At 39.6% G+C, this 72089-nt stretch overlaps 2 protein-coding genes across 13 annotated transcripts in view; one reads left to right on the forward strand and one right to left on the reverse strand.

Annotated features, from left to right (window-relative positions):
- Positions 1 to 11949: 11949 nt before the first annotated feature.
- On the forward strand, positions 11950 to 38981 carry PRPF4B (pre-mRNA processing factor 4B). Of its 6 annotated transcripts, XR_006167215.1 has the most exons (19): positions 11950 to 12047; positions 15242 to 16438; positions 20018 to 20191; positions 20465 to 20620; positions 21216 to 21297; positions 22894 to 23104; positions 25287 to 25360; positions 26751 to 26841; positions 27520 to 27667; positions 28779 to 28916; positions 30144 to 30297; positions 32569 to 32683; positions 33161 to 33312; positions 33787 to 33873; positions 34908 to 35672; positions 36190 to 36235; positions 36766 to 36850; positions 37648 to 37693; positions 38801 to 38981. XR_006167215.1 is itself a non-coding variant. In XM_042809142.1 (15 exons), the coding sequence occupies exons 1-15, from the start codon at positions 12010 to 12012 to the stop codon at positions 35109 to 35111; spliced, it is 3021 nt and encodes a 1006-aa protein (XP_042665076.1). In that variant the 5' UTR covers positions 11950 to 12009; the 3' UTR covers positions 35112 to 38981. The 6 variants fall into 6 exon arrangements, 1 of the variants encoding a protein (XP_042665076.1); XR_006167213.1 differs by having other exon boundaries at positions 34908 to 36235; positions 36764 to 36850; XR_006167214.1 differs by having other exon boundaries at positions 36190 to 36850.
- A 10371-nt stretch (positions 38982 to 49352) lies between these two features.
- ECI2 (enoyl-CoA delta isomerase 2) overlaps positions 49353 to 72089 on the reverse strand; it is a 28890-nt gene continuing 6153 nt past the window's right edge. The window contains exons 2-13 of one of the 7 annotated variants that reach the window (XM_042837088.1): positions 69561 to 69741; positions 67415 to 67522; positions 65616 to 65655; positions 62342 to 62504; positions 61009 to 61107; positions 59415 to 59606; positions 58490 to 58559; positions 56635 to 56737; positions 55341 to 55461; positions 52713 to 52802; positions 50846 to 50989; positions 49353 to 50063 (exon numbers count right to left, since the gene is read on the reverse strand). In XM_042837088.1, coding sequence (XP_042693022.1) covers positions 49908 to 50063; positions 50846 to 50989; positions 52713 to 52802; positions 55341 to 55461; positions 56635 to 56737; positions 58490 to 58559; positions 59415 to 59606; positions 61009 to 61107; positions 62342 to 62464 — 1098 coding nt within the window. In that variant the 5' untranslated portion in view covers positions 62465 to 62504; positions 65616 to 65655; positions 67415 to 67522; positions 69561 to 69741 and the 3' untranslated portion in view covers positions 49353 to 49907. The remainder of the gene's footprint in view (positions 50064 to 50845; positions 50990 to 52712; positions 52803 to 55340; positions 55462 to 56634; positions 56738 to 58489; positions 58560 to 59414; positions 59607 to 61008; positions 61108 to 62341; positions 62505 to 65615; positions 65656 to 67414; positions 67523 to 69560; positions 69742 to 72089) is intronic. The other 6 variants (XM_042837105.1, XM_042837111.1, XM_042837118.1 and 3 more) reach the window with 6 other exon arrangements.

The following is a 72089-nucleotide window of genomic DNA, read 5'->3' on the forward strand; positions in this document are numbered from 1 at the left end:
ATGTTTGAAACAGTGGGCAATTCAGACCCATCAACAGCAAAGTTTTTTCTTTATTTTTGGATCAGAATGGATTATAATGAGCATCCTTCAGTTTTGGGCTCCATAAAGGTCTCCCATGCTACAACATTTATGATCTTAATGAAACAGTCAGTCAAGACTCTCAATAAATCAGTCCTGTCGAGAATCAGTTTCATTCTTCATAGTTAGCTTCTGAACAGTGAATATCAGGAGCTGATTATCACACTGTAATGTTCCCTTCTTTACAAGAACTAGCAGATAAAATTCATCAGCTGAAAGGTAAGATCGCCCTATCTCTGTGGTTTCTTGCTGCTTCTACTGTAACTTAAATAGAGTTATGGCCACACATCTCCATGAAAGTTACAGCGTTAGGCAGTTAGCACATAATCAGAAAACACCACAGGTTGGTAATAGAGTACAGCTCCACACATTTTTAAATGACAAAGTTATACATCACTGCTGAAAGAAAGCAATAACATTCGCTTACACTGCTCAGTATTATGAGTATTCCCTGTGAAACGAAGCCATAAACTCACAAGCACTGCCAGCAGAAAGCATGAGCCATTCTTGTATTTGAATTATTACAGAAATTAAAAGCTTCACTGTATTTAATACGCTTTCAGCTTTATTTTCTGCCAGGAAAAGAATGGCCACGGGAGGACTATCTTGATATGTAACTTTTTTTTTTTTTTTTTTTTTTAAACTGGAAAGACAGAAAATGCCAAATATTTGACAAAACTGAGCACAACTTCAGATACTAACATACATACAGCATCATGCAGTTCAGCTGTTCTGCTACTTCATCCTTTACAGTGTACACACCCCTAAAGCCACAGTCAAAAATACTAAACCTGCAAACTGCCTTTTCAATATAAATTTGAAATAGATTTTATTCAAACACTACTTTTTAAAACTGAAAAGAATGAAGACTCTTAAGCCATACATTTTGTATGTAAAAATCATCATTTTCAACTGGATGCCTGCAGGAGTAGGCGGACTTCACCGAGGTTTATAGCCACAGGAACACTGAAAAGCATTCGAGAAGCAAAAGCCATCACCGTGTTGCTCCTTTGCTGCCATCTTCTGGGAAAAAAAGAAACAAAGACTGCCAGGCAAACAGCTGGTCTGCCTTTGGTTATAAGCTCACTTTCTCAGACAACTCAGCCTTGTGACCTCTTCTAGTTTAAAGGCTTTGCTTTGTTTTTAAGTTTTGATTTTAAAACATCAATTAACTCTGAAATATTTCCTGAACTCCCAAAGTATTTCCTAAGCAAGCGATAAGCTGGGCATAAAGAGATACTACTGGGGAAGAAGACTGCTTTGGCACTCTGGAACTGTACACAGCAGCACAGACAGTGCTTTCAGAGCCAAGGCAGCACAGCAGGTTATCTGTATGCCATTCTGCCACCAGCAATGTAGCCTAAGCTCCTGACACTGCACTGAGCTGGCTGCAGGTCACAGCAGACTTTGTCGTGCCAGTGCTGCAGTAGAGTAGGAACACAACAACAGGTTGTTAATTTGGCCTTCCAAAGAAGTTTTTAGAAAGAAACAGAGCTAATCTGAAACTTGTTTTACCAGAAAGACAGCACAGCAAAACTCAAATCAGAACTAGATAGTAAAAATTTAAGTAAGTTCTTCACCTTTACTGTAACCATTGTTCCAGGGACAGTTCAAGGGACCTGTTCCATAGAAGCACCTTTTACTTCTGAAACAGAGGTGCGCAGCATTTACCAGACAACATGCCTCATATATAATCCTACACTAAGCCTGGGTTGCCATAATCTGCTTGTTCAAAACCAGCTGTAGTTATAGAACAGTGTAAAATGTTTAACCTTGTACAATTATATCTCACAAACACCTGAATAATGAGGCAAGTTATTTCAAAATACATCAATGCAAACACAAGAACAGTTTGGCTATCTGAATTTGTTACAACTGTCATTTACAAACACTTTATAAAAGAAGAAATTATATTTTGGATGCACACTTTCATCGTAAAATTACTACAGTGCTACTCAGCACAAAGACAGAAGGTGAAATAAGCGTAAGTGATAATGACAACAGTAGCACTTGGACATCAGCATGTCCATCTACTCTGCAGCTAACAGCAAAGCTGCTTGCTACCTGTGGAAAGCTTTCTGGTTAAAGTAAGCAAGCTTGCAAGCATTAAATAAGCAAATGTGCCACAATTAATTGCTCTACAATGGGGATCTACACAACTACTTACAACAAAACAAACAGAAGAGCAAGTTTTGCTATAATGTGGGCCATACCTATTACAGGTACTGTGTGAAAATCCACTTGAATTCCTCTTTCTAGTTTTTTTGTTTGTTTTTTTTTTTGTTGGACCACAAGGGATTATCTTCAGCTTTCATCTCTTCCTCTCTTTCATTTGCTTACTTCTAATGAATTTGATTGCAATGTCCATTAACCTAATGTCTGGTGTTGAGTACTTAACCATAAATAGAACACAAAAGGGATGGAGATGTTTTGTGATTTCTCCCTCTTTTCTTTGTTTTTTAAACTCCACACCAGAAATTAAGAAATAAATTAAGTACACTAATTCAGAAAGAAACCCAGAAATACAGTATCAACCAATATTACCCTCAGTGACTGAAAAAGACTTAAAACACTTTTAGGTAAAGAACGGTTTTAAAGGGACATTTGAAATAGCATAATCTTATAAATCAATAAGAAAAAACCTTGCAGATCCTTCTGTATTATGCTTGTGAAAAACTCACAGGGGGAAAAAAGCTTCTCAGAAGAGCTAGACAAGATATTTGATTTTAGCAGTAGGGCAGAATTAGATCTAATGCTGTTGAATACATTTAACATTGAGAAAATAGTTACTTTTTTTTACTTCCACATTTATTATAAACATAGTAAATAGGCAGATGGCTTGCAGAACATTGAACTGCCATTTACAAACACTTTATAAAAGAAGAAATTATCATTTTGGATGCACACTTTCATCATAAAATTACAGTGCTACAGTGGTACTCAGTGCAAAGACAAAAACAAGGTGAGATAAGCACAAGTGCTAATGACAACAGTAACACTTGGAAAGTCACTTCCATCTTTGATATACTTGTTGCCATAAAAAAATAGCCTGTTTGTTTTTGTTTGTTTGTTTTTTTTTTTTTTTTTTTTAAATGAGAAAGCAGAGATTGATGATTTTCAATAATCTCATTTGATTTGAACCTGTTGGCTTTCTACATAAATGCTTTCATTGTACAGAAGCAGCATCAAAATATACATTTTATTAAATTGTTTTCTAAGTTTCTTCAGGAGAATTTCCAACTCCCATTGTAAGTGTAGATAAAAGACAAACTCAGAGTGGTGGCATAAGCCCCATCCCCAGAGACACTCAAGGTAAGGCTGGATGGGGCTCTGAGGAACCTGATGTAGCTGCAGGCGTTCTTGTACATTGCAGGGGAGTTGGACTAGATGGCCTGTAAGGGTCCCTTCCAACTCAAATGATTCTGTGATTCTATTATATTTACAAAATATAACTATTATGCTGTAAGGAACTGATTTGGATTAGTTACTTTTTATTATATTAGGAATATCCAACTTGTAAGCATTCCTTCTTATACTGCTGCTAAAAATTACAAAATTATAATTACATAGTTAAAACTGCTATCAGTGAGGCAACAAATACTTCCAGTGAAAAAAAGCCAAGCTTAAGATACACAGTGCTGCATGTTCAGTGCATTTTGTACAGTATGGGAAAAAAAAGCCTGCTACATGATTGAGAAGACAGTGTTTATTTCAGAGCAATGGGAAACTGATGTGCTTAAGTCCCTGTAAAGACAGAAGCACTGTACCTCTGGCTAAGAATACATTCATCTACAGAAAACACCATTTGGCTTAGTGGGGAGGATAAGTTGTCAATTTGGTGACCATTTTTAGATTAAACAATCACCAAAAAACCCACCAAGCCTGCAAATGTCATATGTGTTCCTTCATACAGCATACTCAAGAAAGCATTACGAATAAACAAACACCTGACCTCGCACACAGCCCTTGCCAGCTCCATGCTTCAGTGGAGTAGGGTCACCAATACAACACTGCCAACTCAGCACGTGTACCAGAATGCAGTTATAGAGGTGAAGCTGGCTAGAGAGTCGAGATGTCTCAGGGCCTAAGGAAGAAACGTGTAACAGCGTGCATAGTTTCATAGCCTGAGAACTAAGAACACAGCATATCCTGGTGAAGTTCATGGATTTTTTGGTAATTTATTTCACTGTGTTCAGATAGATTCTCAACACAGCTCCCTAACACAAAATATATTAGAAAGCAATCAAACTGGCTGCTCATTAAGTTTGCTAAGACTAGAAATAAAAAATTAGGAACTGCTAAAATTAAAGTTAGTGCGGCAACCTTAATTTCATTGCTTTTTGGCTTGTTGTTTAATGAGTACTGAGTGTATAGACAAGTCTAACAAAGCACTATCAATTCTATGCACTGAATTTGGGAGGGATCACAAAGAAAAAAGATAGTGATTGTACACAGTCAGGCAACTGACAAGCAGACAAGTACTCCACAACTTCTACTGTGAGCTTTCTTGACTTATCAAACATGCTTACTTTTGGAAACAAGACATTTAAGAAGTCAAAAGTTGAGATTCCACAGTGGAAAACTACACTTGAACGCCTTGGCACTACTGAAACTATTAGATACATCAGAAACTTCTGATGCTTGAACTAATTCCTGTTCCAGTAATATCAGCAAGAGTGAAAAAGAAGCAATCACATATGCTACTCTATTAATGCTAGTTTGCTTACTTGAGACAAAAAATCCCTTCCTTAAACTTCAAGTGATCGTATCACCTAAGTTACTTTCATTCTCCAGGACATACTATGCTATTTTATTCTTTGCTCACTATGCCAAGCCTCCAGCAGTAGTTTCCCTTGCATGAAATTTCACTCGAGTTCATTTCCTAACCTCATCCTGAGCCCTAGCAACTTCTCACTGATTTTTCCAGTTCCACTGCACTTTGGTATTCAGATTTTTTTAAATTGCTATATTAAAAAAAAAAATAAATTCAAAATCTCTAAAACTAATGGAAAGCAGTTCAGCTTTCTTAGTTATCATCCTTGTCTCCCTAAAGCACGAAACACTATTAGCTCTACAGTAAGGTGTCCTCAGTACTCAATGAATTTTTCAGGGGCTGTGGAGGGGTCAAATCTCAACAGATTTCTGCATAAGGAGAACACCGTTCAAGTCTTCTGAAGGAAGGCACCATCTGAAAAACACTTGGGTCCTTCCTGCAAGCCATGGGTTAGCAGGACTCTTTAAATAAAAGGCACACTTGCTGTTTGCACTTAACACTGTGAACACTGTGTTTTCTTCCACGTGCAACATAGAAAGTTGGTTGAACCACTTTGATCTTTTAAAAGAAAAGTGTCAGCTGAAAACCAAGAACCAGTATGGAAAGAAAAAACATCAGCCAATGCAGTTTCTTAGAAGTAATAACAGAAGATCTTGGGTTGGAAGGGACCTTAAAATCTATCCAGTTTCAACCCCCTGCTGCAGAGAGGGTTACCACTCACCAGATCAGGCAAGATAGAAGTCAAGGGAGAAGAGTAGCTTCTAAACAACTGTGGCAACAAAGCAGTCTATCTAGCGCAGTGAAAAAATACTTTGTGGTTTTGTATTAAAACTAGTAAAAGTTAGCAGTTAAAATACAAAGTAATTGTGAGAAATGCAGGCACATGATTAATTCATCTCATTCTTGTTTTCAGAGGAAGTGATTCTTAGCATGAATTCTTAGCATTTAGGTAGAATTTATCAGCATGAAGAGGAACTGCTGCTAGATACATACAGCCTTTATTGCAATTAAAAAAAAAAAGTGAAATTAAAGGCAAATTTGATGATGTCAAGATTCCTCAAGAATGCCCGATTCCTCCTGCAAGAAACAAAACAAGAGAGAGTCCTTAAAAAGTTGCTGTTAAGAAATCTTTAAGTTAGCCATATTTGAATGGAACTAGATGAAATGGAAAGCAACCTATCAAATATTATATATTTTCTTGTCAGATTCACCCTGCTTTAGTTAATCTCATTAAACAAAAACGCCTGGTAGAAGTCAGAGAAGCACAGTCAGGTCATTCCAAACAACAACATTCTAAACACCACAAGTCAAGGAAACTGCAGGTTGAGTTCTAAGGAACTGGAACTGCCAGAAGTATGAACTACAATATGCACTCATTGAAGGTTCAAGACTAATCAGAAAGAGACCAAGCTCTTTGTCAGAATGATCTAAATTTGTTAGGTGGAGCACAACTGGCCTTCACTCAGAAGTATCAGAATTCTGACTGATATTCCAGTCAAATTATTACAAAGACAGAAGAGCTTCATACCTGAAGCACCCTTTTGATTGGACATATTAAGCATTACAATATTCTCTCCCCACAATTGAAGGATTGTGTTCATTAACAAAAAGCAGTGAAATTTTCAGATAACACGGAGCCTTCATCATATGAAAGAAGAATCTTTACCTGCTGCAGATGGAAAGTTCTCATAGAATAAGATGAAACACTGATGACTGAAGAGAAATTTGCTGCTACTAACTCAAAAAAAATAATAAAAAGAATCTTTTTAAACTAACAGACAGCTAATTATCTAATCAAGTGATTATGAACTGTTAAAAAGGATATTCTAAAAAATATTCTAAAAATGGTGAAACTGAGCCAACCAGAAACTCTTACCAACACATGAAGTACAAAAAGACAAAGACGCACACAACGTGAAATATCCATTCCCTGTAAGTCACTGTACTGTCTTCATTTTGTTTCTAAACAGCTGTTTTACCTTAAGAAACAAAAAAGTTCAGAGTCATAGCACATGCCAGGTTGGAAGAGATCATTAAGTCTAGCATCCAAAGTTTCACTGGAATCCAAAAACATTACATCAATGACCTCCCCTGGTCAGCCAGCTGGGCAACCTGCTCAAAGTTGATTAAAGAGTTCTTTCTTCCCCCTGGTTAATCCATGCTCACTCTGCCCAATGACTGCTTTCAGGTGTTTTTCCACTAACTCCCAGAATAATCTCCATCATTTGTGCCAGGCACTGAAATGAGACTGACAAGGCCTGTAATTATCAAGGTCTTATTTCTTGCCTTTTGTGAAAACCGGGACATTATTTGCCAGCTTCCAGTCGGGTGGGAACTACTTCAGATTCCCAAGACCACTGAAAATAGATTGAAAATAGAGGTCTTGCAATGACATCAGACAGAAACCGGAGTGCCCTGGGATGAATCCCATTGGGCCCTATAGACTTATATGATCCAGCTGGAGCAGATTATTAGTTATTATGCTGTTATTTATTGTTAAGCTTCATACAGTTATTTTCATACAGTTATAAAGTGCTTTGTAGGTTGCTCTTTTTTCAAGCCCTATGAGGCCGAATTCAGTTCAGATAGATGGTACTTCAGAAGAAAGCATAGCTCCTGATCACGAAGACACAATTTGGTGACAAAAGCAAAGAGAGCTCAGCAGTGAACATGCTCAGTTTCTTCTTTCTCCCCTTCATCAAACAGGCAACAACAACAAAGGATAGCAAGCAGTTCTCAGATCTTAACCACAAATTGAAGTGTGTTCACAAAATACATAGCTGTAGCAGTTATTTTGATGTGGAGCAAATCAAATTATGGAGCACATGAAAAACACTAGAAGAAGAAATACTTAAGAAACAAGCAAAATAGGTGTGTATCAAAGGACTTCTGTGGCGGGATGCAATATGCTTTAGATTCCTTCTAAGCACATTTTCTGACAGTGTAAACTTAGTCTGGAGAAAGCACTCACTGGAGGCTGTAGGTTTTGCATTAACAACTGTTTTATTGTAAATGTAATCAAAACCACTAACCCTTTTCTGTAAAGGTTTTAATACAAAATCATTCCATTCTGGTGCAGCTTCTAGTTTGTCTCATAAGTTCTAAAGAATAGAAAGATAACAAGCAACACAATTAGTCTATCAGTTCTTTTGACTCTATTCCTGATAGAGATGGTAAACTGTCACTATACAACCTATACAATTTTAACCATTACTTCAGCTAGAAAGCTGAAAATTAGGAAAACTTTCTGCATGTGTTAACAGTGAATAGTTATCTTCAAAATTCATTGCCCCTTGAATGTGATGGAAACTGTAAAACAAACATCTCAGAAAACAGTCCCAGAATGGCCGCTCACTACAGAAGCAAGAAAGGTGGATTGTGATCTTTCAAAAAAAAGGAAAGGAAGGGACAGGAAGGAAATTAAACCATTAAGTAGGGAATTGAAATTGTCAGTACAAAACAGATCTCCTTTCACTTCAGGAAATACTGCTTGGATAGGTACTTGTAAGTCTCTTCAACATAATAATCATCTGGTTTGAAATTGTGTTACATAAGTAGCAGGAGCTCTGTCACAACTTCAGATCTCTCTCTGCATTTTTAGTTAGCGTGAACTGCAGCATTGCTCTCTACTTTCAGTTACATGCAAGTAAGTGAAGAGACCGCAGTTGTGAAAGAAGAAAAACACTCTCTGCTTCCAGCTCTGTAAGTGACTTCATTTTTTTAGTTACTTTCCCTTCAAAAATTCTGCTATGCTTTCTATAGAAAGTCTATCTCTAGCCAATAACTGAAGAGTTATATTTCAGAAAAACCGCACCTATCCCAAAGGTAAACAAGTAGACTTCAAACCTGGACAGCAGAACAGAATCTAAAGTCCTTAAAACCAATACCACAACACAGATGCAAAGTCTGGCCTCGCCACAATCACAGGAACTCCACATACCAACAGTTAACACTGACTGTTTTCTTATCTGACTGCTGCTAATTTCCAAAGCACTCCTGTAATCCATCACCTCATCCTATAGACCTTACTGAGGCAATTAGAACTGAACCAACAGCTCAACCCAGGTGGCAGGAATTTCGGGCAGTTGGCCTCTCCTCTCAGTTAACTAGTGAAAGAACAAGAGGTAATGACCTTCAGTTGAGCCAAGGGAGGCTCAATATATTAGGAAAAATCTAAAAAGGTTCTGGCAGGCTGCCCAGGGAGGTGGTGGAGTCACTACCCCTGGAGGTGCTTAAGAAACACATAGATGTAACACTAATGAAATAAGGGTTAGTGGGCACAGTAGGTGCACTAGATGATCTTAGTGGTCTTTTCCAGCCTTGATGACTCTATGGCCTCTATTAGCCATAACAGTCACTGCATATCATCTGTAACTCCAACCACATAAGCAGAAAAACATTCAGTAACCTCTGTAAGCAGCTTTTTCGAAAGATTAACTAGCAACTTCAAGGCAAGCGCTAAACTCATGGTTTTGCATGGGCAAATGCCATTTTCTGCAAAATAGTTTTTCACAGGTTCTTAACAATACCAGGTAAAGGATTCATGGATAGGCCAGCAGTTATACACAGAATGAAAAACCAAACTCAACTAATTGGCAAAAGGTATCTCTGGCTATTCAGCACTCCTTCTAAAGAAGCAGCCTAAGCCCAAGAGATGCTCTCCTTTCAGTAGCTGTCCTTTACAAGAGCCCAGGGTCACTCCATCCCTTCTGGTGGGTGCACATGGGGAGCACAGATGCAAACAATTTGCCCGTATTCCCTAGGTCAGCCACACTCGTTCACCAGGTGCTCAATCACCAGTTCAAGCTGTGATACAACAGTTCCCCTACACATCTGCAGTTAGTAACAGAAACACCTCTTTCCATTTGTCTACAATCAACGTACTGAACAACCATGCCTATTTCTGGAAATGTAGCAATTGCCAAATCAGATTGGAGCAGTAATTTCTCAGAAACTGGGGAAAGAGATAAAGCTATAGTGGGATGAGCTGCCTATCCAAAGAGAGCTTCTTCCCAAGCTTGTTTGCCAATAGCTTGCTTTGGTAAGCAAAAAAAAAAGTAATTCCCTGCCTCCTTTATCACTTAGTACAAAGGCAGCACCTGCAGTCAATGTAAAGAAGATCAGCGATCAGCCCTGGAACACTGGAATTTTGTCCTTTTCTGACTCAGGAAATACAGATCAAGTTACTTTGTCAGTCTTACCCTTACGAACAGAGATAATATTTAGCTATTAGCTACTTCACATAACAGATAAAAAAAAAAAACAACAAACAAAACAGTAATTTTCATTGAATCATTAAGATTGGAAAAAACCTCTAAGATCAGCTAGTTCAACTATCAAGCCATCCCCACCATGCTCATGTGCCATGTTCCTCAGTAACATGTCTATATTTCTTGGTAACTATAGCAAAGCTGCTGACCCTTAGAAACAATTTTGAAATTACTGGAATATGATGGTCAACTACTCAGAATCCACACTATAAAATGAGCCAGGATTTTGCAAAATGAAAGGATGGCACCAAAAAGTGAAGTTGTACAACATATTTGTAATTCTTAGGTCTTCTTTTTCAAACGGTTTGCTGTAGCTTCTTACAATAGCATATACAATGCTGAAAGTCTCTACTAATTACCATTGACCATGAAAAGTTACATGCAGTGACAAGTATATAGCTGAGGCAGGTGTATTACAATACAAAATATATTTGACTTACTGGCAAAATCAAAGTGGAGACATTTGGATGGATCCCATTAATGGCAAGCTACATGGAGATTTCTCACCTGCTCATTTTCAAGTGGTAATGAATACTTCTTGCACCAAAAGAGGTAAAGTTTCCCCTGGAAGAATTCTTGTGCCATTCCCCAGGCGCTTGATGACAGAAAACACCTCCATGGAGGAAGCCCTGCTAAGTTACTTGTATCTGCTTGAGCAAGTTCAACAGATTTTCCATTAGGACCCAGTGAGTCACATGACAACTTCAATCCACATCAAGGCACTTTTCCTGGATTTTCTGAACATTTTTTTACTTCAGCTCCATGCTGTAAATATAACCAGAGGAACACTGTGCTCTTTTAGAGCCCAGCTTTAAGGTGCAGACATCTTTCATAGGATGAGCTAACCATCTATCATTACATTTAGCTTTCTTCTAATTTTTGCAATTTTCAGCCTTCAGTTTAGCTTTAGGATCCAAACCATAGTCTGAGTTCTAACACTGGAAACACAATACAAGCTTAAAGGTGCAATAGCCTGGGCTGCTTCTTCACTTTTGTTCTTTTGCCAGAGCCTACAGAACTTGAAAGAGAAGCAGAAACTGCAGGCTGGGGCTCCTCAAGCTGAAACCGATCTGTTTCTTCTCTGAACAAGGTGTTCACGACTTCACAAGAGCAAGGGCCAGGTGAACTACTGCACTGACTCCCCAGGCTCATATCACAGCATCTGACATCAACAGTGGCAACGAGACAGATGTTTTCGCAGGGTTTTCTTTATTTTCTTGGTCAACTTCATCTCTTGTGCTGTATGACACACTTCCATCTTGGTCCATGCTAGGACTGACTGACACTTGACTCAGAACCATAGAACCATTTGAGTTGGAAGGGATCCTTGCAGGTCATCCAGTCCAACTCCCCCACAATGAACACGGATCCCTACAATACATCAGGTTGCTCAGAGCCCCATCCAGCCGGACCTTGAATGTGGAGCCAGGCGTGCTGTGATCTTGCTTCTGATGCTGGAACAAGCAGCGCTCACACCGGGCCAGCAACATGCGTTCGGAGCCCGGAGACACAGCGAGGTAGCGCCCGGAGGTTTGATTTCCTGGGCTTCGCCGGCGGAGCACAGCACGTTCGCAGTTAAATTCACTCATCTTCAGGCGGTGCCGGTGGGCAAACCAGCAGAAGAACGACGAGAGTCCTCTCCGGGCCGTCTTAACCACAGCCGAAGGATCAGCAGCACCGCAGCCGCCACGCTCCCGCCTGCTCCCACCGCCGCCCGCGCGCCCGGAGGCTGAGGGCGGTGCCGGCGGTTCGCAGCCCGCCCCGCACGCAGGGTTCGCTTCCGGCGGCCTCCACCCCGCCGTCCCCAACCCCTCCCGGCGGCCCGGCTGCGCGTGCGCCGCGGCCCCGCGTCTCCCCAGCGGCAGCGAAGGAGTTTGGAAGTTCAAAATGGCCGCCGCGGCGGAGCCCGAACAGCGAGCGCCCGAGTAAGGGACGGGTGGGACGGGCGGGCAGGCGGGGCGGCCACTCGACACGGCGCTCCGGGGCGGGAGGAGGCGGCGAGTGGCCCCGGCGCGGGGAAGGGCGGCCGGCGGCGGGGCGGCCGGGCCGGAGGCGGCGGGGGGAACGAGGAGGGAAAGGGCGGCGGGCGGCCGCTCCGCGGAGAAGGGTGCGAACGCGGTCGCCGGGAGCCGCTCGCGGCCCGACCCGCCGCGGGGAGGAGGTTGAGGCCGCTCGGCGGATGGCCTTCGGGGCGGGGGAGGGGAAGCGGCGCCCGGAGCGGCGCGTGCGTTCCGGCCGCGTGCGCTTCCCGCCCCGCCGGGCCCGGCCCGCTCCGCCCGGCCCGCTCCGCCGCTCGGCGCTCAGCCCGACTCCCCGAGCCGCGGGCTCTCGCGGTACCAAGAGTGCCGGCGCTGCTGGAAGCGAGAAGCGATTTGTCGCCGGCGGCCCCTCCTTCCGGCCCGCCGCGTGAGTGGCGGCTGGCGGCGGTGGGGGCTGCGCGATGCTTTCCGCGGGCTTCCACCGCCCGGAGCCCGCCTCGCCACTCCTCGGCGTCGCCCGGGTAGCTCGGCCTCGTGGAACGCTGTCTGTGCTCCCCTTCTCTCCCGTTGTCTGAGGATGATTTTTACCTGTTAGGCACAGGAGTGGAAAACTGCTTTTCCTCGTCTGTGTGTGAACCTTGTGGAACACGTGAGCGTGCCGATAAATATGCTCAGTGCCCTGTAGGGAACCGTAAATAAGGGAAATAAAGTGACGACTGCGATAGAAAGCCCAAAGGTAGGGAAGAAATGGGTGAAATCTCTGCAAATCTTCATAGGCTTCCCATAGTTCTTCTCCTTGAATCCCAAAAAAAGGGACAGTGAGGCTGTAACACAGATGTCACAACTCCTATGGAAGCATAAAGATACCTCATGGCCTTGTCGCCTTCTGAAGTCTTCTTAAAATGTTTCTCTTCCATGTAATTACAACTCTGAAGCTGTTAAACGAATTAAAAGTTTGCCTGTGTTTTGATGGTGTTACATGAAATAAATCAGTGCCTGCACGTGGAGTAGCTCCGAACCATTTCCCTGGGCAGCCTCATTTGGTGGATGGCAGCCCTGCCCACAGCAGGGTGCTGGCTGGGCTTTAAGGTCCCTTCAGCCCAAACTATTGTGTGATTTAATGCTGGCAAAAGGAGGCTTCTCTGGAGCAGTTCGAATGGACCTGCAATATTCTTATAATGTATTGAAAAAACATGAATGTGTCAACAGGGGACCCTCACAGCTCCCTGTAGCCAGCTGAGAAGTCCTGAAAGATGCACGGTCACCTTAATGTGCTCCTTGCCATGTTTCTCTGCCCTTTTGCTAACTCATTGCTTGGGATTGCAGATCCAAATTGAGAAAGTTTTAAATCTACTACTTTTTTTTTTGTGCGTCTTTTGTGCCAAACATACCATTAAACAAACTCCTCTGGAGGCAGTTTGTCTTGTTTTGCATAGTCTGTTGTGTGGTGATGTTGGGTGACAGGAGGGGGCAGTTAAGAAAAAAGCCCTTCTTCCTGCTCTGGTTGAGTAAGCAGCAGTAGTGGTAGAGATGTAAAAGAAGAAACGTGCAGCATTAACACTTCTGTTAGAAGCTAGCATATTTTTAACTCAAATAGGCTGCTCCCTTGGAAAGGGACTGAGGATATTTTTGAGCAATGAAGTGTCAACGGTTTCAGCAAATTATTTCAGAGTACGCTGACAATAAGTCTAGATTGTTTTCTAGTATATGAATTTGCATTAACTCACATAGGAGATAATCATTAACTGTGCTGTTTGAAGACCCCGTCCTTAATGAGGAGAATGTAAATTGACTTTGTAGTGAGGTGGCATCCTTTAGTTGGCTAAGAATAATTCTGATATGATTATACCAATGGATCACAGGACATATTCTTCAGAGACCTCTGTAGGATGAACCTAGTGGGGTTCTGAGGGTATCTCTACATTTCTGTGTGCATCTCACCACCACTGTGACCATCACACCCCAAGAGCTTCCCTTCAATGAATGAGGCTGGGGATAGAGCAGTATCTAAAACACCAGAGCATTAGCGAGTTCCAAAACTAGTGCAGGTGGGGTGCGTTTGCAGAAAGGCGATGCTAGCACCTAAGATGTGATTTGGCAGCAGATTTTAAAAGGCAAATATCCATCTTGCTGTAGCTGGTAATTGATGTTCTGAAGGTATTTGCTGAGAGCTGTTTATGTCTATTGATAAGCCAATTTCAGCTTCTAGGGAAAACAATAAAAGTGAATGTGTGGAGCGTGCGCACTGACTTACGTAATTTTTGAACTCCTTGTCTAATTAAAGTGCTTGTTGCTGTGACTAGCTAATTGAAATTAGATTTCTTTCTTTTTTTTTTTTCTTTAAAGAGACCACCATTATTATTTTAATAACCTGTTCTATACTTATTTTCTGTTTGTTTTTTGTTTCTGTCCAGTGCCATTTTACAGGTCTAAAGAGAACATACTTTTTTTCCTCAGGAAGCTAATAAGCTTTTGTATCCTATTGGAAAGCTTTTCTGAAATTAGGTGTTCTTAATTGATCCTGTTCTTTGATGCTGTTCCCTGCATCGCATACATAAATGCAGGATAAGAACAGTTCTGTATTGTCTAATGTGTGTATGCACATACGGAGAGGAATGATAGTTAAGAGAATCAGCCTCTGTGCTTGAGACTCTGCAGGATGGTTTACTTAGGGGGTCAGAATCACCCCCTGAAATAAGTTTTGATCTTTGGAGGAAAACTGCGCTCTGTCTTTTGAAAGAACTTTTAGAGGCCATAGCTTGGATTTGGCATAGGAATGGAACAGTGAATAAAACAGATACTGGACTAACAGGAGGTATAAATGCACAGCACTGTTGTATAATATTGGCAGTGTTGAACCAGTAACATTGAACCAGTAACAAACCTACTTGGTTTGTTTTGTTGGTGTATTTGCTCCATCCTCCTAAGCTAGTATTTCTTTTTGCAGTCATAGCTGTCTGTTGGTGACAAACTATGCCTGCTCTTACAACTTCATTACATTGCTCGTACTTTTTTAGTTCTCCAAAAGCAGATAATTAAATACCAGTCAGCTTCTGTCATAAAAGAGTCTATCAAACTAACTTGAGTTTAAGGGCTGCCGTGAATTGCTGGTACTGATGGCTAGTTTCCTTTTTTTGCAGGGCTGAGGATGCTAACGCATCTGAGAAAAGTACAAATGAAGAAAATGGGGAAGTGTCAGAAGCAGATCAACCTCAGAACAAGCACAGCCGACACAAAAAAAAGAAACACAAACACCGAAGTAAACACAAGAAACATAAACATTCATCAGAAGAAGATAAGGACAAAAAACATAAACACAGACACAAACATAAGAAACATAAACGGAAAGAGGTAGCCGATGCCTCTGACAAGGAAGATGGACCAGCTAAAAGAACTAAAATTGATTTTTTAGCTCCTCTGGAAGACTTGGAGAAACAAAGAGCTTTATTGAAAGCTGAACTTGAAAATGAATTAATGGAAGGCAAAGTCCAGTCTGGTATGGGATTAATATTACAAGGTTATGAGTCGGGATCTGAAGAGGAGGGGGAAATTAACGAAAAGGCACGAAATGGAACTAGACCTGCAACTAAGTCAAACACTAAGGGGAAATTAGAACCTGTGGAAAATAAAGCTAGTTCCAAAAAAGGAAATAAGAGTGAATCAAAAGAAAGGACTAGGCACAGATCTGACAAAAAGAAAAGCAAGGTAGCGGTTGATGGAATCAAAGAGAAAACAACCAGAAGCAAGTCGAAAGAGAGGAGAAAATCCAAAAGCCCCTGTAAAAGAAGTAAGTCTCAAGATCAGACTTCAAGGAAATCAAGATCTCCAATGCTTAAAAGAAGATCTCAGGAGAAAAATAGGAAGTCTAAATCTCCCCCAGAAGACAGAAACAAGGCTGACGATAAGAGTAAATCAAGGGATCGCAGGAAGTCTCCAGTTGTAAATGAAAGCAAAAGTCGAGATCGCGGCAGAAAGTCCAAATCTCCAGCAGAACTCAGAAGCAAATCCAAAGATAGACGATCGCGGTCCAAAGATAGAAAATCTAGGCGATCAGAGACTGACAAAGATAAAAAGCCAATTAAATCTCCTTCTAAAGACGCTTCTTCAGGGAAAGAAAACAGGTCCCCCAGAAGACCTGGCCGAAGCCCAAAAGGAAGAAGCTTGTCTCCTAAGCCACGTGAAAAGTCAAGAAGAAGCAGGTCCCCTCTCTTTAATGATCGTCGATCCAAACAGAGTAAATCTCCCTCTCGAACCCGCTCTCCAGCTAGAAGGTTGAGGAGTAGATCTGCAGAAAGGAAGAGAAGGGAATCAGAAAGGAGGCGTCTTTCATCTCCCAGGTAAAATATCATGAACCATTGCAAAAATGTGCTATGGGATAAACCGTCTTCTAGTTTGGTGTTTCTCTTTCATTCTGAAAAGAGCTGTTAAAAGAGAATCAGGTTGTGTATCGTGTTATGAGTTTCCATTACATGCAGTCATCTTTCAAAAATACTAACCCCAGCTGTCAGACACACAAAGCCAGCTTTGCTGTTTGTGGCTCTCGCCAGGACTGGAAACAAGTTTTGTAGCTCAGGTTTTGCTTTTTGTTGCTGTGTTGAATTCAGATTTTAGCTTCTGTTTTGGTTCTTAAGTTAATATAATGTTGTTTTCAGGAATTCCTATGAAGGGAGAACTTTCTTCCCTCTCCTCTTAAATGTCAGTGTTGGCATCTCCCCACACACCTACTGAAAAGTGATAGCATGTGTGAATGGTGTAAACTAGACTTTCAGATATGCTTCTTAGTCTTTTTTTTACTTAGAAATGTTTTGTCTCTTTAATTTGGTGGAGTCATGGTAGCATTACTGGTCTGTTTTGATAGTGGGCCCAAACTTGTATATTATTGCCATATTTTGCATATGCATAAATGAGGGAGGAAGGATTTAATCTTTTTAACGTACTTTTGTCATTTGTTTTAAAATGCAGTTTAGGTTCTGAAAGCAGTTACTTTAAGATTTAATATAAACCATCAGATGGTAGCATTTTTGAATCTGGTGAGGCCTGGATAGCAAGCTCCTTAGCAGAGAACAATAAAATTGTATACACTTTTGGAAGTTAACCCATTAAACCATTGGTGTCCAAACTTTAGGCTTCCCTGGGCCTCAGTGAGCAAGAAGGAATTGTCTCAGGTTGCATATAGAATACATAGTGAATTTAATGTATATAAGTAAGGACTTTTAAAATATTTTTTTATTAAAGCAAAGCAAAAAAAAAAAAAGTAGACATAGTGGGATATTTGACCCTGTTTCTGACCCTTTTTGTTTTTGTGATACTAATGCACCAGACTGGTTCAGTGGCAGTGGCTGAAATTCTAGTGAGCTCTCGAGGTGTTCTCCAGAGATTTCTACTGAAATTTTGCTCTTCCTGTACTTCGTCCTTGAAAACAGGTGTTCACAAATGTACGTGCTGCCAAAAGTGATGCCGTGAATAAGGCACGATTGTGAAGTGAGGGATATTTCTCTCTAATAATGGAGTGCTTTTTAAAGAAAAATCTTTGAGATGACAGATTTTTTTCAGTTCCACTAGTTTGTCTGTAAAGCATTCCTTGATACACATTGAATGTGGCTGCATGTTTTTGCATATAGTGTCTTTTTAAATTGCCAACTTTGGAAACTGACACGATTTCCTTACAAATTAAACACAGTGCTATTTTCCAAGGTGCTTAAGCACATGGAACGTGCTCAGTGGAAGTGAGACCTGTTACGTCTGAGACGAGCAGGAGAGCCGGTGTCAGCACTGCAGTGCCCGTTCCCCTGGTTCCACCCAGGCTGTCCCAATCACACACCGCTGTGTGGTTGTTGTAGCAGTGGCTGAGTGCCCAGGGCCGGACAGGAGTGCTCAGAGGGACAGAGCCACAGCCCTGATGGTGCGGGGAAGAGGCAGCAGCAGTGCCAGCTGTGCCAGGCTGCAGGGTTGGACGTGGCTGCATTGAACAAAACAATCCAGGAAGCAAGAGTTGAGCATCTTGATGATGGATAATTTTAAACGTGGGGTATCTTCCACAGGCGCAATTACCAGCTTGCTTTGTATACTATTGACAAGCAACACTGCAGGCACTTTGGAAAACGGCCCCCGTGGCGTTAATGAGATGAAGCAAGTATTGTAAATGGCACCAGTTTATCCAACCAGTTCCTGGTGAACGAGCACTCCATTACGTTGCTTGGACATAGTACTTGTCTGTCTTAGTTTCAGTTTTCATTTCTAGTGAAACTGCATTTCAGTGCAGGCTGCTGTGTTGCAGCCAGTTTGAATTAGTTGTCTAAACACTACTGCAAGAGATGCACATGTCTAGAATTTTGCTGTCAAGTTCATAGAAGAGTAACTTTAGTAATACCTCTTTTTTTTTTTTTTTGCTACACTCCTGTGTGGGGGACTGCTGAGAAATATTTTCTTCTGGAAGTGAACAGGCTTTCTTTGTGGGACATCTTGAACCAATGTTGCCATGTTTGAGTTTTAACTGCCTGTAACTACCCAGGCTGCCAGGTAACTTCAGGAGCTCCAGTGAGCAGTTTCAACCACAAATTCCCAGGAATTTGATTTTTCATATTTGCTCCCAGTGTTCCACTCGTGTAAGATACTTCTTAGTTCCCTGACTGAAGTATGTTACTGTACAGCATTACGTATGGGTTTATAATCACCTTCTACTTCCTATCACATGTATGCGATCCCTGAACTGATTGGGATTCTTTTTGCAGCTATTTTGATTGGCTTTTGGCAGCACAACCACGTTGTAAACTAGAAGGCTTGTCAGTTCATCCTGTGTGGCTTTTTTTTTTTCGTGGCACTGTTCAGAAAAAGGTAACATAAATTAAAAGCGAAAAGGGGATCTTCATCATTCTTGCAGAAACCAGCACTGCTTCTGTGTGTGCTTTGTTTCTGTTTACTATTATCCATCAGTTCTGCACGTGTGTGTACATTATATGCAGCTAGGGTAACTGAAGCTGTTAATAGCAGTCACTAAAAAAACCAAAAACATCATTTCAGAATGGGTAGAGTTGTTCTTTCAGACCTGAGAGACTGTGAATTCATGAGATACAGCACCTGAAATATCTTGTCCTGATTCAATTTAAAAGATGTAAAAACAAAGGAAATGGAGCAGCAGCATCTTAATTGAACAATAGTGGAAATATTTTCCAAGAATTTCTATTACAGCCTCATCAGAATTGTTGTCAGATATTTTTAACTTTTGTTTTGGATTGAAGTTTTGCTGTCTTGGGATACCATTAAGCTTCTTAGTGTGGTTGGTTCATGAAGGATTTTTTTTTTTCTTAAATAGTTGTTCATCTGTATAGATAAGAATGAACATAGTGTATATATATATATGATGTGTGTGTGTGTATAGTTACTTTAATTCGAGAAGTGTTAATTGAGAATTGCTTTTAGCTGCACTATGTGGAATGCAGAAGCTGTTCACTTCTAGGAGCCAGATTGGAAAACACATGGAAGTTGTCATGGAATAGTTTGTCCTAAATTTAAACTCTGTGTTGTAGAATTGCTGAGAAAAATCCAAGAATTTGGTTTTAGGTTTTATTAATTGAATATTACTTCTGATCAACATGAAAACAGGCTGCTATTTATGTAAGACATAAATGCAAGCTTTGTTTTAGAAATTTCTTAGCTTTATCGTAGTGATTAACTAGCTCTGCTTCCAGAGTTGTCCTGAGCTAGACCTGTGTGTGGGCACATATTTCCCAGGTTGGGGAGACGAGTACATGGAGGGCAGCCAGCTCTGCAGCACACATACCCATTTCTGCACTCAGAAATCCATCTGATGGATCCTCGCCTGCAGGAAGATACTTAAAAGTGAGATTTTAGAAGGAACTGGAGGATTTGTTTTCAGCTCGCTCCTTATTTTACTGTGGTTCTTTCTTCATTTTAAGAACGCGAACCAGAGATGATATTTTGTCTAGATGTGAAAGATCAAAAGATATCAGCCCGCCCAGCAGGTGGTCTCCATCCCGAAGAAGGTCCCGCTCACCCATTCGGAGGAGGTCTCGCTCACCCCTTCGACGCAGCCGGTCTCCACGAAGGAGGAGTAGGTCCCCCCGGAGGAGGTAAGGACACCACGTGCGTTTGTTCCTTTGTTTTACAGGATACAAAAGTCACAAGGTATCTTATGTGTAAAGAGATAATGCGTTTTTCAGTCCCTGCTTATCTATAAGTTGGCAGAGTTGAATTAATCTTGTCCTCCATAAATTCAGTTGTTGTATTACTTGGAGTTGCTGTGTGTCTTTGTTTTATGAATAGGTTTTCCTTCTTTTTCTTTTAAAAACAAGAAAATAAAAAGCAAAACAAAACAAACAAAAAATCCCCCTTACTGTTACCAGGGATAGAGGCCGAAGAAGTAGGTCTCGCCTTCGAAGGAGGTCCAGGTCACGTGGTGGCCACAGACGTAGGAGTAGGAGCAAAGTTAAAGAAGACAAATTTAAAGGCAGTCTTTCTGAGGGCATGAAAGCTGAACAGGAGTCTTCATCCGATGAAAAGTAAGTCTTAAGGTCTAATTTACTGTCTTAAAATGCAGATCCAGTAATGGGGGGAACCAACCAGAACTTCATGCTGTAGTTTTTGGGTTGTCATCTACAACCTTAATCATGTTACATTACTTTTAATCTTGTCCAATTGCTATTGGGATGATTGAGATCTATTGTTTGGTGGGGAGACCTTTAGGGGCTCATGCATGGTTTGGTTTCTAATTTTGACTTGATAAATGTCTTTTGAAAATAATTTGGTCTGGTGTGTATCTTAGGATATTGCTTGAAAACCAGAAAGGATTAACTGCTACTAGCAAATTGTTCTCTGTATTTGCTAAATATCTAATCTGACAGCATGAGATAACAGTCAAGTCTGCAGTTGGGAATGAAAGGCTTCATCTCAAGCTATCTGTGGACACATTTTATCAGTAAGGAAACATGAATGAACACACTGAATTTTAATACGTTTTGCTTTCTGAGTCAGGTTAACAATTTTGGTTCGATATTCTATTGTGTGCTTTTCTGCACCAAAAAACAGCATTTAGTAGGATTCAGTATGTAATATTACGTTTATGATGCTACATAAAAAGTAATTGTATTTTTATAGTCTTGAAGATTTTGATTTGGAAGAAGAGGATGAAGAAGCAGAAATAAGACAGCGAAGGTTACAGCGGCAAGCAATCGTGCAGGTAATGGCTCTATTATCACAGGGGTTATGGAAATAAATTCCATGTTTTTAGTGTAAAGTGTTATAAAGGAGAAGGCTATTACAATAGTATTCACTATTACTATTTTTTTCCAATTAAATTATTCTAAAGATTAGTCTTGGTCAGAGCTGACACTCCTACTGCAGCAGCATTACTTCTAAGACTGAAGCTACTCTCCCATCAGTCATTTTTGTGTCACAATCAAATGCTGTCTGACGGTCCTATGATGTGACATGTTAAAAATATTCTCATTTATTCTCACCTACAGGTTTTCCTCAGGGCTGCATTGTTGATATTATAATATCAGTTTAACACTTAGATATCAGTTAATCAAAGTGGTTAGTTCGTTTCAAATAGCACTTGTCCCTTTCCAAAACTTAGTAGAGCCACTGAATTGCTTTCCCCTTCATGAACATCGATTCAGTCAGACGTATGCTTTTGCTACCATTAAGGTTTTGCTTCTGGTAAGAAGGTGGCAGTGGTGATGAGTAATGTGTAATTGAGTCCAATGAAAGAGAGTCCAGGCCGAGGGGATGTAATTGTAAAGGACAAGTGGGCTTTTCTTTTAAAGGCGGGATTTGGCACACAGAACACAGCAGGCAAAATTCTGTGACGTTTTTACTTAATACTTAATTATAAAAACACTGGTTATAATGTAGTACTTAATTTAAGCAGCACTAAAAATAATGGTCATCTTTTGATTTTTATATAAATTTAATGATAAAATCCTTCAGAACAATGACTGAATTATTTTTTAAGGACTTTATTTTACTCCTTGTTTTCCAAACTGTTGTCATAATGAACCTGTCAGTACTAACATTATGGCAGTCACAAGGAAGGAAATACAGAAATACAGAGGTGCCTGAAATGTCATGCACTTTTTCAGTTTTATTGAGCTGTAGTAGAATGAGTTTTCATAACCTACATCCAGTTCTGGGGCCCCCAACACAAGCAGGACATGGAGCTGTTAGAGCGGGTTCAAAGGAGGGCCATGAAGACTAGAAGGCTGGAGCACCTCCCCTTCAAGGACAGGCTGAGAGAGCTGAGGCTCTTCAGCCTGGAGAAGAGAAGGCCCTGAGGAGACCTCATAGGAGCCTTCCAGTACCTGAAAGGGCCTACTGGAAAGCTAGGGAGGGACTTATTATAAAGGCATGTAGTGACAGGATGAAAAGAAACTTTGAACTGGAAGAGGGTAGATTTAAACTAGATATGAGGAAGAAATTATTTACTGTCAGGGTGGTGAGACACTGGAACAGGTTGCCCAGTGAGGTTGTGGATGTCCCCTCCCTGGAAGCATTCGAGGCCAGGCTTTGAGCAACCTGGTCTAGAGAGAGCTGTCCTTGCCTATAGCAGGGGGTTGGAATGAAGTGATCTTAAAGGTCCCTTCCAACCCAAACCCAATCAATTCTGTGATTCTATGATACCAACTCTACGTATCTGTAGAATTTGCCATTAGAGATGTAGGTGATTATGAAGGCAAAGATTTAATGTTCAGCACAAGCCATTAGGGATGAAAATAAAAATAATTAAACTGCGATAAACTGTAATGCTGAGGTTAATAATTGTGTTTCTGTTTAGAAATACAAGGGCCAGACAGAAGACAGTAATATATCTGTGCCATCTGAACCAAGCAGTCCTCAGAGCAGTACGCGCAGTCGCTCAAATTCACCGGATGACATCCTGGAAAGGGTCGCTGCTGATGTGAAAGAGTATGAACGGGAAAACGTGGACACCTTTGAGGCATCAGTAAAAGCCAAACACAACCTCATGACAGTGGAACAGAACAACGGTAAGAATCTGAAACCTCACTTGAATGCAGTGTATTAAAACAGTGCAAAATAGATGTATTCCTTTGTTTCTTTATATACCTCTAGACTTGGGAGCATATTGACTTTTTGGACAGAGTCTGCAGTATTTCCTTGAACGTTAAGATATTTCAAACATAGTATTAAAATAATAAAGCTTGTTTGTGAAGGTTGACATGAACAAAGTGTTCTCCATATTTCTAGTAACTCTTAATACAGTTCATTCCATAAATATGGAAGAGCAGATAGTGATGTCTGATTTGATAATTAAGAACCACTTTTTTTTAAATGAAAAGTTTTCACTTATGCATACTTTTTTCTTACAAGTTTAATTTATTTCTCTTCATTTTGGAGAGAGTTGCAAACCATGACTTCATTCATTCATTTATTGGTTAGAGCAACTGTTTGAAGAATGCAAGTGTATCTGAAGTTGTTTAGAATGATGGGGCTTTTGAGAGTCATTGCTAGCTTGCCCGTGTGTAACTTCCTGCTGAAGGAATACTGTTGTCCTCCTCTTCCTGCCTGCCATGGTCCCGCTGTGGCAAAAGGAATACAGACCATAGATCTTGTTTGTTTGTTTGGAATATTTTTTTTTTTGGACCCTCTTTTGAGGCTGGTATACCCTAAGTCTTCCAGCCAGCCAAAGGTGTGTCTCCAGTTGCCATGCAGACATACTTGAACTGGCTGTTCAACCTGACCAGCCCTTCAGGAGATAGCCGGACAGCTTGTATTTCGTATCACCTACTAGATATATCCTTGGCTATGTTCTAGTGGATCCTTCCTTGAAATAGTAAAGCTGCACATCTCTGGGACTGGTACAGAGCAGTTTGTCCTGGTGTTCCCTTGTGCAGATTGCATTTTGAGATTATTCTCTTGTTGTGAAGGTAAAAAGAACACTCTTGTGTACCTTTTCTCTGTTAGCATAGCACAAGGTGGAACAGTCCTTTTTATATAAAACACTCACTGATATATTTTTTGCTTTCTAATTTTGTCCACTAAAAGATAATGGAAATAAAACTGTTAACTACATGGGCTTTTTAATGACATTAGAGAGGATTTTAAAACAAACAAAAAAAAAGATCAGTTGCACCAATGCACTGCAGGAGCTTCAGTATATTGGTAGGTTGGATTGGAGGTGGCTGTAACAATAGGAGGAAACAGGATCATCTGTTTGTTTTGTCAGAGCAATACATAACTTGACCTTCTACAAAGGCACAATAGTAAGTCACTAATGCAATCATTAGTAATCACTGTAGCCCAGTTAAAATGTGAGTAATTGAAATTAAAAGGAAAAATCAAGGCAGCTGCTAGGAGGGTCTGTACCTTGAAACAACAGTGTCAGTATGATGGATGAGTTTTTGATGCTTTCAGAAGATTGATGTTTTGTTTGAAAGTGGTTCCCTCAGGAGACTGGAGAATTCTAAGGTTAACCGTTTATTTTTCTCCTTTGCTTGATACCCTTAACAGTACCTGTGTCTGACCATGGTAATGAAGGAATGCTACTCCCATACTGTGTATTATGAAATAGTTTGAAGTTTGTTTGCATTCACAAATGTAAACTTAATTTACATTTCTTTGCTTTTATCTTGTCAACCAACTAAGATGTCCTTCAGACTTTAAAGATTGAAAGGTGACAGAGGGATAATCATCTCCACATTAAGGTTGTTTGTCTTTTAAACATGATTAGCTTCATCTTTCACTGTAAGCTGCATGAGATCCTTTCTGATGGAGCTGAAGAAAACATTTTCCAAAGAAACAGTTTCTGGGCTGTACAGCGTTGGTTTTTAGTAAAATACTTGGTGATTATCAGAAAACCCCACACTTGTATCTTGAAATCACATCTGCATCTTGTAATACGTATAAATGTCTATTTTTGTGCAGTCACTTGTAAGGATCGTATAAAGTACCAACCTCATATTCCTGGTTTGTGGATTGCTTGAAAGCTGCTATACTTAATTTTTCAAAGAGGTACAATTTTTTAAGAACTTAACCATCTCATTTTTGTATATGGATAATGTAAATTAGCTCTAACTTTCCTTGCAAATCTTCAGTTTGCCACCATGTTGATTTTGAAGTTGTGTTGTACCAATATAAAGTCACAGACTGCACTGCTAATTGTCTGCTTGCCATCTTCCTCACTTTGAATTATGTGAATTTCCTTTCAAGGTTCAGCTCAGAAGAAACTGCTGGCTCCTGATATGTTCACAGAATCAGATGATATGTTTGCTGCATACTTTGATGTAGGTAATTCTTGGAGATGAAATGAATGATTCTTTTTTTGCTTGTTTTTTTTATTGAAGGGTTGCTGTCACTTGAGGTTTGTGGGAACATTGATTAGTAAAAGCAAAGTAACTGAGTTGATAATTTTAATATTTTGATCAGTTGAAGCAGACAAAGTAGCTTTTAATATTTCAGTGAAATAAAACCTGCAACAAGTAAGATTTTGGCCAGAGTAAACAAAGAATTAAGTACTTCACCCACTGTTCAAAAGAGAGCTGTCATGGCACACAGTAACAAACTTTATATTAACTTTTTACGTTAAAGCTGCTGTGTTGCTCTGTTCTTTCTTCAGAGATGTGTGCCTTCTTCAGAGGTTCATGTAAGGTTAATTTAAAAGTTTGTGTAATGTATTTTAATTTGCTCATGATGTGTTGTAATGATGTGGAGGCTTTTTGGATGGAGAGAAGCATTTCCCATTTCTACTTCTTGCACTGTTTCAGCAGCTTTTTCAAAATGTGCTGAAGGAGCTTACTGATCTTGGCAGTTCCTTAAATACTTGTTGCTACTGATACGAGTCACTGAGAAAGTCAAGGCAACAAGTTCCTTCTTAAGATGGAAATTCTGCAGTTAACCATGCTTTACGGCAGATGAAATCTATTAGTTTTCACAGAAAGATTGTTGACAGGAGGTGTCACTGTAATAAAGCCAACACACACGTGCACAGACCAAAGGAGAAAGATAAATAGTTCAGGAATAGTGGTGGTTTAGGTGCTTTTAAAATCTTCAGGATAACAAGTAGGGATTTAAACAGTTTGTATGTAGTCACTTTCTGCTCTGCAAAAACTGATGTTCAGTCAGATATTTTTTACTACCCATGAATTTGTATTTGAGATAATACTGTCAATTCAGTTAAGCAGTGTCAGCAGCAACTGTGATTCTAAGTGTAACAGTATGGATTTTGTGAAGTGACACTGAATGAACAGAAAGTAATTTGAAGCTTACACAGTTACATTTACCCCCTAGGTTGCTAAACTTTATTACTACAAATATACTGTAAGTAGTAAGTCTTAATATGGTCCAAACTGTGTATTCTAATTTGACTTGTAGAAATTCATTGCAGGTAATAGTTGAAACGTGTCTCATTTGTCACATTTAATAATATTTCTGTCTATGTCCCTATTCTGTTTCCTTACAGCGGTTTTCAAATGCTGGTATTTAAGTAGCATTCTGTGTTCAGTAGTATTTTTCTCCTACAAGATAAATGTGTTTGTAGTGTGGAGAAGAGCATTGTTTCAGTAGGGAAAAAAGTGCCCAGTAATGTGGACTTCTGATTTTTATAAGTAAACATTAAAGAAAACATACAGCTAGAGCACACAGGCAAAGCTGTTCCGTTTGTTCTTTCTGTTTCAGAGTGCTCGTCTAAGGGCTGCTGGATTTGGAAAAGACTTCAAAGAAAACCCCAATCTCAGGGATAACTGGACTGATGCAGAAGGCTATTATCGTAAGTTTCATTTACTGGGTTGCAACTGTAGCAAGAAGGAGGGTGCTAAATGGAGAAGAACTGAAAAAAGTAAAAGTACTGAAATGCTGTCATGTGAATATTCTGCTGTGAGTGCCATGCTGCATATGGCGTGCCCAAAGCAATTTTCTGTTCTTGCACACTTGTGCAAGAAGTTGCTCCTAGATATAAAATTTTGGTTAGGGTAAAATTTTGGTTAGGGTCTGTAACTGTCCATAGTTACAGACATGAGATCACTCTCACGAAGGGAGGAATGAAGGAATGCTTGCCAGGATCTGAAACCAAGAAATCTGGCATCCAAGATAATATAGTGGCCCTTGTGGTAGCTGTTATCTAGAATTCAGAATGGAGATAGTGAGTGAGTGAACATGTTTTACTTACTGGTCAGTGTTAAAAGCTCATTTGCAGGTGAAAGGGCCAAAATAAATACACCTGTAATGGGTGAAATGAGCATGCAGGTTTTAACCTCAAGAAGGGAAGAATTCCAAATTTAGAATTGTTGATGTTCCCCATAATTTCCACAAAGATTGGTGCTAGTATGCTCTGAAATTAAGTGATTATACTGTTGATATGATTTAGAACCATTTATTTTTCATAAAACGTTTCATTGTGTGTACGATGCATAACTCTTACTTGAATTGCTTGATTTTTGTTCTTCAGGTGTTAATATAGGTGAAGTTCTAGATAAACGTTACAATGTCTATGGTTACACTGGTCAGGGAGTCTTCAGTAATGTAGTACGAGCCAGGGATATGGCGAGAGCAAACCAAGAAGTAGCGGTTAAAATCATCAGGAACAATGAACTTATGTAAGTAATGTTTTTGTTTAATAATACTATAGTAAAGCATGTGAGACTTTCATAAGTTTTTCATGATGTGATTTGAATCTTCCTTTGTTTCAAGTGAAGTAACAGATTACAGCTGTGGTTCCTGCCTTTTCTGCTAATATGAGCCATGTAATGGGAAGCGCTTGAGGACTATGTATCCGCACTCACAGGAGAAGGGTACTTGCATTTTCATCAGGCACTTTCTCATTTGCAAAACTGCAGGGAACAGTGGTGGCAAGAAATAAGCTTAACATTGATTATGTCTGCCCAGCCCTAAGATTTTTGAGATGGGAATTGAGGACTGTAAAATTCTGGCTTGATGAACCAAATCCATTTGGGAAGCCGTGGGTTGGATACTAGTCAATCATCTCTAACTTAGACAAAGATATTTAATTATTTTTGCATATTCTCCATGTGTGCACATGTGTAGAAGATACGAGAAAGTGATGGTGCTCTGCCTATTGGAAACAAAATCACTGGACATCTTCCAGACTGAATGACCCTTAACTAGGGTGATGTTGTATTAAACTGTGCTATGTTATGTGAGGACTCAGAATCTCCAATACTCATTTTCAGCATCTGCTGCCATAACAGCCATAGCCATGCGTTATGTACTTATCCATTTATCCAAGTTATTATTACAGATAACTTATATGGAAATCTCCATGCATTTTACACTGGAAGTCTTAAAACTTGGTTTGTGTGTAACTGAGTCATTTTGAGTTATGTGAATAGTACCTAGAAATATTCAGGGGAAAAAAAGAGGTAGTAAGCTAGCTTGGTGTGTTAAGATGATTTGGTTTGGGTGTGTTCTTGACTGTCAGTCAGTTTAGTTTAAAATTTTTAAAATAGTGTAAGTGAAATAACTTCAAAACAAACAGGAGGGAGAAGAATAACTAGGTTACAAAATCAGAGGTGATCAAAGACATAACAAGAGTGAACCACTGCTGTGGGTTTTTTCAAGCAGTGCTACATCATGTAGTACTATTAAAACTGACAACTAAAACTGCGGAGGTAAATCTCAAGGTTTAAACAAGGCACTCTTGTTTAATCTCACTTGTTTTCTTTTCTAATTGTATTTCTTTGTTTGCAGGCAAAAAACTGGTCTAAAAGAACTGGAATTTTTGAAGAAGCTCAATGATGCAGATCCCGATGACAAGTTTCACTGTCTGAGATTGTTCAGGCATTTCTACCACAAACAACATCTCTGTCTGGTATTCGAACCACTGAGGTAAGATGACAAGTGTATGGTGTCCTTTGTGAACAGTAAAGTACAACTAAGTCAACTAAGTAATCTGTATCTTTCTGTTCTTGACTATTGTTTTAAGTTTGGTACTTTGTTCCATTGCCAAGATTGAAGAATTTAAGCAATTCTGAAAAAAAAAATAAAAAATCTAGAGGCAGAAATCCAAAATCTGGTGAACTAGTTAGATTTTTCATAGTCAGTTGTGTTGTAAATTCCATCCCTGGCCAATATTTGAAATGATGTAATTTATTATTAATAAATTATTAATTTAATCACATTAAATTATTTATAAATTACTCATCTCACTAATGCTCCTCTTAATGACTTTTTTTAGTGAAAATATTCTTCCTAGATTTACAGAATTCTTTACCTTGTGGTGTGGATTAAGAATGTGTAATCAGAGAGGTTGAGCAAATACTGTATATTCTGTGACAAACAGATATATAGCAACAACCTACAGAAGATGATTACAGTGCTCTGTAAATTTGCCTTTAAATAATGAGGATTTTTTGGCAGGCTAATTGTAGACAGCTTTATCGTGGATCTAGACACTTTGGTTGCCTTAATTCCTATTCCTGCTTAGATGTTGTTTCTATCAATTGCTTGTATCCTAAATTTTCCCTGTATATTTTAATTTTGGCATAGATGTTTGAGTTGAAGATAAATCATTTGCTGAAGCAGTGCAAGTTTTATGCAGTGCCTAATATTTGTCATAAAGGTTATTACTGACAGTAGAGCTTCTTTGTGCTGTCTCTTCATAACACATTTGTGCACTGTTTACACCCAGTCATGGTTTTGTTGTGGATTTGTCTTTTCATCTGCTGTTCAAGTCATTGAAGCATTGCCTCATCGGTTTCCATCTTTTGCATATTTTCTTTTTAATCGCTTCTCAAGAAACTGAGCCCAAAGGCTACACAGCTGTTCAGAAAATGCTGTTTACGTGCAAATCAATTCTCTCCAATTAATCCGGATTATAAATATGTTCTGAAGTTTATGTCCAGTCTATTAAGTATATGGTATAGTGCAGATCTGATCAACCAGCATTTTTGTTTTGTTGCTTTACAAATAGTGAGGTTTGTATCTTAAGTTGAATGTCACTTTTCCTCCAGAATTTATGAAGTTAACAAGGTTATTCATGTTTTTCTTACAGTTGAGAAGGCAAGTATATTTCCCCTCACAGAGCTCTTTTATTTTCTCTCTTTCTTACAATAGTATGAACTTACGAGAGGTGTTGAAAAAGTATGGGAAAGATGTTGGTCTCCATATTAAAGCTGTGCGTTCCTACAGCCAGCAGTTGTTCCTGGCTTTAAAACTTCTTAAAAGATGCAATATCCTACATGCAGATATTAAACCAGATAATATTTTGGTAAGTAATAACTAATTGAAAAATATTTTGTATGGACATTCTGTAACGTAAAATCAAGTATGTGAAATTAAGTCAAAGTTCACTTTACCTCCAAATGTTAAAAAATTAATGTTTTGGGGAAAAAAAGCTATAATGGTATAAATAAAGAAGTGTAATACAGCATGTAAATGAAATATTTCATTTACACAAACCTGCATCCACTTGTACCATTTTAGAAAGTAGGTCTTCCAAGGACAGTATTCTTTATTAGGAGAAGTCTTAGGACTTTTTTCACCAGTACCTGAAAAATGTTCTTGTTTCTACAGAATGAAAAAATGAAAATAGTTTGGTTAAGGCTGGGAGGAGATTTTGTTCATTTGAATAAGATGACTGAAGAAGTCCTTACTGTCCTGTTTTCCCCATGAAACATTCTGCTTAGCAGAGTGTGAGAGCTACATCAAAGGAATCAAATGGTTTGACTTCGGTTTTTATGGACAAAATTGAAGATTTAAAAATGACCATTTTGTGGCTCTGGGCAGCCTGGTCTGGTGGTTGGTGACCCTGCACACAGCAGGGGGGTTGAAACTAGATGATCATTGTGGTCCTTTTCAACCCAGGCCATTCTATGATTTCTTGCCATCGCTGTTGTAAAATTTACTAGCTGAACATGAGATATGTGAATAGTATTCTAGTTTATGAGTGGCACTCTGGATGGTAGAGGTGGAAGTCTAAACTGATAAAATTTAGTTATCTAGAATGAAATCCAGATCCAGCAAGGATATTTTTCCATACTTCCAAGAGATTGTGAACACTGCATATTACTGGTGACCTCCAGTTCTCCTACTGAATCACTGTAGTGAATTCCAGATGGTTTGGTTTTTTTTTAGTTCACCAACAGAAATAAACTAACAGATTTAATAACTAATACGTAGTGGTAGCATTTACCAAGTAGATTCTGGAAAGTGATGATGAGGCAGGAAGGAATGTGAATGGATTTGTTTTCACAATGGGAAGTCTTTAACATATCCAGGATTTACTGAAAATAGTACTACATACTACATACATGTTGGTCTAGATATTTTACATTTAAAAATTAAGTTTCTTACTGCTACATGTTCAATTTATGCAGAGTTCCCTTCATCTCTTAGAAATTTCTGCATTCTGTTCTAAGGTGCAGCATACTTTCACTTTCTTGCAGTTGTTTATATTAGGATGTACTAATGTTTCTTTCTTATGGCTTATAAATTAGGAATCTGACAGGGAGGCTTATATTTCCTTCTCAAAACTAAATTTGACACCAGGCAGACCTGCATTCATGTTGGTAATAAAGCTGTTGGTTCATGTTAAGTAACTATCCAGTTTATGAAGCTGAATGCAGTAGTTCTGTTCTTAGGGCTGCTCTTCACCCGACATGTTTGGCCTCAGATCACAACACAGAAGTGACTCACATGTTCCTTATTGATGTTTGACATGTCTTTGTTCACATTCTGGACTGATCTTGAGCTGGGTATTCTCTATTCTCTCTATACAAGTTTCTAACTTGACTTATTTAGGGGTAGGTAGTGTTTAGTGGCTGCTTGAGGGATTACCTTTCCAGCTAGCTCTGGTACCAAGTCGCATGAGGCAAAGCAAAGCTGATGCCCTATTGCCTTGGAGGAGTTATATGGACACTGTGTCAAATTATGTGCTGTATTTACTACCCATTTAGAAAGTACTTGGATGTATGTGTGTGGGATCATTTTGTTGTTTGTGTTATTTTCTAAATAGATGCTAATGTATATTAATGCATATGTAATCCTTTCTGTGCCTTTCAGTTAGTGTCTTGCCACAAATCTCCAAAGCAATGGGAGATGTCACTATTAGTGTCTGTGCAGACAAAGAAAGCTAATTTGAAAGCTAATTCTGGGCATATTTTCTGTTTAGCTTTTAACACTTCTACTGATGGAAGCTGCTAAGTTATGCTGAGAGTTTATTTTTTTTCCCCCTGCTTGTAAAATATTCACTGTTGCTGCAGCAATAAAGAATTAATAGTGAGAAAAAAAAGCCTAGTAAAATCTGTAGGAGAATAAATACATGAAACTGACTTCTTTGTATTTCTTAGATGTGCAGGTATTAACTTTCACTTTCAGTTTAAGGTTTGACAGTTTTCTTAGAATGCAGAGAAGACAGACTGAAACATGGGAAGAAACCGTAACTTCAAGGCTAAATGTTTTTCTTACAGTGTTAGTCGTAAGTGCTGTTGCCAATTCTGTGTACAGACAATGCTAATATACACTTATGTTTAACTTTCAGGTGAATGAATCTAAAACGATATTAAAGCTTTGTGATTTTGGATCAGCTTCACATGTTGCAGATAACGACATCACGCCGTATCTAGTCAGTAGATTTTACCGAGCTCCTGAAATCAGTAAGTGCATTTGGATTGAGTACAACTAAGCAGGCTGTATCAGTAAGGCAAACGAAAGTTTGATTTGAGATTACTCTTTGTTTGATCTCAGCAAACCATCACTCTGAAAATACGATGGCAGTCAAAAAATTCAGCCAATTGAAAGCATGTTTTATGATTCTTCATGCGTGCTGGCGGTCAGCTCAGTGAGAACATGCAGTCGCTCTGATTGGTTATAGCTTTGTTTTGATGCAGGGGTACTGTTATGACTTTGTCTAAATGAAGCTGTGGTGATCAGTTTGGGTGTTAGGTAAAAACCTCCCTTTCTGTAATTGGGATACTGTAAAAGTGAAAAATCTTTTAGTTGTTCACCTTCTTATTCCTAAGAGGAGAAGCACCAATAGAGTTTCTAAATCAGACTTTTTTTTATTTGTCTGGTTTTGTGGTATTGTCTTCAAAGCTGCCTTTATGGAATTAACTTGACTTGCTCTGTTTCAGTTATAGGAAAAATCTATGACTATGGTATAGATATGTGGTCTGTAGGCTGCACGTTATATGAACTTTATACAGGAAAAATACTCTTTCCTGGCAAAACCAATAACCATATGTTGAAATTAGCCATGGATCTCAAAGGAAAGATGCCAAACAAGGTAAGAAAAATAAGTACTTGATTTTTAACTTGATATCTGAAACTGCTGTTATGAACAGTAAAACATACTTTGCTTTCTCCCTGAAATTCTTTATCAGATACATCTCTTAACAGCAAGTATATATCAGATATCCTCTGAATGTATAATTTATATTAATTTAAAATTATATGAAGTGAAAGTATACAGCTTCTTTTTCGTAGACTAAGTGTAAAGTGAAAGCAGAAACCTTCTATGGCACAGACCTGAAAAAAAAAAGTGTAAGTCAGTGGAAGATATTATGTCCTTCTTCAACTGGTTTGAATGTTATTTTTTTTATTCAGCATAGTTATTTGATAAGTAATTCAGAAATACTAAGTTATTCATGTTTTCCCAGTTAGTAGATGCTAATCGCAGTAAATAGATGTTGATGCTAATTGTGAAATTTATTAACACAGAGAGCTTAGCTAAAATTCTTGTCTTTCCCTGATTTTCCAGATGATTCGAAAAGGTGTGTTCAAAGATCAGCACTTTGATCAAAATCTCAACTTTATGTATATAGAAGTAGATAAAGTGACAGAAAGGGTAAGTCCTTAACGTGTCTGTTGTTACTGGTCTTTCAAACATACCTTAACATTTTAATTACAAACAAAACTTTGTAAACTATCAGAATGTCATTTAGCAGAGGCGTACGCAGGTTACATGGTTATGGACTGGATGGTGGGGTAGACTGCACCTTGAGTAAATGCACAGTGACACAGCAGTGGTGGGGCTGACTAATTCACCAGAGTGAATTCACACATCCATTCAGAGGGACCTCAGCAGGTTGGAGGTGTGGGCTGGCCTGAATCTCATGATGTTCAGCAGGGGCAGTACGAAGTCCCATACTAGGGAAGGATCAGCCCTGGGCACCAGTACACCCAGCCAGAAAACAGCTCTGCAGGAAGAGGCCTGGGGTCTTAATAGGTACTAAGTTGTCCATAAGCCAGCAGTGTGCCCTTGCCATTAAGGAGGTTAGTGTTATTCTCAGCTGCATTAGGCAGTTTTTGCCAGCAGGTCAAGAAGGATCACCTGATCTTTCTCTTCTCAGAATTGGTGAGGCTACACCTGAAGTACTGTGTCCAGTCCTGGGCTCCTCTGTACAAGAGAAACTTGTACATACTAGAAGGAGCTCTGCATAGGGCCCAAATGATCAGAGGATTAAAGTATCTCTCCTGTGAGGAAAGGCTGAGAGAATAACAACTATTATGCCTGGAAGACAGGAAGGCAGGGGCGAGGAATCTTATTAATACATATAAATACCTGAATAGAGGGTGCAGTGAAAATGAAGCCAGTCTCTTCAGTCGTGCCCAGTACCAGGAAAAAAGGCAGTTGGCCTGGACTGGAACATCAGATACAATTAGCTGCCAGCAAAAGATGCAGTCTGGCCTGCCCCAGTGTTTTATATTCGCTCTTTTCCTTTGCCTGCCATGAGTATTTATGAGGCCATGTGATGAAGAAGAGCATTGCTGATGAGATAAGAAAACCCTGCAAAAAAATTGCTGCTTAAGCGGTGTAAGAATTACGGCGGTTTTATGTATTTCCACTGTTGTACAAGGTTGCCATTTTTGTGTTTGTAGGAGAAAGTTACTGTAATGAGCACCATTAATCCAACTAAGGACCTGTTAGCAGACTTGATTGGGTGCCAGCGACTCCCAGAAGACCAGCGTAAAAAAGTACACCAGCTGAAGGACTTGTTGGACCAGATCCTAATGTTAGATCCAGCTAAACGGATTAGCATCAACCAGGCTCTGCAGCACGCCTTCATCCAGGAAAAAATTTAAACCAGATGAAGAAGTTCAAAGGGTTTGAGTAATTAAGATACAAAGACTGAAGAAATTTCACAGCAGTTATTAATGTATATAAACATAAATATTTGCCCTGCAAAGTTGAGGAAGAAAAGATACATTTGAATTAACGTCAAGGCTGATATTTCTTTTAGAAATGTTAGAGTAATTCTGTTTTGTGTCTTATGTGAAAATTTTCACTGTAGAACTGTTTTAATTGCCAAGACTGCACAGAAGTACAATGCTAATGTATATGGTTGCAGTTCGTATATATTATAAAAAAGAAAAAAAGCATCTGTTTAAAAAAAAAAAAAAAAAAGAGCAGTAATACTGGGTGGTTGATTTGTTTTTAGCAGACTTGGCTTCATTTTTGTCTTTAAAAAATGGCCAGCATAAATGCTGTTTATATTCACATTTTCCTAGGTGTGTGTGTGCAGGCCACAGCAGCATGCCCTTGGTGTAGTCAGTGCCGAAGGGGGTCTGTTCCTTCTTGAGCCTGCCTGCAGGGATGGTCTCCTCTTTTAAAGCAGGTTGTGTACAACTTTCAGTACACTGAAGGTAAGCTAACCCATCAACATCACCGGTGTTTAAGCTGTTATTTTACTGGAACAACTGACAAATGAGAGACAGTAGCATTGTGGCAGAATTCCCTGCATGTTTGATAAATGATCTTGTTTTTATTTTCTGGCATTGCAACTGTGGCATAGTTACAACTTCCGTTCTGTTCATCACATTTACAATTTTGAGAGCGCGCACTTGATGGATAGAGCGCCTTCAGTGTACTGTTTCTTATTACTTTAATTTTTTTAATCAACTTGCTATAGACTTTGTATACATTTTGTTAAATACAGTTCACTATGACATAGAGCCAATACTTACGGAAGAGTTTTCATTTAGTAATTACATACGTTGGGATCTCATTTGAAAGAACTTATATCTAAAGGATAGATAGACAACATAAGGAAACTTTTTAACTATTTGTATGTCATTTTGAAAGTGTACTGCTTTATGCTAAAAGTGTTTCATTTGTTTTCATTGTTTTCATTATTTGTGATCATGTTGTCTTTCAATACAGGCATAAACCTTCCACTCTTGAACAAAGCAGCTGCTTTTTAAAAGCGGTAATTGCTTCTTTACCTTTTATTTCTTTTGTAAATGAAGCTTTTCTTTAAAAAAAAAACAATGTGACTTTAAAGTGTTGTCTCCTTGCATAAAACAGTTGACACTTACTTATTGTAAAGTGAAGATTGTTCTGCTGCATGTAAAGTGGACCATGCAGATTTCTGTATGTTTTCAGTATGCATCATTAGATAATAAAGTCTTTTGTGAACAAGGCATTTGTAGCCATTTTTAAAAGAATCTGTCTTCAGTGATGGTAAATCAGGTAATTTGTAAAGAACCACCCCTGCCTTTTCTATTAATCATTTAATTAAAAGGATTGTTAAAAGCTATGATCTTTGGAAGAGCTATAGGCTATATTAATTAGATATATAATTATCACTGCTTAAACGAAAAGAAAGCCAAAAGCCCTACAGATACTGTCTGCTTTCATTGTAATGAAATTATTCCTGTAGGACGTGAGATTAAATTCAGGCTTTAACTAATGTTTGTGCTGTTTTTCTCACTTTTCCTTTTGATGGTGCTGAAAGAGAAAAAGGAAAGCGAGTCACAGGCCACTCAACGCCTACTCCATGGGGTCTGATTTGCTGAGACACCAACTTCACCTTCCTAACAAGGTTATTTCTGACAGCATGTGTAGATAAACATTTAGCAACAAGTTAAAAACAGCTTGAAACATTTGAATTGGTTATACAACAAGAAACAGAAAACAGAATCAGACTTTTCAGATCCTTACTGCTGTTCTAAACTACTCTTATAAAGAGGTTCCTCTTTACATTTTTGATCAATATATTCTGAAAACCTGTGATAAACCCACTGGTTTCACTTATTTTGTAACACTTATTTGAACTAAGAAGGGTTTTTGTATCCATCTAGGTCCGTAAATGACAACAGTCATGCACTCCGCGAAGTGCACGCAGGAATGGAAAAATGAGGCAAAGCAGTCATTCTGCTGGTGGGGAATACCCCACCGAGGAGATGTAATGGCCTAACTACAAAAACAGGCAGGAGATGGGTCGTTTGTAAGCTATTTGGAACCTTCCACCTGTCTCTCCTCAGTTGTAAAATTCTTGATAAGAAATTATCCGTCCTTATTTCCACATGTTAAGGTATCTTGTTTGTAGCAGAAGTAAATTCAGCTTTCACGTTTAATGAAGCAGTAGTTGTCTGCTTGTTAACTGCAGAAAGTAACCTGCACTTTCACAACATAGGCAGAGCTTCTGAGGGCAGTTTTACACAGGAATTAGCAGCTTATTCTTGCTGATGCTTTGTACTTTATTCTTAAAATAGGAATGTGAAACAAATGAGTTGGTGATGCAGAAGCAAAGCAGTAGGAAAAATGCACCTACAGAACTGTTTTAAGCTGTTCTGGAGAAGCGTAAAGTTGCTCGTTCACTTGTTCTTTGTGTTGTAGGTGCAGCTCAAAAGAAGATGATGACTACCAGAAGACATGAACAAAGGTTTCTGTCCTATAAAAGATATGAAAAATACTCTTCATACATTTCTGTCTTAATCTTTTGGTTTCCAGCATCCCAATTTAGAATTAACACTGCTACGGTATTGATAATTCCTGAGACATATTAACTGTATTACCATTTTTTTTAATTCTGATATGCTTGTTTCATTTTTGGTTTAAGATTTTTTTCTTACTGTGATTAAATGCAGGCAGGTAGTCATTGCTGTTTAATGCAGTTTTCACAGAACGATCAGTTCAAGACCTGTCATTCAGAAAAGTCTGCCACTGTATTTGGTTAAAATGAACACTTTTAACTGGTAAAGATTTAAGCAGATGATGCGCTTTTTTTCTTTAAGTTCAGCAGATTCACTCATTCTGCCACACACATCTGTTGCTGCAGGGAGTAGCTGACAGGCATTATTCAAAACAAGTGGGTTTCAGTCTTCCATCCACTCCCAGCCTTCAGCTCTTGTATTGGCTGCAACTGAAAATCTTTAATTCTGGCTTCAAAAGCCTCTAGTAGTGAAAACCTCCTGACCATGGTTAAGAAACGTTTCCAGTTTGGGGCAACACCTGTTCCTGTGGCCTCTGAGGATAGCAGAGAGGCTGCTGCTGGCCACAGCAGTCATTTGAATTCCAGTGGTTGCAGCTGCTACAAACACAGCAGTTAGACAACAGGGTTTTCTTGCTGAACTACTTTTCAGCTGACCTAAGAGGATAATTTATCTTTTCCTCCTATACACTAAGATATACTTTTCATCTTCACCTGAGGTCCTACATAAAGTCTAGTTAAGTCTGCTGACTTCTGCTTGGTTCTCCCTGGTGGTGACAAGGAACTCCACATGTTTAATATGATTTTTCAGAATGCTTGGCAAACTAAACAAGATAGCAGCCCTTTGTATTCATTTAACTCAAACTCCTTGGAAGATTAAATGCTCTTTTTTTCCTTCTTTTTGCACTGAAACAAATTAAATATGCAGTTAGATTGTCTTTTTATTACTATGATGTATACTGCTTTAATTAAAAAAAAATAGGAACTGTTCAAAAGCCTTTGATTGAATATAATGATTCCTGTAGAATACTTTTAATAATACTTTATCTCCATACATAGGGTAAGTGGCAATAAACCTCTGAAGAACCTTTATATGTATATTGACCTGTACACAGAAGGCAGACCAGTCTGTGAGACTACTGGAGATAAAGCAATCTTCTACAGCATGTGTCAGATTGTAACTGTGCAGAATGTTGGGAAGTGGCTGCTGCTTGAAGTTAATAAAGTATGCTTAAACTTACTTGCATCTCGTCTTCTGTTGTGTTCACAAATTTACTTTTGCAAAGCTTCTAAACACGTTTGTTTAGAATTTTGAAAGATACCATTTCATTTCTGCATGGTGCTGTCTGCTTAAGGTATCAGATGTATTAAAGACTTGGGGGATGCTGTGGCACAGCCATTAATTTTTTTGAAGAATAGTTGAAAGAGATGAGATAATGAGCTGCCTGGTTGGTAACACGACTGGCCTCTATAAGTGGAGGCTGACACCTGGGCTTTACATCACTGGTTACAGAAGGCAGGGAATTTCTTCCATAAACTTTTTGTGTGCGAGCCTGGAAAAGCATAAATGAAGGAGGACACAGAGACACCTTTTCAGGCAGCTTAGTGTTGATGGGCAACAACAACAACAAATGCAGAACATTCACCTGTTGAGTGTTCCAGTGGTCTTTTTATTGAGAAATCCCATATCTATGAAAAAATCGTCTTCAATAGGCATAAAATGGAGCTGTTGGCTTTTGAGAAGTTGCCTGCCTGCTGGTTTTGACTAAATTGTGTATTTCGGTTTGATTTCCCCATGACTGTGTTTATTCATTCTAAACCAAGCCTGTATTAGTTAAGGGACAAAAGAATAACACTGTGCTACACTGAAGGGAAGACATCTCTATCTGTAGATGCATTTGGATGAGAAAGAAGGTGAGGGTACTCAAATGGAGGAAGCAGTGCTTGGTGAATAGAGATGGAGTGAATATTTTAATGCTCGTCACGTGGGTATAGAACAGATACTACCAATTGTCTCTCCTAGACATCTGTATCGTGTTCATCCAAAAACAGCAAAAAATATTTAACATATTGGGCTATGCAGCTTCTCCATACTCATTCCTGTCACTGCTTTTCACTGCTTCTCTGCAAAGTCCATAAAAAATCTGACTTTATTTTTTCCTGTATTATTTTTTAAATTACAGTCCTCATCAGCTATGATCACAGGCAAAATGGTTCTCTGTCTCAATCCAATTTCTTAAATCATCATTTCTTAGCAGTTTCCTGGGCTTCTGAAAAAGAATACATAAAGATATTCCAAGCAGTTTGCTGATTATTCTGTTGGCATAGCAGGGCGCCCTGTAAATTCCAGATTTTGAGGCAATCTTGGCCAGAAATATGCAAGAAATCCAGGTAGAGGTGGACACAGCCACAGACTGCTTTATAACTGTTCATGGTTCACTCTTAGAAGCGTTATTTTTCAAGTGAGAGCACAACCAATGCACCGTTTTTAAATTACTATTCTTTAGTATTCTTCACCCCACGTATCTGCTACTAACCCATCCTTTTGCTAGCACAGGATGTGGCTACACTTCTGTGTTCCAGCACAGGCATCCCTTGACACTTTTATGTTGGAAAGGCTGGAGATGTGGTTCCTCATAGTGGAGTTCAGCACTCTTTGACAATGCCTGTATTTGACACTAAATCCGACTGTTAACTCCCAGGCTTCTGGTATTCACTGTCAGTCAAAGGATCTAGTTTCAGACGTTGGTGATGCATATAAAACGCAATCTAAATTGTACTTGCAAGCTGCACTTTGAAGCCAGATTTCTCAGTCAAAATACCCACGGTGTTGTGCAATTATCACAAATAATACTGCAGTGCAGCCTTGCTAGATGCCGTTATGTCAGTGTGTCAGTGAGTGGAAAGGGAGATTTGTTACTATTTGTTCAAAAGGCCACCAAGCAGAGACCAGTACTTTTCCATAGGATGCACTGAAAGTAATGCCTCCTCCATATGTCCATGGAAACTACAACAGATACAAAGAACGCAAAAACACTGCTTAGCACCGCTGCTGAAACGCACCATCCACCGCCTCACTGTGCTCACATCCACTGGTTGGTCCCCACAAACACTCTGCAAGCATCAGTGAATGTCAGTGGGGGCCATTTTTTCCCACATGTTGGAATTCAGTGATACACCTTTGCTTCATACAGGCTTCCGTACCAGACACCATTCTGTCAGGCTGCCCCTCTGCTGTCACCTGTTACACTGCAACAAAATGTGACAGAACACTGTGGGAAGGTCCAACCTCTACTGCCATACCACCAACATCTGCCTCTGAGGTTGTGGGCCTACATCATAAAAAGGTGTTCCTTAGGGAGCATCCCTCACAGATTCCTTTCACAAAGCAGGTGAATTTGACAAGCATCCTTAATCTTGTTCTTGTGTACTACCCACAATTTCTTCAAAACAGCCTTGAAGAGCTTCCTTCAGAGGGAAACAGTTCCAACAAATGGCAAAACTGCAATACAATTGCGCTCAACTTCTGAAAAAGGCAAAACCTACATAAAGATAAAAAACATAGAAAACCTACTGTGGAAGAAACCAGGAGAGAGTACCTAAGTGAGGGCTGCTAAGGAATGTCTTATCACAAGAACAGGGCTGATGATAGTCACTACCGATCGCAATCAGCAAAGAAAGGCAGCACAGCTTTGAAGACAAGCCTGGAGTTGGTAGAGGGGCTGGTGAATACCTCTTAACCCTGCTGTCCTGCCACCAGCTGCACGTGCAAGCTGCCCAGGGGTCCCAGAAGGCCACTTTATCTCAAAGAGTTCCTATTAAGAGCAAGGAAAATCTGGGAGAGACTGGAGCCCAAGCAGCTGCCACACAAGCCTTCCCTGCAACCACTCAGGGCAAACTGATCCTCTTCAGAAAAGAAAGCGCTCTGATTTCCAGTAACATCAAAAGCATTCATCTCCTGTATTGTTACAGGAAATGGCTCTTTACATAGACTATTAGTTAAGCTGTATTTTTGGCACGTTCTACATGTCTCTGAAAGCCTATTTAGACCTGCAGCTGCAATTGGGCTGTCTTTTTGGGTAAGATTTATCATAAAATCCGACGCATTACCAAGCCGAAGGATAGATTTGTAAGAGGGAGCACGCTGGCGAATTTCTGCACTGACAGAAAGAATGGCAACCACTTTGTCGTCAGTTGTCTCAGGAGAAGAAATGTTAATAGTCCTTTTAATCTTTTTTTTTTTTTAAAAAACATTTTTTACATCCAGTTTTCTAAGGGTACCACAGCCTCTCTCCACTTTGCTCCCTGCAACACTCCCTGGCTCAGGACCTGCAGGAGCTCCAGCAGTTCCATCGTTCAGTGCAGAAATCCGCAGGACATGAGAGCAGGCTTTGCCTTGTGCCATTTCCAATGGTCACAATGGGTGTCACTCACAATGACCTCTGGTGGGACTCCTTGAGTAAACCCTTGCCATTTACCTATGGCTGTAGATATACAGCACCTCTGTGAGGCTACCACTCAACCTCCACAACATCAGGCACTGTGAGGATGAACGTATTCAGTTACCTGACGTCTGATCGAAGGAGGACCGAGGCAAACACTGGTCTGATTTTTGGGTGGTAGAGCCAAGTGTTGGACCTGATGATCACTACAGATCCCATCCAACATGGGATATTCTATGATTCTTTGCTTCTAAAGCTTGTTCTCCAACAAAGAAGATGAATTTCCCCCTCTATATATAAGATTTACTATATCTAAATGCACCTCAAGTTCAGGTATTCTACAAATCTATTTCCTATATTAAAATAAAGTTCATCCTAAAACATCATCTGGATGAGATAATCTATAGAGAACACCCCTACACTTGGATTATGCTCTTTCCATAGGAACAAAGTTCTCATCTAAAGCCAAGCTCACCTTCATACCTTCACTACTGTACCTACTAGACATCCATAAGGTGACTCCAAATTTCGAACACTTTTTTACCAAGCTTACTCTGGATTTACTGTCCAGATCAGGTGGAGCCATTGTTCCATTCGTACTCTTGAATGAAGACTTTTCATCAGGGCTGAACAAGAGCTTCCTTGTGGTCACTCTTCCTTAGAACGACCTTGTACACTCAGGAAATTGTAATTCAGTCACTCTTTATGGGAGATTTTACATTAATTTTGCAACACTCATAACGTCTATCTATTTTCTTTCCACAGAAGGCCTAAATTAAACAAAACTTTTTTTCCAATGAACTGGCATTGTAAATTTAGGCATAGAGTTCCCAGTGTTTATAGAACATCCAAGCGTCGTGACAGAACAGGGAAAAGGTGATTTCATGACCTGACCCAAACTGCCTCACTAGCTCATTAATGCTAACATATAAATCCATTTCTATTCACAAGAAATTCATATATTTTTGTTCATAAAGACTATGCTTACAATGGAATCTCAAATAATGCCTAGATCAAGGGGTTTTTTTCTTAAAAATTTCTTACAATGTGGTAAATTATGCAGTAATTACACACGCTCAAGAGCAATTGAAGATATTTTACTGAAGACATGGATACCAGAAGGAACAGCTGAACTTTAAAAAATAGGGAGGTTCATGTATTTGGGAAGGCTGTGTGCACAGATAAATTAATGCAGTTTAAACAAATACTTAATTGATACAACCCTTTAATAAACAAAAAGGTGAATTCAAATATGTAATCCTCCCATCAAAGTTTAAAGAAGTGTTCTGGGAACTGTCATTGTTGTCCTCCAAAATCCAGCAGTCCTCAGGAACGCGTTCTAGTCCTCAATTCCAAGAGGCAGATGTAAATCTGTTTACTTAACCACGTGTGTATCCATTACAAGGCCATCTATTACTAGGCTAAGCAAAGAGCCAGAGCTATCAGTAAGCTATCTTGCAATTTATTCATATGAAGGCAAATACGAGTAATTCCACGTGAGTCTGAAAATCTTTGAGGCCACATCAGTTTTGGAAAATTGGACTGTGATCCATAAGCCGCATCTAATTAATTCCAACGTGTTTTTACATAATTACACTAAATAATACAACTGTAATTAACACACAGTCTACACACTACATTTTATTACTGTTTTACAAACATTTGGAGGTTAAAAAAAAAAGCAGTAATTGTAGTAAGGAAAACCCCCTTGGAAGACAGTTATGTGCTGGCTTGCTTATAAAGGGGTCTTACAAAATATCTCAAAATCCTGGCAAATAAAACAAGTGAAATATGATTACTTTTGTTTCAGATAACAAAGTTGCACTCAAAACCCTCAAGCTGTTTCCCATCACTTTTAAACAATAAGAAAACAGTAACCTAATGTATAAACTAAACTAAAATAGCGCTGAATGAGACTCACTCCTATTGGGTAAGTGAATCAAGAATCTCTTATTTTGCAGAAGTATTTCTGCTTTGGCATGGCAAGAGAGAGATCCTGCCTTTTTGAGAAACATTTACTCATTAATGAGCTCTTTCTAAAGAGGTTTTATTTGGTCCTTTCCTGATCACCTCCAGTGCCACCTTCCTCTCAACAAGAGTCAGCAGCAGTTACATTTGCTACTGTAACTCTGAAGTTGCTCAATCGGCTTGGTTCAGCAACAGAGCAAGAGGAACGCCTCCCCAGGAGCACATAGCCTGAGTTTAAAACTGCGGGCATCCAAGAGTTCCACGGACTATTGCGTGATGCTCAAACTTCCCTCACAACTGAACTGCTAGCAGTGGGTGTTCCGCTATGCACCTGTCTGCCCCACAGCACTGGCAAACGCGTTTTGAACAGCTCTGCTCGTATGTACAGAGCCAGGTTTTTTTCTTGATTAAAAGCTGTCTGAAGGCAGGGAGACTGAGAGCCCTGATGCATGGCCTTTGAAGAAATATGCTGATGGCTGACTACCATCAGGGGAGAAGCTGTGAGGCCTTGGTCTTCTCCTGGAATATACTCAGATGCTGCAATCCTTCCATCTTTAGCAGATGAGAGAACAGTTTCACATCAGAGCCTTCTGGGGAAAGATCAAAGCCTGTCTTGTGGTTATCCTGTTTCGAAAAGGTCACCGTCTGCCTTCTGAAAAGACTAACGAATGGTGGGGGAAGTAGAGCTAAGGAATATTTCCTTTCCACATCTGGATATTAGTTCTTCAGTTTATGGTTTTTAAGTTCAAATCCATGGATTTGAACACCTACTTTAGAGATGATGGCAAACCATCATTTATCTTCTCATTCTCACGTGTGTTATTTTCTCCTGCTAAAAGACTGCCCTCCATGTTACCGTTGTGTAACTCAACACTACCTTTTGAAACAGAGAGGGCTTAAAGCTGGAAATACTGGCTTCATCTTTACTATTGGAAAAAACACACCAGTCGTTCTGACCAGCAGATTGCTACTGGTGTCTGCTTAAGATTAGCACAGGATCACAGAATCATAAAATAGTTTGGGTTGGAAAGGACCTTTCAGATCATGCTGTTTGTACTCTAGGGCATAGACATGGTTCGTACAGTTCTAGGCTCTTAACTATACTGGAAGAGAGAGCCTAGTATGAAAAGAGGGGAGAGGAGAGGAACAACCAAAACCAAATTCCCCTCTCTGCTGTATACCACTCTTTTAACAACGAAAAACTGATGGTGGAGCACAATTTAGTGAAGACATTACACTAGGAATAGAGTTAATGCACAGAATGCCTACATAGCTACAGGCATCCTGAGGTGCAACTGTAGTACAAAGTAACTCTTAATCTAGAAAACACTAAAGACTTTTGCTTTAATATATGTTTGTTACCTCCCAAGTATCCTTCTTTAACTTTAATTAAAATCTCAAGGAATAAAATACCCTCTGAGCACTCCAATTAGAGAACATACAAGCATACATAATTATCTGTTGATGTTTAATGCCACAGAATGCTGACGTGCCTCTGCATGCCTTGCTTTCACCTGCAGCCTCGCTGGTTCCAGGCTACGACAGTAACTACTCATTAACTATTAAAAAATTATTTCACTTGTTCACAGCAATACCGCTTTCACAATGTGTCTCCTTCCAAATACAACACGTTTCTTCCTTCTTGGTATTTTGACATAGCTGAAGCAAGAAAAGTCAGTTTTATTTAAATATCAGTGGCATGTTTCAGAATGAGTACAAAGAATACAGAATAAAACAGGATAGCTAATTTCTTCTGGCCTAAATCTACCTGTGCTACTCTTACTTTCCTATGACATCAAGTCTGGCAACAGTTCCATGGGAAGTCTCTGAGAGTTCTGCAATATCATGTCTCCACTTGAACAAGATGAGGATTTTAGGGAGAAATACCTCCTACAAAACTATTATAGCTGGGAAACAGAGGAGTGCACTTCTGAAGGCGATATGAGAAAACAAATACACACTAGAAAGGTTCTGTTTTTCACACAACACAAACTATTCTAACAAAGGACAGCACCTGCTCCTACAAACCTTACTTCATTTACATTGGTAGCACACTGTGTCTCTGACACAACAGAGGTATATGTAAACTTTGCACGCATGAAAACACTCATTTGAAAGGCCCAGGAAAGAACATTCAGCCCAGTTTGCACTGTGCTGAAGCTCTGTGCACCCCCGCTTCCGCCTGACAGGATATTCCTGAATTTTCTGCGGTATAGATTAATGGTTTAATTCTGAAGTTAAACACAAGAGTACAGCAGCAATCTTCACCTTCATCCCAGCCTTCTGCAGCCTCCAAACTACTCACCTCGCAGAGCCCTGCAGGCTTTGCTGCCAGCTCACGAGTCCAACATGCCTCAAGAATTACATCTTCCTATGCTGTGTAAACTTCCAGGTGAGGAGTTGCTATCACAGATGTATTCAACTGCAATTCATTAATTAAAACAATATCATGCTAAACCCTATCTACCACCAGCATTCAACAGTACACATCCACATTTGCAACCAATCTATAAACGCAGTGTTAGAAACAGAAGAACTGACATTATGATGTGCCATGAATGTCCTGATTTGTTTATGATACAACAGTATAGCCTATCATCCACGCTTCACAACGGCTTTCTGTGCAGTGCTCCATCTTTGACAGATGTTGCATCAGTAATGATTATAATGAGTACAATCAATGAATACTGCAGGTCTGTCAGAAATTGTTACTATGTTGTATGGGTTAAACAGAAATTGTTGGAAGGGATTCATCAGGCTTCTTCATGGATGCTTCTGGAGTGCCCAGAAAAGGCTGCAGATGCTGCCAGGCAGACCTGTGACAAACTGTATGAATGATTTGATTTTTTGTAAAACCAAAGTTACTTAGGAAGTATGATTCCCTAGAAGTAATGGTGATTTATTCTCATTATTCAGTCAGGAGAGAAAAAAAAACAACCAGAAGAACAACCAAAAAAACCCAACTCAACAGACCTGATTCCTTACAAAATCAGTGTTCATCTTCCATTACTGAACGTGACACCCTGGCACTGACCAAGGAAGCCCCATTTCTGCTATTTCAGCCATCACCACATTGCAAACTGTTGCATTCTTCCTTGTGGAGAACAACATGGCACACATCCTCTCCACAGCTGATGCCATGGCTCAATTTAATGGAGCAGCACAGAGCTTTCAGAGACTGAACAAACAACTGTTTATCCCCAGCTGGGCAAACAACGTAACTGCGGCTAATTTTGCCACCACAAAGAAATCCCAAGAGTCGGTGTTTCGAGGATTCAACAGGTGAACAGCGTGCTCCTACAGCTGCCCTCCCACAAGACTCAAAGACCTTACCAGCCCCAAGCCGCACGTCACCTTCCCCGTGCCTGCTGCCAGCCTGCCGGCTGCTGCAGCCCTCAGCCTCCACACAGCGGCCGCCATTTCGCGCCCCGCTCCGAACCTCACACTTCACCATGGACGTGGCGGAGGGTGCCCCCTATCGGAGCCGCGGCGCCATGGCGGCCCTTGAACCCGCCCTACCTGCCCGCTGTGCCCTGCAGAGCAAGCCGCCCCTCGGCGCGGCCACCATGTTGTGGGCAACCATCCTGAACAGAAGTCCGCCATGTTGTGGGCAGCAACCCTTAGCCAACGTCCGCCATGTTCTGGGCAGCCACCCTGAGTCAACGTCCGCCATGTTGCGAGCGGGGTCTGAGCCCGTGTCCCATTTGTGGCCTGTTTCTTGACAACAGTCCATTGTTGCCATCATGAAGCTTCTCTTGAAGAGTCTTGTATTCTTCCTCAGCTTTCTTTTGTTGCCAACCCTTGCTGATCCCCTCAGCGTTGCTCATTTGATTTTTATCTGAAACACTGCTCAGTGCACACATGGACGTGGTTAGTGGGCTGGTGGTTGGACTGGATGATCTTAGAGGTCTTTTCCAACCTCAGTGTCTCTATAACATCATGTTCCCTACTCTTCATGTACTTGGAACCATCAAGATTTACTTCCCTTAATTGTTACTTAGTTCCTAGATTTATTCTGAAGTCCTTGCTTTCAGCACCACTGAAACATTTCTTCTTGGTACAACACTAACCATAATCAACGCAGTGAAATTTACTCAATTCTGTCACCCCAAAGTGGAATGTTTCCAGATGATGGAGCTACAGGACATCTTACAACACCACCTTGTCGTGGTACACTGATAGACTGACAGAAGGCTAGAAGTACTGTTGAGCAATACCATAAGCAGAAAGCCTCAATTTGTAGCCTATAAATACAACTATTTCCTAGTAAAATCTGTCTAATAATTTGCTTTTTTGATGAGACAGAAACTTGTATGTCATCCATCTGAATAAAGTAACAGTGTTTCACTCATTGCAGTGCTGTGCTTTCAGGGGTTTGCTCTTTTCTCCTATCATTAAGAGATTATAACCTAACCAAACAGTTTGAAGAAGATACGGAGCTAACAGGATTTGATGTAAGGTGCACTGCAGACACTTTACATTTTACTGGTGTTGCTGATTATCTAGACTGAAATACATCCAATAACTAAATATCTCATTCTTTTCTGTATTTCACACAACATAATTTTTATGAGCAAAAATATTTCAGTTATAAGTTTCACTATTGGTACTCAAGCATGGTGTTTATATATTTATGACTGCTTTTCTTTTCCTGAAAGACAATTAGGGAAAAGTCAAAGAGACAATAATTTTTAAGTAGAAATAATTTTCTTTTGCATTATTGCAAATAAGCTGCACAGCTAAGACTGTGATTCCCACACTGTATAGTAGATTCTGAGAAATGTTGCAGAGGCATCATGTATATTCTAGGCTGCGCTAAATCTTCAAACAAAATGACAAGAAAGAAAAAGAACAGAGTTCTGTGTGTGAGAAAACCATTATCAAACAGTTTGGAGTTGACTTGGGAAAGACCCTCTTTTTTTCCGTATCAGATTTTTTCTTCCTAATCCTTCAAAACTACAGTGTTTACAGTGGGCAAATTTCATCAGCAATGTTTCCTTTCACAGACTTTTAATTGGTTGTGGGTATGTCTATAACCCTTATAGGTTTACTGTGAGGATGCTTTCAAATTTGCTAGATAGAACCATTTTCTTTAAAGTACTACCAAAGAAGAAAATAAATAGAAAGCAAGGAAGATTTCTTACCTTCTTCAAATAAAAAATACATATATACTTTAGTGTTATAAATAACAACAACATTAAGAAGATTCTCATAGTCCCTGCCGGGTTTATTTCACGACATCACAAGTAAATACTTTTGTAAGAAGAGTATTTCATTAATATACTTCCAGGAATTACTTTCCTTGTCACTAAGGATGTTTAGCAGTAATAGTAATAATCAGCACAAGATTAATTAAATACTTATATTTATTTTTCATCAATACAGCATTTTCTTCCCCACAGATGAAAAAGAATCACTTGTAAGACATTGAAAAGCTACCAAAATACAGTGCTATTGAATTTGCTGCTTCTTTCAAGTGACAATCTACTTTAGTACTATTCAGAAACACCACTGCTGCCTGCAGGAAAATGAACCTTTTCCCCTAATTTAAATAACCATAATGGATCCAAGGCACATAACACAGCATTAATTTCATGAAACAGTTTTAACCCAGTATTCTGTATAGAAATATAGTGCATCAAAAGGTAAAAGAATTATTATTTGCAGAGAAAGCTTTCTAAGGATAAGGGCAGACAAGACTATTGCCAGAAGGTGAATTGCTGTTTCCAGAACATTAAGTGCTCTGCTGGTAAAGATTACAGTTTTGATTTCCTCTGAAAGAAGGTGACAAGAGCATTTAGGCATTCATCAGATAACCACCTCTCTATGAGTACTTCACACTCTTGACTGTTGACAGCATGGAGCTTCTCCTTTTCTATATTTCGTAGCAGTTGCTTTGACACTGCCAAAGACTGAAGGAGAAAGGAAAAGAATATCTACATTAAGTGAGGAATATCAGGACGTTATGTTTTCTATACATTCATTTCAGAAAATAGCACAACAAGCGCATTGGAATTCAAACTGGGATGTATTAACATTGTACAATCTAGCTTTTAGTCAACCCTTTAGCTGGAAATAGAACACTGCATTTAATTACTAAAGCTAATATGGCTGAAGTTGATGGGGAGCAATACAGCAATCCACTTAGTGCTCACAAGATAAGTAGATGAGTGTAAGAAGTGAAACTTATTTAACTACCTGTGGTGCCAAATGTAACTTTGATTATCAGGAGTTAGCGTGAGTATCTCCTCTTGTCCAACACAACACAATACCATTGGGACTCAAGTAACTTTGCAAAGCCTAAACTAGTGAATGGGATGACTGAGTTCAACAAAAAAAAGTAAGGCCAGCCAGCTTCATCCTGAGCACCCACAGTGCACGTATTACTATTGCTAAAATAAAAAACAAAGAGAAGGAATCCAACTTGCACATAGCTTGCAAGCAGATTAAATAGCTAATTTTCAATGTTTTTCAGCCATCGAGTCTCTGTAAAGTGCATTGTATTGAATTCAGCCAGGGAAAAAAAAAGAGAAGTATTTTTTCCTCAGCAGCACTGGGATAGATAGAAGCAAAGTATGCTGAGCTTTGTTATTTCAGTTAAGGATCACATGAAAACAAGAACCAATACAGATTTGGCAGGAGGACTGGTAATGCAGGAGGCTTATAGCATAGAGAAAAAAACTAAAATACTGACATTTTTGGGGAGACTTGCATAAGCTTTTAACCTTGCCCAAACTTCCTTCTGGAAGGTGCTGTCGGGGAAAACTTCATTCACAAGTCCCACAGCACAGGCTTCAGCTGCAGTCAGCTTTTTATTGAAAAGCAACATCTCATTTGCCTAAATAAAGAAGAGCAGAGCGTGAGCGAACAAGACACAAGACTCAAGGAACATTACAGGAAAGGCACAAGCTTCCAAGGCACATTTGTTTTAGGCTCTTGCCTGTTAAAATCTGCTCTCTGAAAGAGCAGAGAATCACAGAACAGATGAGGTTAGAAGGGACTTCTGCAGATTGTCTAGTTGGAAGCTCAGCAGGGGTAGCTGGAGCAGGCTGCCCAGAAGCATCTCCAAGGATGGAGACTCGGCAGCCACTCCTCACAACCTATTGCAGCGTTTCACCACCCTCACTGTAAAATTCTTATTTTCATAATCTTTCAATATGTACCCCATTCCTCTGGCCCTTTCACTGGGCACCACTGACAGGAGTATGTCTCCATCTTCTTTACAAACTTTCATAAGGTATTTGTAAACATTTCTAAGATCCCCCTGAGATTCTGTTCTTCATGTGAAACAGTTCCAGATCTCTCAGCCTCTTCTCATATGCAGTATCTTCAATGCTGCAATCATTTTTGTGGTTCTTTGCTTGTCCTCCAGTATCTCCATCATTTCCCTTGCAGGGGAAGTCTAGATCACAATACGCACTCACCAGTATTAAGAAGAGGGGAAGATCACCTCAGTCCATGTGTGGACACTGCTATGCCTAACGCAGACCAGAATAATTTTGGCCTTCTTTGCAGTAAGACTACACACATTTAACTGGATGTCTTCCAGGACCTCCAGGTCCTTCTCTTAAAGTTGCTTTCCAGCCATACAGTCCACAGCCTGCACTAGTATATAGCTCTCCCCAGTGCAGGACTTTGTGTTTTCCTGTGCTGAACTCCAAGAGATTCTCAGGTGTGTCCAGGTCCCTCTGAATATCTCAGTTTTCTATCATCCGCAAACATGCTGAGTCCCATTATCTTTGTCTCCATTAAGAGGTTAAGTATTAAACCCAGTATTAGCCCCAGGGTGCACCACTAGTGACTGGCCTTCAACTCTGAGCCAAAGCTTCTGGCTCCTCTTGCTTTTTCCTCATGCTGCATACACTGGTGTAGCAACATTCCAAAGACGCTTCACTGTAGCCAGCATCTGGTGGAGCAGAATGAAGGACCTCACTAACATGCAGTCTCTCAAATTTTGGTGCAGCCAATCCATGGCTTATCATGGGCAAGCCTGGTTTTATCTCTTTCCCAATTCAAATCTGGTTTGAAGCTCTGTTTATCAACTCTAACTCCTGCACAAATCTCTTACTCCCTCTGAGAAAGGTGCATCCTATGGTGTTATGCAGATAATCCCATAACCCAGAAGCCCCAAATTCTGTTGGTGTCATCAGCCTTGGAGCCACATAATGCTGAGCCTGCCAAGACATTTCTAGAGAGCGCTCTGTGGTTCCCCCCCCTCCCCGTTTTTTTTTTGTTTTGTTTTGTTTTGTTTTGTTTTAAAGTCTTTTTTACATCATTCCCTCCCATTGCTGGAAAAAAAGATACAACCTTCCACTATATAGAAATAATCTCAGACAGGTGGAGAAAGCCATAAAAAAGACAACTTACATCAACATCATTCTATAGCTTTACCAGTGTTCAGTCCTGTTTAGGTGCCTGTGCTGATACTGTCATTACATTTATCTTTGGTTCAAAACATGTGAGCAGGAGTTTTTTTTCAAGGACTCAGTGCGACTCCACTTGCAGTGAAGAATACTGACACAAAGTTCAGAAGTTCCTACATACAGCGCAGACATTCTTACCTTGGCTGAGCCCATGATTTTTGGAAACAGGTAGGAAGAACATCCTTCTGGACTTTGACCAAGCTGGCTGAATGGGGTATGAAATGTAGCCTGGAAAACAACAACAACAACAACAACAAAGCTCACAACAGAGTGTGGTACTAGGATTTAGTTTTCATTTTCCAGTTTCTAATATAACAGAATTCATCAGAAAAAGATCTGAACTTCTACCATAGTAGGCTTTAAATATAATCTGATAAAACAGCCTCAAACTCTCAATGCACATAAAAATGGTCTGTATGTACATAATTCACTTCCCTTATCTTATAATCCCCATTTATGAAATTACCTTCTTTGAATAGAAGGCTTGGAGAACTAATCTGCATGTGCAAGATCTTTATAAAAAGAATGCTCAGACATATGTACTCTGAAAGTTAGCCCAAATAATTTGGGAGGCAGAGAATTTCCCTGTCTGAAAGCACACGAAATTTATTCTACTGCTGAAAAATTCAAGTCTTTGAATCTTTTCTTCCTCAAATTTTCTGAAAATTTGAGAAAGGAATCTGTGGCAGAAATATATCGTGGGATCACACAAAACCAAACCCTATTTGTAAGTTAAAACTTAAATGCAAAGCTTTGTATTTTGACAATGCATATGAACTTTAAGCATGGAAGATAAAAGGCTTGCCTTTTAAAAAATATGAACTGACACATGAAGATGCTCATTGCTGTTTGAGCTTTCATAGTAGAAGGTAATCATTTCGTACCGTTCTGCAGCTGACTGTAGAGTAGGACATATCAGTAGGCTTCCTAGCAAGCTTGGGATATCTGTATGATTGAAAGTTTGTAAGAAAGGATTAGGCATCTGCAAGGATAGAGGCTAGCATAACTGGTTCTGCTTTAGGAAGGGGAGGAGAAAGGGTGTTCCAGGAACTGGAGCCAAAACCAGCGCAGAAGGCACTCTTATCTGATACCCACTCAATTCCATCTCTTAAATTGTCAGCTTGAGCTGTACACTGTACTACAAACATGGCCATTCTGTAAGTTCTTGGCTGGAAATAAAATCAGAGTCCAGACATAACAATGCTGGACACCTGTAGAGTGGGCTGTAATCAATGCCTAAACCAAACTAGAAGAGAAAGTACAACATAATCTGGATGAGGATGACCTTACTACATAGAGTGCACAGTCCTGGAAAAAGAAGAACAGAGAATACTCATCTTTGAGAAGACCTCAATATATTTCTCAGTAGGAAAGACTAATTTAAGTGAAGGACTTTGTAAGACCCTACAGAAATCCTCAAGTAAAAGTTGCAGGTGCAAGCAGGAAGGTACTAACAGATATTCACAGCTACATCATGAGCCATTCATTGACTTTAATACAAGTACAGAGGGAATGAAAGCTATGTCATATGACTAAGGGTGAGGCTAATACATATGTGCAGAGATTAAAAAAAAAAAGAAATACAATGCAAAAATAAGATGCAACTAAATCTATGTAAATTTACGGATGCCAGAGGTACTAAGACAAGGGGGAATTGATCATAATTCAATATAGTCTTAATAAACTGGATAAGTATGAATTAGAAGGTATTATTTAGCATGGACAGGTTTGGCAGGAATTACTCTGTATACTGTACGTAATAAGAACTAATCTTTAACTGACAGCTCTACAGTAAAGAATACAGGGTTACAGCAGATCACAAGTACACAAATCAAAAGACATCCTGGGATGCAGAAATACACAGAAATACAGTGTGCATAATGTGGAGAAGTTTTTCTTACTTTGTGGCAGTAGGACATGAGCTGGACTGATGTATTCTGTTTGTACTATTATGCTTCAAGACAAGGAACGAGTGGAAGGAGTCACAAGGAACGTGACTGAAAGCATATGAGGAAAAACTAAAGCTCAAAAAAGAAAAGATCAAGACAGCAGATGTAAACCTGAAATACACCCAACAGTATAAGTGCTCACTGAAAGCTGAGAGGATGAAAGTAGTCTGTTAGATCCAGGAACAAGAATCAATGAGGTCATCCTGCAGCAAGGAAAGATCAGGTGGGAAGGGAGGAAGAGGGAGAACCCAAGAACCTTCTGATAAAAAAGATCTGTGGACTGGAATAGACTGAATGAGTTATGTATACTATATAAGCATATGTCAGGAGTGATATAGTCATAGACAATCCTTTTGGGGCAAGCAACACTTAGTCTTGCAGATTAGTTGTTCTTAAGTGTCATAATGACAAAGCCGGTCAAGCAGGGCCTTTGAGGAAAAATCTAACACAGTGCTGAGGCAGAAGTCAAAGTGCCCCCCATTGCTGACAGTTATGCAACTAATAGCTTGCCTAAAATTAATTAACAACTTGGGTTAAGTTCTCGTTAAAAACAGTTTATTGATAAACAACAGAGAGCATAAAAAATTAGCTATATAATACAATTACGTGCTATGTTTTAAAATGCATATTAAACACTGGCTGATGCACAACTCTAGGCAGGTAATTAATGAGGGGTATTCCTCAAAGTGATAGAAAAGGCATTTATACCTGTCTGTTGTGTGGTTGTTTTTTTCGTCAGATTACTCTGCACCAAATAACATTTGCTGCAGAAAGAGCCATAAAGGCTGCCTTGGGATCAGTTATGCAATGTACCCACCTTGTCAGAAGCGTAGACAATGTCAAACAATCCAAGGAGTGTTACAGAGATTCCAATGGCTGGGCCATTCACCACCGCAATCAGTGGTTTAGGAAACTCAATAAAACTGCCCACAAACTCCCTGAAAAGCAGAAATAAGATAAGACACGCTCCAGTCTCTTCCATCAAATACAAACCATTTTCAAAACATGATTAGATACTGCATAACAAAAAACATGAGCTGTATCCTAGTTAGTATACATTGTAGACTACTTCCCAAATGAACACTAGCAAGGAAAATAACTATTTAAAATACTTGTATTTCCTTGCCAGCTGAGAATCAAACATGCACAGCCTTCCTAATTAAGTGCAATCAAATTTTGATTCAGTTACAGTTACTGAATGCAGCTCACTAACAAGTCTTTTGCCTACATTTCCATTCCAATTCTACCCTTCCAACAGCCCCTTCCTTCACAGATTCTATTCTGCACTGAAGCTCCAAGCAGGTACCAAAATTGTGATGTTACCACAACGCAGAATTTCCTAGTGCTGTTCTGCACAGGTTTGAGAAACAACTCTTTGTTTCTTTTGATAGCTACTTCTTCCAAGAAGTTCAAAATGCATTCTCAAAATACAACCTTTTGAAGAAGTGAACAGTGTTATAAAGACTCCACTTCTCTGGGATATCTGTCCATCCGCTGCAATGAAGCACTGTGCCCGTGTAACATTTACAGCATAACAGTCTTCCCACAAAAGCAAGATGGAAGAACAAGAGACCACAAGACTATGCACCATGGAATACCCTACAGAACACTACAGACTGAAGCACGGCTAAATAGCACTTCTTGCAACCAATTCAGACTCTATCACTTTGTAACAGGCAACTGTGAGCCACAGGCAGCTTGCCCAAGTAAAAGCTGCAAAACCGAGCACTTCGCTTTCACTTACAGTTCCTGTTTAAATTGTAAATCAAAAAACAATTTACAAACTGCAGAGTCAAGAGCACATTTTTGTCATTCTATCTGTATGCACTTTGGGGGCTAAAAATGAAAATCAAGTCTACACCATCACTGTGCTTAAAAGATTACACAGATTGCTAACATGCACCTCATTTCCCCAGTTATTTCCTATGATTAATGCTACCTCTCCCCCATGGTCTTTGTGTTGACACACACGATGAGCTCTCAGACACAGTCACCTAATGGGAGGTATCACAGCGTAACTGGGCTCCTGCTGCCATGTTTCTAACAATGCCTGCAAATTATATTTTACCTGTTACAGTAATGTAAGCATATTTGAAAACAAGGTGTTTTACTTGAGTAATTCTGCTGCATCTTTTGCCATCTTTTTCATTTCACTAGGTTGGACATTAGAAAAATTATTCAGATCATTTCCACTTGTATAGTACTCTCCATTTCCTGCAAAGAACAGATAAAAATAAATGTACCAATGATTTCTAAGTAGCTAGAGAAGCTTTCATTTACTACATTTACATAAAAATTTCCCTCCACGCATCTAACACTATTAAGCAATTAGAGAGCTTGTCTTGAAGTATGTAAAGTATCTTTAAGGACATCTACAACAACAGTTTAAAATAAGTTTTGACTAAGACTTCACTGAAAAACAATGGGTAAGTAAGTGAGGAATATTAAATTTAAAAGATTTGAGATGAAAAAAATATTTTTTTATTTCCTGCAGCACCATCAGTTGAAAAAAACCCCATCTTTTATTTTTTTCCCTGCATACTTATTCAGATTTTTGCTGTCACTTCACAGTCATTCACACAGTAACAAGTGAGAAATATACCTATTTTTTAAACATGAAAATGGAAATGTAAGTTTACATATCTCAATTCATTCCCCTTCAAACTGACAAAGGACTCAAAAGTAGATAGTCTATTTAATATGTTGAGCAAGTCTCACTTTCATTATGATGCACTAAGAAAATGGCACAGCATATAACATTGCCTTGAAATCATTCTATTGAAAGATTTAATCATTGATAAGGAGCAGAGAATTTCCAGTGAATGTACAAGACAGTCTGAGATACCATGAAAGAAAGCAAGGAGTATTTAAAAGCTACAGTGTATGATTTACCTGTCCAAGTCATCCTATATGATGGAATAACTGCTTACGAGTGATAGGACAAGGGGAAATGGTTTTAAACTGAGACAGGGGAGGCTTAGGTTAGATATTAGGAGGAAAGTTTTTGACCCAGAGGATGGTGAGGCACTGGAACAGTTTGCCCAAGGAGGTTGTGGATGCCCCATCCCTGGGGGCATTCAAGGCCAGGCTGGATGTGGCTCTGGGCAGCCTGGTCTGTGACCCTGCACACAGCAGGAGGCTGAAACTAGATGATCACTGTGGTCCTTTTCAACCCAGGCCATTCAATGATTCCATGATTATATGCAATGAGGATAGGTCAGGAAGGCAGCACCTGCATTAACCATTCAGTCTCTCCCGCTTGCGCTTGCCACCAGTCAGCAATCAGAAACAGACAGTTTGTACAGTCAGCATCAGAAACAGACAAAAAGGTCCTCTAAAGAATTCAAATGCTACTGCCTCAGAGCTGTTAGATTTCACAAGCAGCATCAGTTTGGGCTTTCCTTTTGTATGATGGCTACAGTCATCTAACTGTACTCATCATGTATCTGATGACTGGGGTACAGCAGGGCTTGGCTGCAGCACCCCTGGCAAATTGGTTCCTACAGCAGCCCCAGGAGAATCAAGAAGCCAAAAATCAGTTTTTCTAATGATCATAGATAAACACATAGCATAAACTTTGTCTTGTGCTTGACAGTGCAGCTCATGAGGGGCTTGTTTTTAGTATGTTCCAATGTCCAATGTGTTACTAAATCCATACAAAGCCTAAAAGCAGTAGGGAAAATCTGTGGAGCAGATGCATCACTTTCTCAAAGGCAGTACTCTGCAGGAGTATCCCATGTCTGTCTTCTCATCTCAGAAACTGCAAGGTTGCTAAAGAATTTGAAGCACCACCTTGAAATAGTTCTGCCAAAATGCTATCAAAAATCTTCAGTCTACAACAGAGGAAAGCATTTCCCCACTTACATAATTCTATCTTAGCCTAAATGTGAAGTAGATAGTTCATGTCAATACTGTACTCTGACATAAAAGAAAACACATCTATGAGAAGGATAATAAGTATTGTACCAGTAACAACTGCTATGGTAGAATCATCTTTGGCAGCTTCTTGAAGTGCATTGATAATTTCTCTGTACATCTGCAGAAGAGAAAAATCAACAAAATATAACTGTGATGCTGCAAAATTTCATAAAAAGGAGATTTCCACTGACAACAAGGAACCTGAGAGACAATTTAACTACGATCCATTTAAGTACAAAAACATTTGCATGTACAGAAAGTACTGCAATTGAGGTATCGTTTCTGACCACAAAATCATGTCTTCGCAACACTCAGACTTCAAATTCAAATCTCAAGGTCAGAATAAGATCCCTTGGAAAATACAAACTGGAAACAGCTAATTTTAAAAGCTGGGAAACAGTCTAAGTCAGCAAAATAATATATTAAAGAATTAGCAGCGGTGGGGTGAAAGCCCTCTCCTGGTATCATTGCCATTGTGAAACAGGATAATCACAATACTCCCTGCAGGAGAGATTGCCTCATGGAGACAGCTACAGAACAACTACCTAGACATACACATGACACTGCTAAGCTGAATTAGGCTGCACGCACTGTTATAAGCAAGGCTACAGTCAAGTCTTGCCTCCACAAAACAAACTTGTCTTCTTCCAGTTTGCCATTTTAGTTTAGTACAGCCCACGATCCTATGATAAGTTTGGCTGAAGAAAAAGAAAAAAAAAAAGAAACCAAGATTTTTTTAAAAGACACAGAAGAGCCCAATCTGTAAAACATTAGTAGCTTGATTTTGTACTAGATCTTCATGTCTTACATTGTCACTGTTTGTCAATATACTCAACCCTCATAAAATTCTGATCACAGTACTTCAGGTAGCTCTGCTGAACTTGTAGCAATTATTCTTGAAAAACCTAAGTAGCCTAATCAGGAAAGAAAAAAATAGATATAACCACTAATCCTCTCAAATTAATTTCTTTACCTTACGATTGATAGCATTTTTCTTATCAGGTCGGTTAAACATTATCTTTGTGATATTGTTATCAGTGGTAACTATTAGGGTTTCATAGCCACCATGACTGCTCTCTTTTGAAGAAGCATCTTTTTTCTCGCCAGCAGATTCTGCAGAGATCAAACTTGAGACAAGTTTAGTATATTCTTGTCTAGCATTATCCTGTAATAAATAAACAAACACATAAACAAAATTGAAGATTATCTTTTTTATGCTATTCGCAAAATGGTCATCAATAACAAAAAAAAAAAAAAAAAGAGGAGGAGTGTGCTACTGGACCAAATAAAATCTCCACTGGAAAGTATGCTAATCAAGAAGGAGAGAACATGTTGTATTTAAACACTGCAAATCACACATAAAGCCAGCATCCATCAGATCTGAAAAATGAAAGAGCATAGATACTGCAACAGTGACAACACTGGTTTGTTTAAGAATTGTCCCCTCCGTGCCTAAGATTACCTGAATGACCTCTGTTATTACGCCAGCATTTCCATGCCTCTGGGGATCCTTTGTTTTTGCTTACCGGTTGGACTTTCTCCAACCAAATGAAAAGTTCTTTCTAGTTTAGGACATGCGGTGCTCAAATGCATCCACATCATTTTAAAACTGTTCGAAGATACTATTTATCTTTTAGAACAAATACAATGTACAAAAGCTAAAAGAATGCTGCCTCCTTGTTTCTATAGTAAACAGTGATTTAAAGGAACTATACCTAGACAGCTTTACAACCTGTTTTCTTGAAAAGATAGCATACTTTGGGCACTTATTAGTGTAAGTGTGTTAACACTTTTGCTAGATATTTTTCCTCTTTACTACAACTTCACCAACAAGTTCATTTCCTTAAATATTTATTTGCTATTCCTGAAACAGAACAAATGTAAAAAGGAGCAACAAAATAAAAAAGCAAAAAATACCCCCAGAGGCCACCACAAATCTCTTCCTAGCTCCTGCTCTCTTTCAAAAACACTTCCCAGTGATATCCTGGCCTCAATGAATTCCTTTCCTATTAAGAATATGCTATGTTCATGAAATTATCCAGGTAGGTTTAAAGAAAACCAAATTCACACAAACAAGAAGTCACCCCAACCTTGCATTAAGTAGTATCTTTGAGCAATCACAAGAACTATTCCTGAACAGCAGGCCTCTTGCAGTAGTGACTGCATTCAGCATTTCCTTCATTTACTAGTAGCACCAGAGGCCAACTTCTTAAAATGACAATGTTTTCAAATTTCGCTGGATTCACAGATTTGTTCTTCATTGTAAGAAGCTGTAAGAACTAAGAGACTCAATCCATCTTTCTTAAGGGGAACAGCAGAATATAAAATAGGAAAAAGTATATTTATTGAAAATCACAATACATATGGGTCTCTTATGCTGACATGAGCTGTTAGCAATAACTGAAATCTATGCTTTCACAGTGCAAAAGTAAAATACACTGCACAACACTGTGGTCTGAAGCAAAGTGAGTCAACTAACAAGTAGTATGTTCAGACATAAGGCCTTCATTCATAGACCAGGCACTTCAAGACAGAGCTCAAATAACCAAAATTATAGGTATTGTCACCTGAGACAAACTGCCAAGTGAATTCCATGCATCCCATTTGGCTTTCTTGACAAAGTCCAGCATACCCGGCTTTGGAGAATTGCAGGGACCCTCAGTAGCCTAAAAAGAGAGTGAAAGAAACTAATTTAAACCTCTGATTACAGTTCAGGTACCTTGGCTTAAAGAAGGTGACAGGTAGGACTGTTACGTGATCAGGATACAGAATTCACCTCAGACAGAAGGAATTCCAGTGGTCAGAAAATATTCAGGCAGTACACATACCACAAAACTCCCAATGCCTGCCATTTCCTATCAGTCAGTGCTAGGCCTGCAGATGAACCTAACCAATGAGACATTCATTTCCAAGGTGCCCATGCATTTACATTCTCAGTAACTTATCTCAAAATTGTGCAATCTTATAGACAAAAAAATACAGAAGTTATGTGAACAAAAAGAACACTGGATAAGACCCATGGAGTTGGATCTCACTTCAAAGTAGGCCCTATTATGAGCAAGGGCACAGGATCAGTTGATGTTCAAAGGTCCCAGTTACCCCAAAGTATTTTATGATCAGTCTTCTTGAAGAAGAGTATGCTATTAGAGAGATATTTAGAGTAGATGAGAAAGAAAGGACATATTCATTTTTATCAATTACTGAAAATGCATGGAACAACCTGTTGTCTTTAGTTTTTCATTTAAAAGAGCAATTCATTGCCTTCTTTCATATAAAAAGTCACAGCCCATGTTGCAGAATTGATCCTGCAGACTATCTTGATCCACGAATGCCTCCCCAGTTACCAGCTGCTAGTCCATAGGGCTACCTGTACTATTTCTACATAGGTCTGCTTCCACGCTGTAGTAAAAAACAACCCTCACTCAGAATCAATGTGGGGGAACAGTTTCTTGAATTATTAAAAAGAAAACTTGCCACACTCACAAAAGTAAACCTTCTAATATTAACACCATTGTATCATAGGACCAGCTGATTGACAGTAGATGCAACGCATGTAAGAGGAAGTATGTAGCACTCTTTTTTCCTAAGCGCAAGCAGTTTTCTCTGTGGTGCATCAATATATTTACTACATTATATGGAAGGCATCACAAAATTGATGTAATATGGCTCCCAGTCTTTGGATAAAGGTTTACATTCAACTCCCAGTTTATGCGACAAAATAGTTCTGGCTTCACTCAGAATTCAGGCAGAGCTGAAGGGGCATTTCAAGAATACAACTTGAGCATTTCAAGAGATTGTTAAGACAATACTTCAGAACAACATGCACTTTTCATATATATTTTACAGACCCATCCTCTCAGTTTATAAATGCCCCTTACGAAAAAAGCAAACCAAGCCAACCTGTTTAAACAAAGCATAGAGCTTCAGTTTCGTTTCATTCCCAGGATCATTTTTCAAAAGTTTCAGCTGCTCTTGAGCCTTCTCAAAGTCTTTTTGGCTGACTTGCATGGTGGCCGCAGTCATGTGCAGGTGAATGGATGGAATGCAAACAGGTTGCACTGGCCTGTTAGTAAATGGAAAAAATACTGGTTATATTCATGACAAACATCTCAGAAATACAGAATATTTTTATTATTCATTTTGAGTTTCTTCATACAACATCAACAGCTTTATGTGTCTATGAATTAAGAGAACGCAGCCTGTCTGGTTGTGGTCATTTTTTAAAATTTGTGTGCAGTCTAAAGGCCTCAATCTCTGAGGAGGGCAGTGTACGTTAAAAAAGGAAAAGTTATAACATAGCAGATAATCATGCAAAAGAAAAGATTGGACAGAATATTCTGGGAGAAGAGCTTTCCATCAGAAAGAAGGTAATTCTATCAAAAAATGAAAAAAAGTCCCCAAAATAACAACCCAACCCAGCAACATTTCTTTAATGAAAGCTTACTTCCACGTAGCGTGGGATTAAAAAAGCAGGTAGTCTAAGAATTTTGACATGTCAGTTTACTTCAAGTGATCATGTAGGCCTTTATTAGAATAGTGCTGAACCCAGACGAATACGTGGGTGAGCCTTCTGCCAGCTGAACTGATGTGCAAACCAACCCATGTGCTCAGCACACTGCGTCACAGTTTCACAAGGTGATCCTTTACCCCTCTGGGAGGCGATCCAGTTAACTTGCACAGTCACAGAACGAGACAAACCTCACCTTCAGGTCTTGCTTTGTCAGCCCAGTAGGTGACAATGCTCAAGTGGATTCAGTGTTTAAAAACAAAGCTTTGGTTTTACACCACTTTGGACAATCCTGACTTCACTGCAGCTTGACTAGGGTCACAGAGTGCTTTAGATATTATAGCCTTTATAAATCTGTTTAATATACAACAGTGACCCTATTTTTGCAAATATATACGAAGAAAAGTTGAGTGGGGAGAAGAGGGGAAAAGCAGAGCAGCAGCCCAAAAGTGTACGCATATATGCTCTGGATTAAAGGAATTTTGAGTTTGGCTACACATGACTGTTTTTCCTTACAAAGGATACAGATTGGACAAGTTAGAAGAGAAGAATTCAAGAATGAAATTATAAAGAGCTGGGGAGAACTGAAATGATCTTACAGTGAGAAAGACAGAGCTACACCTATTTGCTGCTTTGCTTATACCCACTTTTACTTCTCAGCAACGTGTTTTTTTGTGTGTATAAAATATATCACCTACCAACCTCCAGTACCCCATCTTTCACTGTTGTATTTTTTTCCCCTCCTTACCTCATGATTTTTAAAAGAACACAGTGCCACTTAACTGTTTATCACAGTGTGGTTATACAAAAGCCTACTTCTTTTCAGCTCTTTCTTACTGCTTGTAGCTCCGTTCTCTGCGAGATACCTGTGAGTCACACAGTTCTTTATGCCTTCTGATCTCAGAGGACACTTCACTACACATCAGTGCCGATCTCAAGATCTCACCACTGATGGTGTTCTCAAGATGCTAAGCTAAGCTGACTGCTACTTCTATACTAAAATGACAAAGAATGGAAATGCAAGAGAAAAATCATTTCACAGTTCACTCATGTTGGGTGAGCCCTCACTGTTTAAAGGGCCACAGAATTAGCAGAAACAGAGCTCCTCAACCAGATCCAACGAACAGAAAGGAGGTGCCTAGGGTTACAAAGCTGGGGAAGGGTCTGGAGGACAAGGTGTCCGAGGAGCAGCTGAGGTCCCTGGGTTGTTCAGCCCTCAGCAGAGGTGCTGAAGAGAAGCCTGATGGCGGCTGCAGCTCCTCACAGGGAGCGGAGGGGCAGCGCTGAGCTCTGCTGTGTGTGACAGCGACAGGGCTGAGGGAACGGCATGGAGCTGCGTCAGGGGAGGGCAGCTGGGGTCAGGGAAAGGGGGCGGTGGGCACAGAAAAGCATGGAAAAGCAGCCCCAAGCTCCTGGAGTTCAAGGAGTGCTCACACAATGCTGTCAGTCATGTGCTCTGATTTTTGGTGGTTCTGTGTGGAGCCAGGGGTTGGACTTGCTGGTCCTTATGGCCCTGCCAACTTGGGATATTCTATGATTCTATGTCTAACCATCTGCCAGCACTAAACAGCACAGCCCTCACTGAGACCATGCAGTGACACAACTTCAAGGAGAGAGGCACAGGAGAGGCTGCCTTCGCATACCAAGAAGCAAACTTGCTCCCTCCATCCTCTCCTCCCTCTCCTCCTTGCCTGTAGTGCTGTATCCTTCTTATCCCCTCCATGAGTAAGTCCACACCTTTCAGTGGCCTCGAGAAACTGTGCAAGATTTTGCTGAAACTATTCATAACACATGGAGAACCTGGAACCTGACTCATAAACTGCCAGTGTTAAACCTGTACTTGTTTCAAGCCAAGCAGAGAAGATGCCCAGGAAAGGAAATCAAAGTCTCTTTGGCCTTCCCCCTTCTCATCTATTCACTGCAAAGGTAAATTATTTCCTTTGCAAAGCTTGCTTTCTTTGTGGTCCTGTACTTCGTAGGCAATTAGCTACCAATACACTTGCTGCAATAATTCACCTTCCTTCTGCTGTGGAAGAGTGAAGAGTGGCGAGTGCTGGAGAGAGAAATGAGGAAGCACAACCCAGCAGAGCAGCCACACAGTCCACAACAAAAGCATACATGCTCCTGCAGGATCATTCAGTTGGTACATCACAAGCTGTCTATTTGGGAAAAAGAAATAAATCCTGAGCACCACTGCCTGAACATCCTGCAACATCCGGGCTCACGATCATATTGCATTTATTCCTTTGCCTCAAACATCTGATGGTTCCCATTCAGGATTTGTATTTTGCAGTTCTCTCTGAACGTGTTCACGTAGATGTCTCTTATTCTGATAAGTCTTCAGACATAAGATTTTCAATTATGATCTTATAAATCAATTACACCGAAAGTAGTTTCTCACTGCCTAAATGATTAGCAAAGACTGCAAAGCCTGTTAAAGAGAGGGCTTCCCATTACACTGTGGTTCTGTCACTTGTTTAAGGACTTCTACACAGATTAAAGATGCCAACTTTTTGTAAAACACTGGCTGCTCACTTTTGAACTTTTAAAGCAACTTAGCAGTTTGCACATTAAAACACTAAATGGAAACTGAAAAATCTCTTTGCATAAAAAACGCCAGATATGCTCAGCAAAATAAAGAGATGGATACAGTGAACTCCATCTTACCTTTTCTCAATAAAGGTTTTCTTTTTAATGGCAGCAGTGCCTGGGGAAAGAAAGCACAGGCAAAAGCAGTTAAAAATCCTATTAGGATTAAAAGCAGTGGGTGGTGCTAGAAACTCATGGATTTAAAACTCCTGACAGAACCAGAAACTGTTCACTTCACATTTCTGTAATCAGCCTTAGAGAGAGAAAGCTCCCTTCTATGTCATATTGTATATGATATCTTGCCTTTGCCATGATTGCTATCACAAAGCCCTGCAATCTTCTGCATCATTCTTCCCACACATTCCTCAGGCAGGACAGTGAGCAGCACAGCAACCCCCCTTGCAAGCCTGTAACATTTTGTTAATGCAAGCTTACTTCAACATAGCTTGGGATTAAAGGCCAAGTAGTCTTAGAATTTTGACGTGCTTCACTGGAGCAAAAGCACGCTGTCTCTGCCTTTTTCAGTTGAAAAGCAATCAATATACCTAAGTACAGTTACCATTTTAAAACTGTTAACACTGTTGTATCAGTGTTTATTTTCTATGGCAGTAAAAGCAAAACAAAAAGGTATTCTCCCATTCTAATCTACAGAAACAGCTATCAGAACATAATAAAAACATAGAACATCATATCATAGAACATCATAAAAGACAGATTTTGTAATCAGTTTGAAAAATGATTATCACAAACTAATGATTAATCACTAATTTGTTAGCATTTCACTTATAGATCTGTAATTTTAAAACTATACTTAGCAAAAAAATATTGTGATTTCCTAAGTACTAGCAAGAATTTCAGAGAAATGAGAAAGTGTTGCCAGTGAGGATGCTCTTATTTAATAACACTTATTTTCTGTTGAAAGACTAAAAATTGCAGGCAAGAAGTAAGAAGAATGCCAACTGAATTTATTTCATTACACTTCATGCAGACACAAGATTTTAACTGTCCTGTAAACACGTTTGTGAGATCCACTGTTTTCATATCCTATCACAGTCCTTCTGTATCAATGAAATCTAAGTTCCTGACATCTACTTTTTGCGGGCTGCTGAATTTGAATGGCAAGAAAGGAAAGAATATTTGCTGTTATATACAGCAAATAATATAGTTAAATGATTTAATGATTGAAAAGAATTCTAGAATAACCTTCAGTATCTCAGGCCACTAGAAAGGAAATTTATATAAATAATACAGAATGGAACAGGCTTGCAAAAAAGGCAGTGAGCACAAAAAATCAGTTTACTTCAAGTGATCATCTGTAGGCCTTTATTAGAATAGTGCTGAACCCAGACGAATACGTGGGTGAGCCTTCTGCCAGCTGAACTGATGTGCAAACCAACCCATGTGCTCAGCACACTGCGTCACAGTTTCACAAGGTGATCCTTTACCCCTCTGGAAGGCGATCCAGTTAACTTGCACAGTCACAGAACGAGACAAACCTCACCTTCAGGTCTTGCTTTGTCAGCCCAGTAGGTGACAATGCTCAAGTGGATTCAGTGTTTAAAAACAAAGCTTTGGTTTTACACCACTTTGGACAATCCTGACTTCACTGCAGCTTGACTAGGGTCACAGAGTGCTTTAGATATTATATAGTCTTTAAGAATCTGTTCAATACACAACAGTGACCCTATTTTTGCAAATATATACGAAGAAAAGTTGAGTGGGGAGAAGCGGGGAAAGGCACAGCAGCAGCCCAAAAGTGTGCACATATATGCTCTGGATTAAAGGAATTTTGAGTTTTGACTGTTTTTCCTTACAAAAGACAAAATTGGACAAGTTAGAAGAGGAGGAGAAATCGAGGGCAAATACATATAACATACATATGGGTGATCCACAATGCCTACTCCAGCTCCAGGCAGAGTTTCAGGCTTCAATTCCTCCCTCGTACCTCCTTTGATCCTTCCTTCAGATTATCCTGATTTTTCTCCCTGAGGGAGAAAGAAAAGGATCTAGAAAAGGAGTACAAGTTCAGACACATGAAGGGATGCAAGGGCACTGCTGGTGGGAAAGATTGCAGCTGTAAGCAACCGCAGCAGCTGTTAGGAAATGAGGCATATGAAGGGAACAGAAACCAGTATTTAAACTTTAGCAGTGAGAAAATAAGTGGCCCACATAGAAACAGAAATTCAACCCAAGACACTGACTTCTCCTATTTTCTCCCAAGACTTCGCATCTGCATCTCTGAAACGAAGATTCAAAACATCAAAAAAGAAGCAAAGCATTCGCAGTGCCAATAATTTGTAGCTTTCTGGTAACTAGGAAAATAACGTTATTGTTTTCCATATTCACTTATAGTTTTTTCTGTACGTGATCAGTTGTAAAACTGTACTTCACTTTATTTTGCTGAGCATTCTGTTAACATGAAAATCATTACATATTTTAATCTGGAGGTTGCCCAAGTCACCATTCATCCTATGTGCTACTGAACCCAAAGAAGGTATTTATACTTAATGTTACGTTACTGTATAGGAAACCTGAACATAGCCCAGCACTTACCTAACAACATAAGAGCTTTCTCTAAGTAACTGAATGCAGACAGGGCTAATCTGCTATACTGCTAAGTCCTCCAAGTCTTCTCTTACTACGGGCTACCCAGAACTGAGCTAGGAAAAGCAGCAGCACCTACAAAGCTAATCTAACAGGAGATACCTGTGGGAGTGTTGAAGAAATCACTCCTCCGCCACTGCTGGATAAAAAAGGAGCGTTGTAATGTTGTTGGAGGGGGTGGGGAGGGTTAATACAGAAATTCTAAGTGAAACTTCATAGAATCATTAAGGTTAGTAAAACACCTCTAGGATCATTTAGTCCAACTGTTTACCCACCACCATCATGCCCACTAAATCATATCCTTCAGCACCACATCTCCATGTTTCTTGAACCCCTCCAGGAACAGTGACTCCACCACCTCTCTGGGCAGCCCATTCCAGCACCTCACTCCTTTTTCAGAGAAAATTTTTTCTAATATCCAATCTGAACCTTCCCTGGCACAGCTTAAGGGTATTACTTATCATCCTAATGCTAATTAGCTGGGAAAAGAAGCCAATTCCCAACTTGCCACAGCCTCCTTTCAGAGGGTTGTAGATAGTTATAAGGTTTTCTCCGATCCTCCTCTTCTCCAGACTAAACAATCTCAGTTCCCTCAGCTGCTCCCCATAAGACTTGTGCTCCAGATCCTTCACAGCTTTGCTGCCCTTCTCTGGACATTCTCCAGGACCTCAATGTCTTTCTTGTAGTGAGGGGCCCAACACTGAACTCAGTACTCGAGGTTCTTTTAGTCGTAGGAGGAAAGAAACCTTCTTTGTTATCCTGTTACAGCCTTCTATGTACACTATTTTTTGTCATACATTCTTCAACTTTTTTTTCTTCCTTTTTTCCTCCCCCCATTACTTTACCTCCACTTGACAGGTTTTTATGCTAATATAATCTCATAACCTCCCCTGACAACTTCTAGATGTTCTTTTCTTATACTGGGAGATGTGGAGTTACCATATTTGACATGTGAGCATCTTTCTTCACAGCTTCTGTCATCTGGAAAAGGTCTGTGTCTGCTTCCACAGCTACACCGTGTAGGAACATCCACTGCCCCTCATTTGTATGCATCTCTGTCAGAATCCTCTGCTACCAGTTAAAAGGAAAACAATTCAGAGCAGAGACCCATGAAATTCAGCTTTCGTTCAGAAGATAGAGAAGCAGAAACTGCCTCAAACGATTCTGCCTGTTCAAATTTCAGCAACTGGTATATTTCTTAGTATCTAGCAACTAAGAAGGAAACACAGCTAAATGAATTGCTCCTCTGAGGGAAAAAAAAAAGACTCTTTTCATGACACCAGCATCTATACCTTGCTCAAAAACAAAAAGCCAACTAACCAGCAGCAATCCCTGCATGTAAAACAGCCCGTACTTCTTCATGGCAATTCACAGACAGACTCTCGCTGTGAGCCTTCGGTTCAGACGTGTTGCTCTCACCTGCTAGCACGCACCACAACGGTAGGTCAGTAGCAATGCCAGTCAAGCAGGCTGCAGCAGGTCAGCAGTCAGTTAACAGCAGGTTAGCATCTGGAGTTGGTTGATTTCTCCCTTCAGTGTGAACCAGTGGACAGATGCACAGGTAAAGCTATGCTGCTGCTCCCCACACTCTTACACAGATCTGTTGGAACAAACTCTTTACTTCTTAGGTCAAAAAGCCAGTAAGAAAGACTTATTAACACTAAAATTACTGTCTTGAAATCAAAACATTTGGTTTTCTCGGTTTTATTGTACAAGGTTTTATTAATCATTGTGACAAACAGGAGCATGATGACTCAGTAGACAGTTCAGTTTTCCTTAAACACATTTCAACAGACATACAAACAACCTACCCCTCCCTGTTCTACCAGCGTAGTCCTTGGTAATCCTCCACTATTCTGTGGTTAACATGGAATAATTAAGGTTTACTACTACCATATAATAAAGATACTTCCAGTGTACTGGGTATTTCCTATACATCTAGCTAGTGGGAAAGAACAGTGCAAATTCTCTACAACCAATTCACTTACTGCTGCTTTAATAAACAGAAAGAAATAAAAGCCAAGTTATTTCCTCCTTCACATTAGAAAATTTCAGCAGTTGTTCTAAACACAAGTTCAGTGTACAAATCCTTATCAGCTTTCAATATTTTAGACTCCTACATTATTTTGACACACAAAAACTAGAAGATAATGATGTGTCTGCTGGCAAATTGAAGTGCTGAATCACTGTTGTTTAGTGTAAGTGGCTCAGCTGCACTTGACAGCTTTTTTTCAGTTGTAAAGAATAGCTAAGAATCAAAGCTCTAGATTACCATTCACTAAGATCTGAAATGGGCTGCTCTTCATTCTCTGTTCAGACACAGTTAATATTCTCTCATCACAGCTGCTGGAGAGGAGGGGGAAACTGGGATAATCTCCTTAAATCTCTAAGAGTTTTTTTCCTCTCCAGCAGGCTTTAAGATAACTGGATGTGGTGAATGAGACAGAAACAGCAGAGGATTTCCTGTACATCCCCAGTTGATAGAATCACGGACACAGTTCACATAAGACGTCTCTCTGAGCAGGAAGATTTGCAGACATAGCCTCCAAAACACGTTTGAAAGTCAAAAATATAAACAAACAAACAAAAACAACAAAGCTGCAACCTACCCATGTGACATTAGGTGAGAAACAAAGTTTATTTGGAGACCAATGAACACAAACAGGTCCTTTGTACATCCAAGGTGACTTTCTAACTAAACTCTCATGAACAAATACGCCAAATAATTTTGCTGCTAATGGAGAGAGGAAAAAAGCTATTTTTTATTTGGCTGCTGAGGATAAACCTTGCTGACTGCATGGAGATAAAGGCAGAGTGCTCACTGGTGTTAATAGCTTTTGGCCAAGGCAGCTAGGATTCCAAAAAGGACACAGCCACTATTGGAGCACTAGAAAATCCACTGACACTACTGCAAGTTCAGCTGAGCCAGTGAATGAAGACAAACAATTTGTTTGAAGCTTACTTTCCCACATGAATCCGTGACACCTAGATACAACCAGAACAGCAAAGATTATGATTCTATTACAGTACAAGCTCTACGAAATAACAAGGCAGTACTGTGTCACGGCAGAATTTACAGCTTATCAATGGATAATGTTACTGCAAAGTCATACCAATTTCCAACTCTTTGTCTTTAGACACCGTCTGTGTCTCTTGCCTTGTTCTTTGTTTCATCAGAGAACCTAACGAGCTTGTAGATGTTACACATTACTAATTCTTGTGTTCAAAATGAAACACTGAGAATATTAGTCACTGTTAGAGATGAAAATCATATACATTCCGAGTGAGTTCAGTTCATGTCCCATTAGATCCTCATGAAAGGCTTACATCACGTCACTTAGAAGGCTGCACCCACAGCAGGAGCTCCCAGAGCTCACACTGGATCTCGGCAGTAACTGGGGGGGATGCAGTGCAGACATACTGGTTTGTGCTATCAGTATGGAGATTACAGAAAACTGTTGGTCTGGGGAAGCAGCTGACAACCAAAGTAGCTTGGAAGTTTCAGTACTGATGTGTTTGGATCTCTAAGCATTTTACAAGCACATCTATAGTGGAATAAAATAGTAGCACATCTGAAATAAAAATCATACACTGTTTTAATACCACATAACAAATCCAACCCTCAAGAAAACTTTTCAGATCCAAGTACAGAATCCCTTCCATGTAGCACCGGTGAGGCCATGCCTAAATCACTGAGTCCAGCCCTCTGCACATGAGAGATGGAGCTAATGGAGAGTCCAGCAAAGGGCCACAATGCTAATTAAAGGACAACTCACCATCTGGCTCCCTGCAGGAATAAGATTATTGGGGGAAAAAAAAAAGCAAGGGGGGGGGGGGGAAGAAAGAAAAAAATGTGGAGGCAAAAAAAGAAGAGAGCAGAGGAAAAAGTGCTTTCCATCGAGGGAACCAAATGTCTGTGAGAGTTTAAAAGGACTCTGCCGTATTCAG

The sequence above is a fragment of the Centrocercus urophasianus genome, unplaced genomic scaffold (genome assembly GCF_019232065.1).
Source record: "Centrocercus urophasianus isolate 14NV4802_14NV808 unplaced genomic scaffold, USGS_Curo_1.0 seq_11, whole genome shotgun sequence".
In the NCBI taxonomy this organism is placed as follows: Eukaryota; Metazoa; Chordata; class Aves; order Galliformes; family Phasianidae; genus Centrocercus; species Centrocercus urophasianus.

Coding starts and splice junctions, on each gene's coding strand:
- PRPF4B (XM_042809142.1), top strand. CDS start 12,010: ATGGCCGCCGCGGCGGAGCCCGAACAGCGAGCGCCCGA. Junction 12,048..15,241: donor CCCGAACAGCGAGCGCCCGA/GTAAGGGACGGG, acceptor CTTTTTTTGCAG/GGCTGAGGATGCTAACGCAT. Junction 16,439..20,017: donor AGGCGTCTTTCATCTCCCAG/GTAAAATATCAT, acceptor CTTCATTTTAAG/AACGCGAACCAGAGATGATA.